This window comes from Eubalaena glacialis, chromosome 2, assembly GCF_028564815.1.
Source record: "Eubalaena glacialis isolate mEubGla1 chromosome 2, mEubGla1.1.hap2.+ XY, whole genome shotgun sequence".
Classification (NCBI taxonomy): Eukaryota; Metazoa; Chordata; class Mammalia; order Artiodactyla; family Balaenidae; genus Eubalaena; species Eubalaena glacialis.
The window spans coordinates 8,166,221-8,238,309 of NC_083717.1; positions in this window are offsets into that span (position 1 = coordinate 8,166,221).

Genomic DNA, 72,089 nt, shown 5'->3' on the forward strand with positions numbered 1-72,089 from the left:
ACAGTTAGTCTTCAGTTCTAGGGTCATTTTTTTCGCGTTTCCTTGAGGCCAGCTCTCGGAATTGTGGCAGCTTATGTCGTTGCTACAGTCTGGTCATCATGTAGTTAACTTCTTCCACCTGGTGAGGGTTTCAGTATCTATAAGACAGCTCACAGGATATGGCTCAGAATATTATCTGTAGCCCTTGAGGAGGAACTAAAGGTCCTTGACTTTGCTTACTGACTAAACTATTATTATTTTGCCCTGTTTGACTGCTTTTCTTTGCTTCTGCATTTTCTCACTTCTCTGATTAAACTTATTCTTTGGCTAAAGTTTTTCTACAGACGAAAGGCAGGCAGAGGACATGGCAGGGAAGGACCATAGGGTCCTGTTCTGTTTCATTACCGTTTAATCAATAAAGAAAAACGAGGCAGCAGAACTTGGGTAAAGAGCAGCTGAGGCAGAGGAATGTAATGGAGCTTGGAGAGGATGGTAATGAATTTTTTGAGATGCAACCAAGTTGGGTTTGCTTGCTGGGGTGTGCTTTGCTGGGGGCATTTATTCCTTTTCTTTCCTTCCTGGTTGCAGAGTTATTTTCGTGGTGCGGTGTTTCGTGTTCAATAGGCTTGGTTTTTCACACAGCTGGGAGATCTCAGCGTGAAAGCTCTCTGCCTAATCTTCCCGATTTCTCCCTGCTCAGTCCTGCTGCACAGATGTGAGTGTGATGCTTTCATATTTCTCCAAAGGCACTGATCAAGTGTGACAGTTTCTATGATGTGCCCACTTAGAAAAATAAACAAAAGGCAACTTTATTCCATAAAGTATAAACTTTATGGAATAAAGAGGTCTTGGTGAAAGGAATGTCATAGACCCAAGTGTTGCCATATCTTTTTTATTCCTTGGTGGAGTGGGTCCTAGTTGACTCATTTTACAGTTGTGAGAAAAAGAATTGATGTTGACTCTGGCAATCCACCTCGACTTGAGATAACTCAGTCTGTTGTGAGTTTCCACTCTCACATAAAGCCTCATTATACTAATCAATAATTATTTATGGATGGATATAGTGATATCTTTCAGTAAGTTTCCCTTTCTTCTTTTCAGCCATTTTTCAATGCCAAAGGCACCTGCTGAAATAAGAAAGTTGATTAGCCAAAGAAAAAACTAACTTTCCCATCGCTTACAAAAGGCCTCATCTCTCCACTTTTTTTTAATGGTAATTTATGTTTTTTGAGGTATAATTGACAAAAACCTTATATGAGTTTCAGGTGTACAACATAATAATTTGATACTTGTATCTATTCTGAATGATCACCATAATAAGTCTAGGTAACATCCATCCATCGTTGTTACAAAAATTTTTTTTCTTGTGATGAGGACTTTTAAGATCTACGTTCTTAGCAACTTTCAAATATATAATACAGTCTTATTAACTGTAGTCACCGTGCTGCACATTACATCCCATGACATTTATTTTATAACTGAGTTTCCACCTTTTGACCCCCTTCACCCATTTCATCCACCCCCCCACCCCTGACCCCAGCAGCCACCAATGTGTTCTCTGTATCTGTGAGCTCCTTTGTTTGTTTGTTAGTTTTTTGAGATCATATAGTATCCGTCTGACTTATTCACTTAGCATAATGCCCTCAAGGCCCATCCATGTTGTCTGATTTCCTTCCTTTTTCATGTCTGAGTAATATTCCATTGTATGTATAGACCACATCTTCTTTATCCATTCACCCATTGATGGACACTTAAGTTGCTCTCATATTTTTCCCATTTCCTACAAAAGAATTTGTCAATCTATGTCTACTCTCAATACATGCAGAAATGGAAAAAAAGGGGAAATTGCAAAGATTTCTAATGATGATGGCACAGAGCCAAATGACAAGATGCAAACAAGGCAGGTGACGCCCATGTGTCCATGGAAAGTACTTACTGATCCAGAAACCAAATGATCAGGACTGTAGGGGAATAAGAGTAAATGTAGTTGAGTTACTATCTGTTCTATATGTTTGATATTTTCTAGAATATAGTATTAGGTCAGCTATTTATTGGATTCCCCCTCTCATGAGTGTGACGTTGCAAAAACATTTTCTGTTAACTATAGGAAGATGACCTGTGTAATAATTAGGCTCAGTTTCAGACAGCCCATCTCTACCCAATTTTGAGATGGAAAATGAGAAAATAGTATCAGTTGTCAACTTCTTCTACATGATATCAAATATTCAAGTAATCGAGTATTTAATTTATTTTAAAAATGTATAGTTGCTGCAGTAAATATTTAAATTAAAGAATTGAAGAAAATGAAGCAAAAGGAAAATAAGAAAGACAGCCAGTAAATGCTGAGTGTGCCACCACATTTCTGTGTTCTGTGGAGCGTGGGCACCAATCTGATTCTAAATAACCTAGCAGCCCCTGCTTCCACTTGTGTCACCATCTCAACTCTTATGTTTGGGAACATACTTTGAAAACCTAGCAATTCCAGGAGACTGTTCAGGTACATTTCCTAATAGGATGCACTTTGCTGGATGAAAGTAAGGGTTGAGAAGCCACCAAAATTGGCCTGGTCTGTCCTATAGACTCCTGCCTCCCCACAGAGCCCAATATCAGAAATAGCGGGATACAGGTCGAGCTGGCATGACACGCGGTGGGGAATGAAGAAGTAGGACTTTTCTGTCTCTTTGGAATGGTTTGGGGATATTTGTTTCTCAAGCTTGCGTATGCAATGTTCTCATTTTCTAGGGTTAATAAGCTGTAGACACTTAGGCATTAGCATGAAGTTGGCATTTTAGCATGAAGTTTACATGTATGTTTGTGTGTATCACAAATAACTTCAAAGCTATATTATGGTATAAAACAGTTGTAGTAGTAGTAGTAATAATAAAGTGTAAACCTTGCCATAACTAGGGTGACTTATATATCCTATTTGACCTGATTAGTTTCGGTTTATGTCTTTTGCTCCAACATTATTATAGAGTCTCCTTCACTCTTAAAAGTTATCATAACACAATAGCCATAATACCATAAATGGGGCCCCAATATGTTGGTTCTATCAAATATGAAGTTCCTTAATGGTGAGGTTAATGAATTAAACAGTTGAGCTTCTGGGTTGGACTTTTGGTCACAGCCCTGTGTGGCGCCACCTGGTGGCAGCTCTCTGAGCTAACTTAAATATCCATAGGGACAATTCTGGGTATTGTTGACTGGGTGAGACTTGGAGGACAGTAGTAGCAATTCTAGGATTCTCCCAATTAGTTGGTTTCCAGTTCATGGCGACTGGGCTGGCAAACTGCTGGGAACTCAATCATTCATCCTAGACAGGGTTGCCTGCCTTCTCCTGCCTGGCCTAGGCTTCCCTTTGACAGCATCCTTCCCCATGACAAAAGCTTTGCCCACCCCATTTAGAGAACTAGGGCTGGACACAGAGGTGGGGGGCAAATCACTTTATATACAAATCACTTTATATTTGATTCCAAGTTATCACAGTTAGCTTTGGTAATCACAATAATAGTTAACATTTATTGAGAGATTGTTGTGGGCCATCAGTTAACATTGAGAAAGGCATTTCTAATCAGACACCAGATAAAACATAAGCCTAAGTACCCTGTAGACTCTGCTGTGATGCACACCCTCCAGCCAACCCCACTGAAGTCAGTGTCTCTCCATATCTGTGACGTATGTAGGAAATATTATTTTACTTTGTGCTTGATTGTTTGTTCTTGTATAAAAGTAGAGCCTTCTGATTTTAAATTGAATTTTAGCCTTTGATTTGAATCTTTCATGTTCTTCATGTGCCCCAAAGCCATTTGATAATAGGGATATTTTAATGTTTTACAACGTCTCTGAACTCTTGCAGGTTGAGCTAGTGTGTCTCTGGCTGAAGGTGGGCCTAGTTAAAGACTCTGGGATTCATCCTTGTAGGTAGGGTAGGTCAACTCTGAGTAGCTCGCGGTTGAATTGATCTTAATTTCTGATCCCACTCAGCCCCAGACACTCCTGGTTTCTAGTAATGAGATTCCTGCCATGGTCCCCTGTGACCACACATGTGCAGGGGTGTGTGTGTGTCTGTGTTGGTGTGCATGTGCATGTGTGCGTTTGCAGTTATACTGGAAAGATTTTTTTTTTTGAATTTTTGAATTGTATTTTATTTATTTTCTATACAGCACGTTCTAATTAGTTATCTATTTATACATATTAGTGTATACATGTCAATCCCAATCTCCCAATTCATTCCCCCCGCCACTTTCCCCCCTTGGTGTCCGTACGTTTGTTCTCTACATCTGTGTCTTTATTTCTGCCTTGCAAACTGGTTCATCTGCACTATTTTTCTAGATTCCACATATATGCGTTAATATACGATATTTGTTCTTCTCTTTCTGACTTACCTCACGCTGTATGACAGTCTCTAGGTTCATCCACGTCTCTACAAATGACCCAATTTCGTTCCTTTTTATGGCTGAGTAATATTCCATTGTATCTACGTACCACATCTTCTTTATCCATTTGTCTGTCGATGGGCATTTAGGTTGCTTCCATGACCTGGCTATTGTAAATAGTGCTGCAATGAACATTGGGGTGCATGTGTCTTTTTGAATTATGGTTTTCTCTGGGTATATGCCCAGTAGTGCGATTGCTGGGTCATATGGTCATTCTATTTTTAGTTTTTTAAGGAACCTCCATACTGTTCTCCATAGTGGCTGTATCAATTTACATTCCCACCAACAGTGCAAGAGGGTTCCCTTTTCTCCACATCCTCTCCAGCATTTGTTGTTTGTAGATTTTCTGATGATGCCCATACTAACCGGTGTGAGGTGATACCTCATTGTAGTTTTGACTTGCATTTCTCTAATAATTAATGATGTTGAGCAGCTTTTCATATGCCTCTTGGCCATCTGTATGTATTCTTGGAGAGATGTCCATTTAGGTCATCTGCCCATTTTTGGATTGGGTTGTTTGTTTTTTTTTGATATTGAGCTGCATGAGCTGCTTGTCAATTTTGGAGATTAATCCTTTGTCAGTTGCTTCATTTGCAAATATTTTCTCCCATTCTGAGGGTTGTCTTTTGGTCTTGTTTATGGTTTCCTTTGCTGTGCAAAAGCTTTTAAGTTTCATTAGGTCCCATTGGTTTATTTTTGTTTTTATTTCCATTTCTCTAGGAGGTGGGTCAAAAAGGATCTTCCTGTGATTTATGTCATAGAGTGTTCTGCCTATGTTTTCCTCTAAGAGTTTTATAGTGTCTGGCCTTACATTTAGGTCTTTAATCCATTTTGAGTTTATTTTTGTGTATGGTGTTAGGGAGTGTTCTAATTTCATTCTTTTACGTGTAGCTGTCCAGTTTTCCCAGCACCACTTATTGAAGAGACTGTCTTTTCTCCATTGTATATCCTTGCCTCCTTTGTCATAGATTAGTTGACCATAGGTGTGTGGGTTTATCTCTGGACTTTCTATCCTATACCACTAATCTATATTTCTGTTTTTGTGCCAGTACCATATTGTCTTGATTACTGTAGCTTTGCAGCATAGTCTCACGTCAGGAAATCTGATTCCTCCAGCTCTGTGTTGTTCCCTCAAGACTGCTTTGGCTATTCGGGGTCTTTTGTGTCTCCATACAAATTTTAAGATTTTTTGTACAAGTTCTGTAAAAAATGCCACTGGTAATTTGATAGGGATTGCATTGAATCTGTAGATTGCTTTGGGTAGTATAGTCATCTTCACAATATTGATTCTTCCAATCCAGGAACATGGTATATCTCTCCATCTGTTTGTGTGATCTTTGATTTCTTTCAACAGTGTCTTACAGTTTTCTGAGTACAGGTTTTTACCTCCTTAGGGAGGTTTATTCCTAGGTATTTTATTCTTTTTCTTGCAGTGATGAATGGGATTAATTTCTCTTTCTGATCTTTCATTGTTAGTGTATAGGAATGCAAGAGATTTCTGTGCATTAATTTTGTATCCTGCAACTTTACCAAATTCATTGATTAGCTCTAGTAGTTTTCTGGTGGCATCTTTAGGATTATCTATGTATAGTATCATGTCACCTGCAAACAGTGACAGTTTTACTTCTTCTTTTCTGATTTGGATTCCTTTTATTTCTTTTTCTTCTCTGATCGCCATGGCTAGGACTTCCAAAACTATGTTGAATAATAGTGGTGAGAGTGGACATTCTTGTCTTGTTCCTGATCTTAGAGGAAGTGCTTTCAGTTTTTCACCATTGAGAATGATGTTTGCTGTGGGTTTGTCATATATAGCCTTTATTATGTTGAGGTAGGTTCCCTCTATGCCCACTTTCTGGAGAGTTTTTGTCATAAATGGGTGTTGAATTTTGCAAAAGCTTTTTCTGCATCTATTGAGATGATCATATGGTTTTTATTCTTCAATTTGTTAATATGGTGTATCACATAGATTGATTTGCATATATTGAAGAATCCTTGCATCCCTGGGATAAATCCCATTTGATCATGGTGTATGATCCTTTTAATGTGTTGTTGGATTCTGTGTGCTAGTATTTTGTTGAGGATTTTTGCATCTGTATTCATCAGTGGTATTGGTCTGTAATTTTCTTTTTTTGTAGTATCTCTGTCTGGTTTTGGTATCAGGGTGATGGTGGTCTCATAGAATGAGTTTGGGAGTGTTCCTTCCTCTGCAATTTTTTGGAAGAGTTTGAGAAGGATGGGTGTTATCTCTTCTCTAAATGTTTGATAGAATTCACCTGTGAAGCCATCTGGTCCTGGACTTTTGTTTGTTGGAAGATTTTTAATCACAGTTTCAATTTCATTACTTGTGATTGGTCTGTTCATATTTTCTATTTCTTCCTAGTTTAGTCTTAGAAGGTTATACCTTTCTAAGAATTTTTCCATTTCTTCTAGGTTGTCCATTTTATTGGCATACAGTTGCTTGTAGTAGTCTCTTAGGATGCTTTGTATTTCTGTGGTGTCCATTGTAACCTCTTTTTCATTTCTAATTTTATTGATTTGAGTCCTCTCCCTCTTTTTCTTGATGAGTCTGGCTAAAGGTTTAACTTTTTTTTTTTATCTTCTCAAAGAACCAGCTTTTAGGTTTATTGGTTTTTTTTCCTATTGTTTTCTTTGTTTCTATTTCATTTGTTTCTGCTCTGATCTTTATGATTTCTTTCCTTCTGCTAACTTTGGGTTTTGTTTGTTCTTCTTTCTCTACTTCCTTTAGGTTTAAGGTTAGATTGTTTATTTGATTTTTCTTGTTTCTTGAGGTAGGATTGTATTGCTATAAACTTCCCTCTTAGAATTAGGTTTTGGATCGTCGTGTTTTCATTGTCATTTTTCTCTAGATATATTTTGATTTCCTCTTTGATTTCTTCAGTGATCTCTTGGTTATTTAGTAATGTATTGTTTAGCCTCCAGTGTGTTTGTGCTTTTTTACATTTTTTCCCTGTAATTGATTTCTAATCTCATAGCATTGTGGTTGGAAAAGATGCTTGATCTGATTTGAGTTTTCTTAAATTTACCGAGGCTTGATTTGTGAACCAAGATGTGTTCTATCTTGGAAACTATTCCATGTGCACTTGAGAAGAAAGTGTAATCTGCTGTTTTTGGATGGAATGTCCTATAAATATCAATTAAATCTATCTGGTCTGTTGTGTCATTTAAAGCTTGTGTTTCCTTGTTAATTTTCTGTCTGGATGATCTGTCCGTTCGTGTAAGTGAGTTGTTATAAAGTCCCCCACTATTATTGTGTTACTGTCAATTTCCTCTTTTATAGCTGTTAGCGGTTGCCTTATGTATTGAGGTGCTCCTATGTTGGGTGCATATATATTTATAATTGTTATATCTTCTTCTTGGATTGATCCCTTGATCATTATGTAGTGTCCTTTCTTGTCTCTTGTAACATTCTTTATTTTAAAGTCTATTTTATCTGATATGAGTATGGCTACTCCAGCTTTCTTTTGATTTCCATTTGCATGGAGTATCTTTTTCCATCCCTCACTTTCAGTCTGAATGTGTCCCTAGGTTTGAAGTGGGTCTCTTGTAGATAGCATACATATGGGTCTTGTTTTTGTATCCATTCAGCGAGCCTGTGCCTTTTGGTTGGAGCATTTAATCCATTCACGTTTAAGGTAATTATCGATATGTATGTTCCTATTACCATTTTCTTAATTGTTACGGGTTTGTTTTTGTAGGTCCTTTTCTTCTCTTGTTTCCCACTTAGAGAAGTTTCTTTAGCATTTGTTGTAGAGCTGGTTTGGTGGTGCTGAATTCTCTTAGCTTTTGCTTGTCTGTAAAGCTTTTGATTTCTCCATCGAATCTGAATGAGATCCTTGCCGGGTAGAGTAATCTTGGTTGTAGGTTCTTCCGTTTCATCACTTTACATATATCGTACCACTCCCTTCTGGCTTATAGAGTTTCTGCTGAGAAATCAGCTGTTAACCTTATGGGAGTTCCCTTGAATGTTATTTGTCGTTCTCCCCTTGTTGCTTTCAATAATTTTTCTTTGTCTTTAATTTTTGTCAGTTTGATTATTGTGTGTCTCGGCGTGTTTCTCCTTGGGTTTATCCTGCCTGGGATTCTCTGTGCTTCCTGGACTTGGGTAGCTCTTTCCTTTCCCACATTAGGGAAGTTTTTGACTATAATCTCTTCAAATATTTTCTCTGGTCCTTTCTCTCTCTCTTCTCCTTCTGGGACCCCTATAATGCGAATGTTGTTGCATTTAATATTGTCCCAGAGATCTCTTAGGCTGTCTTCATTTCTGTTCATTCTTTTTTTCTTTATTCTGTTCCGTGGCAGTGAATTCCACCGTTGTGTCTTCCAGGTCACTTATCTGTTCTTCTGCCTCAGTTATTCTGCTATTGATTCCTTCTAGCGTATTTTTCATTTCAGTTATTGTATTGTTCATCTCTGTTTGTTCTTTAATTCTTCTAGGTGTTTGTTCTTTAATTCTTCTAGGTCTTTGTTAAACATTTCTTGCATCTTCTCGATCTTTGCCTCCATTCTTTTTGCAAGGTCCTGGATCATCTTCACTATCATCATTCTGAATTCTTTTCCTGGAAGGTTGCCTATCTCCACTTCATTTAGTTGTTTTTCTGGGGTTTTATCTTGTTCCTTCATCTGATACATAGCCCTCTGCCTTTTCATCTTGTCTATCTTTCTGTGAATGTGGTTTTTGTTCCACAGGCTGCAGAATTGTAGTTCTTCTTGCTTCTGCTGTCTGCCCTCTGGTAGTTGAGGCTATCTAAGAGGCTTGTGAAAGCTTCCTGATGCGAGGGACTGGTGGTGGGTAGAGCTGGGTGTTGCTCTGGGGGGCAGAGCTCAGTAAAACTTTAATATGCTTGTCTGTTGATGGGTGGGGCTGGATGGGGCTGGGTTCCCTCCCTGTTGGTTGTTTGGCCTGAGGCGACCCAGCACTGGAGCCTACCTTGCTCTTTGGTGGGGCAAATGGTGGACTCTGGGGTGGCTCACGCCAAGGAGTACTTCCCAGAACTTCTGCTGCCAGTGTCCTTGTCCTCACAGTGAGCCACAGCCACCCCCAGCCTCTGCAGGAGACCCTCCAACACTAGCAGGTAGGTCTGGTTCAGTCTGCTAGTGGGGTCACTAGCTCCTTGGGGTCACTGCTCCTTCCCCTGGGTCCTGATGCACTACTTTGTGTGTGCCCTCCAAGAGTGGAGTCTCTGTTTCCCCCAGTCCTGTCGAAGTCCTGCAAGCATGTCCTGCTAGCCTTCAAAGTCTGATTCTCTTGAATTCCTCCTCCCACTTTCGGACCCCCAGGTTGGGAAGCCTGATGTGGGGCTCAGAACCTTCAGTGCAGTGGGTGGACTTCTGTGGTATAAGTGTTCTCCAGTTTGTGAGTCACCCACCCAGCAGTTATGGGATTTGTTTTTATTGTGCTTGCGCCCCTCCTGCCATCTCATTGTGGCTTCTCCTTTGTCTTTGGATGTGGGGTATCTTTTTTGGTGAGTTCCAGTGTCTTCCTGTCGATGATTGTTCAGCAGTTAGTTGTATACTGGAAAGGTTTTAAGATGGGAGGCAGAATATGTTTTTGGAATTCCTGGCCATTGTAACTGATTTGCCTTCCCTGAGAAAAGTCTTTGTTGAATCTCTATCTCTGTTGATCTTTCACAACAAGCTAATAAAGAGACATGATCACTGGTTTCTGAATATATTGCATGAAATATTTCAGTGTTGTGAAGTGGTAAAGAACAACTTGACTCAGATTCTTAGTTCGTGTATGGTCACTGTGGGCACAGGAAAGTATGGCGGTGTGTACAATAGCCTTCTTCCTCTGTGAACCGCTCCTGGGCTGTATGTATGCTGAAGATTTTGATGGACCTAATCCAACTTGCAACAATTAATTTCCTAATGGGTTATACCCTCAGAAAAGGAGCTGGTTTCACTCTGCTCTTTTCTAAGTGTTACCACCTCCTTGCCTGGCAATCATGTAAGGAGTTGAATGGACCCAGCTTGACTCTTCCTATAGCAGGGACACCTGGAGATCTCTCATCCAGAAAAGTCAGAGTTGATGCTCAAAACTGAGCAAGTTTATTTATTATCTGAGGTGAAAATGGAATAAATGGGGAACCTTAGGGAAATGACTTTTACAGGTAGTTTTCAGCCTATAACTGCAGCCCTGTGTGTCTCTGCTATTTCCTGATGGCAACTGATTTTTAATGCAAAGAAACATAGGGGAGACATTTTACTTTTGTGAGAAAGATTTACTCTCTCACACAGGTATGCTTCTCTCCCAGGTATGTTTTCTTTTAAAATTTTGCTGAAATCCTGAGCCAGATTTTAGAGATTCGGTTTCTAGTTCTTGTTCCGTTTCTAATTTACTGGATTATGATAGGCAATATCCTGAATGCCTCTGGGCATTTCCACTCAAGCAAAAATAAAAATTAGGACATCTAGACTCCATAAAAAGGATTGTCAGGGGAATACGGTAAATTATTTTTGACACTATAGAAGAAAGAAATAACATATACTACTACTAAAAATTCTTATTGTTCTATTTAAACCTGCCCTGAGAATAAGAATTCCTATTTAATTTTTAAGGAAGGAAGGGAAAATAGCAGAGAGACAATTACTTAATGCTTTGACCAGCCTGAAGTGGAAAAGGGGACATTCCTCTCCAAAACCAGGATGCGGTTCATAATTTTCATCTAATGGTCTCTGCGAAATCAGATGAGACATTTTTTTAAAGGACATTTGAAATATAAATATGAATAATATTTTTTAAGAGCAAAAGGAAGCTTTTAAATTTTATTTAAGTAGATAAGAAAGAGGGGGATCATGAAATGTGAGATTTCATAAATTTCATCGTCTTAGCATTTCAGAAATTAAAAGTTCTCAAAGGTAAGAATGCTCCTTGTTTTTTTAAACCACGAACCTCCTCAACGCCTAGCCCAGTGGTGTGAAAAAAAGGCCTCGGTGTGTGGTTGATGAGTGAATATAGGAATGTATATGTGGATGAATTAATGAAGAAACAGGTGAATATTCTGGCATCTCCTCCGTGGTTTGTTTCTGCCTGTTTTAGTTATAGAAGTTCATTGTAGGAAACTTGGAAAATGGAGATAAATACAAAAATGAAAATAATAATCACAGGGGTCCCATTATAAAGATTTTGGCATATTTCCTTCTGTTTTTCATGCATGCAGACTACACACACATACACACATTGATGGGTTTATGTATAATTATATATTCATTTTTATAACTCGACATCATAATATATAGTTGTGATTAACTATTTCTCCAATTAATATTCTATTGTGAATATTTTCACAAATAAAATGTGGTTAAAAATATGATTGGATGTACCTTGAGAGAATTAAATTGTCTTGCAGATTGGACATATAAGTTTTACTACGAAATAACTCCGTAATGAGTTCCGTATGTATAAATAGTTATGCCATCTTAAGACGACTTCCTTAGGATAATTTCTAGATATAGAGGGAAGGTCATTCTTCAAGCTCTTGATTTGCTTTGCCGTGTGTTTATTAACATTTTCTATTTCTCCTTTTGCCTAGTCATGCCCTCTGCCTACAGGTGCCTGTTTTATTGGGGAAGGTGAAGCTTGTCTCTCCCGTAAGGAAGTGCACACACCCAGTCACCTGCTGGGGAATAGGAGAGGGCAGAGAGCAGCTTTAGACATCTAAATCCAATCTTGTGGGGCTCTCAGTATTTTCCAGCTTAAATCCAGATATTGGTGCAGCTGCTGTGGAAAACAATTTGATGTTTCCTTAAATAGTTAAATACAGAATTATCATATGACCCAGCAATTCTACTCCCAGGTACAGACCCCAAAGAATTGAAAGCGGGGACTCAAACAAATACATGCACACCCACATTCAGAACAGCATTATTCCCAGTAGCCAGAAGGTGGAAACAACTCAAATACCCATCAACTGCTGATTGCATAAACAAATCACCTGATGGATATTATTCAGTCATAAAAAGGAATAAGGTACTGACACAGGCTACAACACAGATGAACCTCAGAAACATTACTCTGAGTGAAAGAAGCCGGACACAGAAGGCCACATACTATATGATTCCATTTTATGAAAAGCCAGAATAGGTGAATCTATAGAGACAGATCACAGTTCGGTTGTTGCCAGGGGCTGGGGAGAGGGAGGAATAGGGAGCAACCGCTTAATGGGTACACCTTTCCTTTTGGGGTGATGAAGATATTCACCATATTTTTGAGGTTATAAAAATATTCCCCTTTTCCTTCTGGGGTGATAAAAACATTCACCTGTTCCTTTTGGGGTGATGAAAATATTTCGGAACTAAGTAATGGTAGTGGTTGTACAACATTGTGAACGTACTAAATGCCACTGAATTGTTCACTTTTAAAGGGTTAATTTTATGTTGTGTGAATTTCACCTCAATTAAAAAAAAAAAGAAAATCCTTATATTCATGTGAAACTTAAGCTCTATCATAGGTCTAATGTGCAGCCTACAGCATATAGCACATACCTAGGTGAACGTGAGTCAGTCTATCAGCAGACTGTGAGGTTTGGGGATGTGGCAGGGATGGAGGTGGTGTAAGGATGGCTGAGTGAGAGGATGGGTGAATGAAATGGGAGTGATGGTTCCTCTGTGGATAATGGGAGAGGGTCATCTCATATAAGTATCTATACATGCATATGTAATTTTTAGTTTATTGCTAATGTGCTATGCTTACGATAACTGATTAACAAGGTCTCTTGTTTATTCCATGGTATTTGGTTTTTTCCTATGAATCTTTTTGGCCTTTGTAAAGACTCACGTTTAAAGAACCACTTTAATTGTTGCTAAAGAGGCAAACTAGAAGCATAGAGATCTAAGTGGCAATTTCCGACAAGCAGTACCCCCGTGTAATAGTGTCTCAGCAAAGACCATTCGGTTCTGGCTTCGTCTTCTGTTATTCTTGCCCTGCGTAGAGCTGCCCTTTGAGGTTATCCGCTCTTGCCTTTCCCTATACTGTCTCTGCCCCGTGTCTCCAGATTCTGCCTGTTTTGAAGAATCCAAACCACGTCTCCCAAGTGCGGTGACTTCTTTCCCTGCCCCCCACCCTAATTCTCCTCTTTAACTGCCTCTCTACTCTCTACATTCTTACAGGACTCTGGTCTCTACTGTATCATCTTGCTGGCTTCATAGACCATCTTTTATTAATTATGAATGATTTCTGGTCTCTTCTCTACCCCCCAAATTTGTAAATTCCTTGAAGATTCATCTGGATCTGGTTCTGTATTCATTCCTATGGTTTTTCATTCACTGGGCAGCTTTTTTTTATTACACACTTGGTGTGTGATAAGACACTGTAAGGAATAGAAAGCAAGGCAGTATGACGTTTCCATCTTACGGATGTTTCATTTCTCATTGATGAGACAAGGTCTTCAGACCTGAAACAGTTAAGTACAAGTGTCACCAAAGGCTCTCCCATTGCCTCCACAGCACAATTCTCAATGCAAGGCACATCCCTGGGTGCAGTATTCCTGGTGGATTGATTGATTCATTAAGAGGCAACCTAACAGGAAAAAAGCAAGGTAGAGTAAAGGTACAGTTCATTGGTGTACAGACAATCAAAATGTGTTTAAAAGTCATCTGAAGTAAGAGAGTGTTCTTCACCAGATCATGATTGCCAGAAATCTCATTCAAACGTAAAACAGAATTAACCATGGTTGGCCCAGAGTGGAATTTCTGAACAGGGTATTTAACTTGACCTAGATATTGACAAGGATAACAGTGCCGTCCTTGATGTTGAAGTCAGCAAACACAGGCTGTTATTCTTTATTTTTTTTGTGGCATGACTCTCCGTGCAAATATATTTGGTGCACATTGCTGTGTACACAGCCCTGACACTGCAGCCCACTGGGGGTGATTAGAGATGTAATAGAAAATAAATACATCATCCTCTAGTAGATTCTGGTGACCTCTGGAAGAAAACGTTGACTCAAGAGTGCTTTAAAAACTTCTTCAAGGAATTCATTATTTTTTAAATTCAGTTATGTAGAGGCAGAGGTGTCAGTTCCTGGAAATTCACAGACTAAAAGTCACACATTGGTAGTGCCTTACCCACCAGTGTGCTTGAGTTTACTGTCTGACACTGTGGAGAGAGCAAGAAGGCACTTCTCTGGAGAGGTTTAGAGAGGGGAAGAAAATAAATAAGCCCGAGAGATCCTGAAACTCTCTTAAGGAAAGAGGTTCAAAGGAGAAGGCTTTTACATAAACCAGAAGGTTTGAAGAGGCTGATCTGGATGAAGAAGAATGTGGAGGAGACCTTGTCACACAACCGTGTCCTCAACACTTTTCTTTGAACAGCATTTGTGTTTCCTGACTCTGTATTCAAATTTTCCCATTTTTTTCTTTTTACACCAACTAAGTTATTAGAGTTGTTATTTTTAACAGCTGATCAGTCTCTTTCAACATCTTTCAAATAAGGTAAACAACGTCTGTGTGTGTGTGTGTGTGTGTGTGTGTGTTTATTTGCAGAACGGTGGTTCGTAGTGTTAAACGAAATCCTTTTAGCAATTCTCATGGAGAAAAAAGTGGAAATGACATACCTATTATTCCAGATCCCAAAGAGAGATTTTCATACAAAGCCTGGAAATGTAAGTTGGGATCACCTTGGATGATAAGGTGATGGTAACTTCAGAGATAAAGAATCACCAGGGAGGCAGTTATGCACCTTTGACCAGGACTCAGAACTGTTGATTATTAGCAACTAAGACTTAAAGTATGATCAGTTAAGACCAGTGGGGATTGAGGCCTGGATGATGTTTCAACTAGAGATATGAAACATATAACTAAGGATATCCTGGTGAAAGAGGAGATCCACAGCCAGTGAGAAAATAATTTTAATTATAGAATAAAGAGAAAATAGGAAGCAGGAATGAAGCGACATCTAGGAAATACGTATATAAAGAGCTGCAATCGTGCATGAGGAGATAAAGCGTTTACCAGGAGGAAAAAAAAAAAACAAACCCAGCCAGTTGAATTGAAAAATCCCATCTAAATATGAAAGCAGGGAATATATTCTGAAGCTGGAAATATTCATCAGTGTGTTAAATGTCACACATTCTAAAAATATGAGATAGATTTCAACAGCCCTATAGTTAAAGACTGATGATTGGAATTTTGCTTTTATGATGCCACAGCAATTCAGATGGTTCTTAGGTCTCCATAGCAACAGCCTGATGCTACTTTTTGTTCTTCTGAGTAGTCACATGATGCCTGATGCGCTGCATGGGAAACAGAAAAGCAGTTGATTGTATTTCCTAATTAGTGACACGGAGACCAGAACCATCATGAAGAACCTTTATTAGGTTTGGGTCCAGGCCTTGTAAACTAGAGCCATCCCATGACAATCTTTCTTCTGAGAGCTGGTACTTAAACTGGGTGTCAACCTTTGCTTTGATGAACCACAGCTCTATATCAACAACATTGTCGTTTTATGAATCGTGTGTCCATCTAGATAAAATTCCCTTAAGCAGATGACCCCTTCCACTTGTGATGCCCAATTTTCTTAGGAGTTGCCACCGATATATGAGATATATGAGTGGTGGTCATTAGCCATGAAAAGTCTCCCATTTTCACTCTAGGATGAGCAACAGAGTAGCCTACTAGGACAGGGGCATACTGGTGTGTCATGAAACAATGGAGAAGTCACTGTAATGGTCTGTACCTCAGTTTTCCCATCTGTGAAAGGGGGGTGATGAGCAAAGCCTTTTTCTTACAGGGCAATGTCTGCAAAACATTTAGACAAGTTTTGTCAAACGTTGTTTCAGAAAGTGATGTACTTGTCAAGAGAACCCCAACTGCCCAAGGTTTCAACTGCTTGAGAGGTGTCAAGGTGCTCCTTGGCTTAACCAAGAGTCAGAACACCATGAAGCTTGCAAGCATAAGGAAGACAGATAGAAATCTCTCCCGAGCTCTCCTTAAATTTATAAGGGATTTCTTACTGAGGCCGACTTACATTCCCAACACTTTCACCATCATTCTCATTAATGAGTATCTGGCTGAGTTAAGATCCATCTAAACTCACCTTGACATTGGCTGTTTTTCAGTGGGAGTCGGAAGTTTATGGACTCCAGTCCTAAGCAGTGACACCAACATTTGTTATCCTGCCTAAATCAATTCACTCCTTTATGTTATTCTTCCTTTGTATGAGAAGACATTTATGCAAGAACAAAGACTGTTACCTTGTGTGCAGGAGGTAACCAATAAATACTTGTCCTCCTTCCTCTTCTTATTCCTCTCTCCATCTAAAATTCTTACATTTCTGGAATTTTGCTATGGGGGGGGGGAAGAGGTGAGCCAGTGATGTAAGTGTGTCTGGAGCTAAGGATAACTTCTAGTGATGCTACAGCAGCAGCATCAGTGCAAGGTGTTAAGGTCTTATTCTCTATAGGACACTATACGTCGTGATAGAAATACAAAGAGCTATGAGAGGGTTAAAATGCAGTTGAAGGTTAAAAGATAGCAACAACAAAGGTAGCCTAAGCTAAATGTCAAGTAGGCAATAGAGCTAAGGGGTGAGCTGGTTTGCTGAGGGAAAGCTCCCTGAAGGAAGAGGAGTGGCTGTGGACTTTGAAGAGAGCTAATATTTATTGAGTGCTGATTAAGGGCACTGGGCCCTTTGCCTGCTTTATCTCATTGATTAAGGGGGAGATTCTTGATAAGGGGATAGAAGTGGGAAAGTGGGAATGATTGAATAATGCATTTCGCAGGAGGGGAGGTAAGCAGGAAAGAGGGTGGTAGGTGACCCTAAAAGCCAAATTAAGGAGTCTGAACTACATTTTCATGTAATGGGGAGCTATCATACATTTTTTAGTGGAGAATGCTGTGTACCCAATTGTACGATTTAAGAAACAAACACTGGTGAAGTCAACCAGGAGACCACTGAAACAGCCTAGGCATTAGGTCTTGGGACCTGGGCATAGGAGGAGAGGTAGAAAGCAAGGAGGAGTATAAGGTTGACTGGAAGAATTATTACCATCAGTGACAGCATTTGGAGGTCTGGGGAGGGAGCTTATTTGGGAGAAAGAAGTTTAGAGTTGAGTTTTGGATGTATTAAATTTGGGGGGACTCCACATAGGTGGAGATATCTTTCCTGTAGGATATTAGAGATGGGGAATTTGCACTGTGGGGTCTGCTGGGATACACCCCCTCACCTTCCTCATGGGGAACTGGGAAGGCCACAGCCTTCTGTCCCCAAGAATACCCTACAACTGTTGAAGTTAAGTCACAGATATCTCTCCTGGGGATGTTTTGGACTAAATGAAAAAAATGAAAAGAATCCATCTCTAAATCCTTCTCCTAAGGTCTCCCAGGAAGCCAAGAGCCTTATGCAAATGGTGTCTCTGGGCTTCTTGAAACAGACATGCAGATTAGACCCCACAGTGGCTTCGGGCTATGCCATATTAGATACATGATAGGAAAAGTGGGGTGGAAGGTTATTTCTGAGCTATACATCTGGGAAAAACTTGTCTAGACACAGACTCTGGCAAAGGATGATCAAGATGTGCAATGGCCTTGGGTTGGTTTAACAGAGAAAAGGTAAGCGAAATCAAGGCCCAGCGACCCAGATTCAAAGCATTCCTTTCTCCTGGGCATTGTTTTCTTTTATTCCAAGCTCTCTGGTTGTGTAACTGTCTAAACATATTCAGACATGAAAGGGAGACACCCTAAACTACTTTAGTGATCATGTTTGTTTATGCACCATTGTGCCTGCAGAGTTGCATCTTGGCGATCCCTGCCTGAGGATACAGTAAGGAAATCCAGCGTTTCCTTAAAAAAAAAAAAAAAAGAAAAAAGAAATACCACTTTATTCCCCAAACTTCTCTCTTTTCATTTCTGACACATAGCCCATGTGCCATACATCTGGGCTCCTTTGAAACAAAGCTTCAGGAGATTTATTTCATAGAGAGGTGAAAAAGGAGTTATGTCTTGCCCAGCCTGGGCATGTGCGTCTGCAAACAGTCAGGATGCCCCTCGGGAGATGGGCATGATGCCTTGCATAGGGAACTTTAATCTTTGCTGAGCAAATAAATTCACGTAAATTGGAAAGAAAATACCATTTATTTAGGAAGGTTTGGGAACATTTGAGAACTAGTAATTTTCCCGTTTAATAGAATAGAAAGTTGGTTAAGAGAAGCAAGGTAAATAACCAAGATTATTCAACAAGTTAGATATAGAAAATGAGTTCAGGTATAAGAACTTTGATGATCTGGTTTTAAAAGGTCCAATCCCTTTCCCCAGACCATGACCAGGGGGTCATTCCGTGATCATAGCAAAGTTTTAAAGCAATACCTATTTTTCTATAGCTGTGTTCCATATCATAACTTCTCTTGATGCTTATGATTAATTACCATTATGTTTAAAGGCAGTACTCTTCACATTCAGAGTTTGGTTTCTCGGGGTCAGGCTGAGATTCTGAATCAGAAAAATCATGTTTTATTAGAATTGAGGTAGAAATACTCCTCTTGTCTGATTAAAATGCCAATGACTTTGTGACCTCAGGCATGCCTCTTTTTCTGTTTATGAGAGAAAGTCACTAGTTTTGCTTTTAAAGCACATACTTCGATCTCAAGGTTCAGATACAGCTTGTGAACCAGAGTGTGTTTCCAGGTTTTGGGATAAAAGATGCCCATCAATATCTATCATTAATTCCATGAGTTTGGCACAGTAAGAAATTGAATTAAGCAATTATTTTCCTTTGTGCCTCAGGTCAAAACTGGCCAACAAAATTTAAGTTGCAGGATTGATTTGAAAAACTCCTCAGAGCTATGAAAATAATGCACATTGAGGCACATTCGGTGTTTGAAAGGTCACGTTCTCAGCATAATTCCATTATTAGGTAATCTCACTGCTGGTAATTAAAGAGACCATCAAGTACTGTGCAGGTATGCACACTTCAACTTGTCGTGTTAAATAACTTAAAAGAATCAGCACTCATGAAATAAAAGAATTTCCTGCAGAATGTGAAGTAAATTAATATGCAAATTTTCAAGAAAACACTGACAGTATAAAGTGAATTATACCTATTATTTCATTTGTGCGTGGTGTCTAGATTTTTTCAAACACTTGAGGTGTAAATTAAGTTTTAAATTAGGGAAAAGCATATAACCTGGAGATCACTTGTCAGCACTCTGCACACCTTGGTGTTCTTACCTTTGTCCTCAAGCATCATGTTATTTTCTGCCTCTGTATTTCATTTTCATGTGTTACTCTTTCTGCCCGAAATCCTCTCTTCAGTCTGACCCTTCTCTGTGCCCATCCCGCCATCTTGACAACTGTAAGCCCCGCATAGTGGCCTTGAAGCCACGAAAATAGCCCCCTCTGTGAAGCCTCCATCCACAGTGCCATGTGAATCAGTACTTCTCCTACCTTTGGTTCCACTTTAATTGTCCAACCCCCCTCTACTAGTTCTTCCTCAGTGTAATCATCTCCAATCCTTGGAATTCTTCAAGAGCCATGACCGGTCTTCATTACTTTGGTAACCTCAGAGCAGAGCCTCTGGCTGGGCTTAGCATACAGTAGGTTCTTCCTATCGACAGAATGTTTGTGTCCCCCAAAATTCATATGTTGAAACCTAATCTCCAACATGATGGTATTAGGAGGTGGGACCTCTGGGAGGTGATTAGGTCATGAGGGTGGAGCCCCCATGAATGGTGTTAGTGCCCTTAGAAAAGGGACCCCACAGAGCTGCCTTGTACCTTCCTCCACGTGAGGACACAGCGAAAAGACAACAGTCTATGAACTATGAAGTGGGCTCTCACCAGACAGTGAATCTGATGGCACTTTGATCTTGGCCTCCTCAGCTTCCAGAACTGTAAGAAGTAAATTTCTGTTGTTTATATGCCACCCTGTCTATGGTATTTCTATTGTAGCAGCCTGAATGGACTAAGACATTTCTTAACACATACACGTGGCTTGAAAGAACCATGCAGCATCTCGGTGCCCAGCTTAGATGAGCTCAGTCATTAATGAGGTGCTTTTAGGATGAAGATGGGGGCTCTCTTTCATATCCCCAGAGTGTGTGGTGGGCACATTAGAGAAAAAAGTTCTTGTTCTGTTTACACAGCTCGAGGGTTCAAAAGTCTTCAAAGCAGAAACTGCTAGGATTCCCGTCTCTGCACATCACTGTCATTTTTGTCCCATCCATGTCCAGGTTTTGATTTTTTTTTTTCATTTGATTGTTTGTTTTTTTTTTAATTATTATTTATTTTATTATTTTTTGGCTGTGTTGGGTCTTCGTTTCTGTGTGAGGGCTTCCTCTAGTTGCGGCAAGTGGGGGCCACTCTTCATGGCGGTGCGCGGGCCTCTCACTATCGCGGCCTCTCTTGTTGCGGAGCACAGGCTTCTGACGCGCAGGCTCAGTAGTTGTGGCTCACGGGCCTAGTTGCTCCGCGGCCTGTGGGATCTTCCCAGACCAGGGCTCGAACCCGTGTCCCCTGCATTAGCAGGCAGATTCTCAACCACTGCGCCACCAGGGAAGCTCCAGGTTTTGATTTTTGAAAGTGATTTGTCTAAGGCCTGACCTTCCTGAACATTTTGAGAGAAAGATCAAGAAAAAGTGTTTCCCCTACATAATATCCTTCAGCACAATGACTTATTTGCAGCATTGAAATAAGGACCCCAACAGAAACAGGAGGCCTTAAAAATGCTAACAGATGCCTTCTTTGCAGGGAGGAGAGTGGAGAGGGGTAAAGGAACATCCAACCGCTTCCCGCTCCTTGGGGATCAGAAGGAAAGCAAGTGCCAGCAGCTTTCTCGGTGCCTTGCGCCCGGTACCCTCCTTCAGCTTTCTCCTTATCTGTGCTCCCAGAGGTCTTCTAAGCAAACACAGGAGTAATGGTGTGAGGCCACAGCAGCTGTTGGTTTCCTCCCTCTTGACAAAAGCACTTAAACCAAAAACCTTAAAGAAAAGAAAGAAAGAGAAATGTAAATACCTCTTTTCAAACATCTTGCAAAGTAATGTCATTCTGTTCTTTTTCCTTTTGTAAAACAGACGAGGTAGGTAGAGACCCATTTCCAGTTAAAGTTTGCATGAGGATGAACAAAAGCAGTTTTCTTTTTCCCACCATGTGACACTTTTTCAGAAAGACAAGAACTGCTGAAGAAAGATGTCTCCCAGGGCTAGATTCCAATTAACTGCTGTACTGATTGCTGATAACTTTTGGCAATTGCTGTTCTTTAGAAAGTGGGACAGAGCATCTGAAAGATCATAAAGATGAGATGACTGATCAACCAAGACTTAGAACCTAACACCCACGTTCCCACAGGCTTCTGCAATTTTAGAATGAAAATAGTGGAGGAAAAAAAGCACTGAGAATGAAATGTTGTCAGTCTTGTGCTTGATATTCAGTAACATAAAAGTGCTAGTGTGTGTGTCTTGAAGCTCAGATACTGATCCAGAGGTCTGGATAATACTTGAATGATCATCATGTCCATCGCTCTACATGACTTGTTTTCGGAACTGTGTAGAGTAGGAAAACTTGAAATTTGGAGTTGGAAATCCTGTGTCTAGCTCTGGTTCTACTGTTTAGAAACTGTGATCTTGGATAAGTTATTGTCTCCGTTAGCTGCCTAACAAACACACTGCCTGGGATCCGCAGACTAGACGGGGTGTGCCCTTCCCATGGACATTGTCAACCTTCTATTTGTACCGCATTTGTTAGCATCCCACTGGCCCAAAGCAATCACATAGCCACACCCAGAGGAAGTGAGAGAGCATGGCAAAATCTGAGTGGCAGACGGCATGGATGACAAAATGCATGAATAATTAAGGCTAAATGATGCAATCTACCACGATACTTAATTCTCTCCTTATCCATTCTCTCATCTGCTAAATGGGGATAATAATGTACCATTGAAGACAAAATGAGATGGCACTTAAAAGTACTCAGCTCAAAGCCAGAACAAAACTGATAGTCCGTAAATGTTACTTTCTTCCTATTAGCCTCTCCAACTTTTCTAAATGGAAATTAATACCTGCCACACCACGCAGGATTATCATGAGGTTCTAAAAAGGTGATGCGTGTGAAAGCACTTGGGAAGAACGTCAATCAGTATATAATTTTTGTATTGCGATAACTTACAGAATGTTTCTCCTTACCGGATACAAACATAAATTCAAGCATTTGGATGTTAATTCACAATTTTCATTGAGCCGTTTGGTTCAGCATGTAGCAAGTGGAACTCTTCTCTGTGATATGTTTTGATATTTACATTATAAAGCAAAGTAAATACGTGTGGCCCAAGATCAATGGCAGAGGCAGCGGAAAGTAGATATGGGAGGGAAATTTATGGCATGAGTTAAAGTAAGTCCCAGAGTGTTGCCCAGGAGATCTGGAACCCATCCGAGAATAAGGTCTTTTCTATGCTTTATCACCTGAAAGTCTAAGTCTTAATGAGGAGGTTTCCCAATAAGAAGTAAGGAGTGATGGGTCACAGAGGGAAAACCCTAATGTTGTCAGGTCAGAGTCCTCTTATCTTAATAAATCGAAACTGTTTATGAAGCTGGGCAATACCATCCTCGGATAATGAGCCTTAAATGTGCAACTGGCTGTGGTCCCCAGAGACTGCAAGGGGCCTAAAGAAATTAACCTTGAAAATGGAGAAATGTGGGGAAGAAAGGGTCAGCATCTTAATGCAAGAGAGATGGGAAATCTGAGCCTTTGACCGAGACCTGTCTAATGGCCTTTGTGACATTTCCAAGTGCTCCTGGCCTAGAGAGGTTTATTATGAAGTTCTTTCTTCTTTTTTTTTAATGTCAAAATGGGGAAGAAGGATGGCCAAAAGGAGAAAGGTATTTGCTAAGAGAGGTTCCTTGGTGCAGGGATGTTCCCTGCAAGGTCAGAAGCCCCTACCACGCAGTGGAAATTCCTTGAGGCAGACTTGAGCCAAGACTCCCTTTCCCTATGATGCAAACTTAATTGATATTTTAATGGTTTCTGTATATTTGATATCCATTGACTTTTTCTTCCAAGGCTGCGTTAATCCCCGATGGTAACTCCTGCCCTTTTTGAAGCGGAAGGATCTCTTTCAGACCATGAAATTGTAAGCGGAGAGTGCCTTGACCTAAGGAAATCTAGGGGGAGAATGTGAATGATTGTTCCCATTTTTGCATATTTTGGCCACACTGATCATCCTTAAGAGCATCAGGAGAACCAATGAGCTGGTCGTTATTGTCAACAGACATGGCACATCTGTTGCCCAGGTTAGAATATTTCCTAAAAGCTCCCCCACCACTACCTGCCCCTTCCCATCCCCCAAATAAATCTAACAAATTTAGATATAAGGGATGGATTGGTCAGTCTTTAAAGGACTTGGAAATGACAGGCAGTAAATTGGCTGGTATGGTCCATCTCACAAATAGCTCGCTTTCTTTAATAAACACCAGACTTGTGCTTGATGAGTATCTTACATGGTAACTGGCTTGAGGTGGTTGGCCAATGAATATTGTTTTCATGAACAAATAAGTGAATGAGGTACTAAAGTTTACACAGTAGCCTAAAATCATACAGTTTCAAATGCCTAATTTGCAGTCAGTAGCTAATAAAGAATGGACCATGAACTCTTTATATGTCTTATGTTGGTGGAGGAGATGGGAAGGAAACAGTGTTCCTACTGATGGTGGCCTCATTGAGCTAAATGGAGATCCATTGTGTGGGCAAATTACTTAACCAAAGCGTCCGCAAAATAGCAATAAGCGGGGCTTCCCTGGTGGCGCAGTGGTTGAGAGTCTGCCTGCCAATGCAGGGGACACGGGTTCGAGCCCTGGTCTGGGAAGATCCCACATGCCGCGGAGCAACTGGGCCCGTGAGCCACAATTACTGAGCCTGCGCGTCTGGAGCCTGTGCTCCGCAACAAGAGAGGCCGCGATAGTGAGAGGCCCACGCACCGCCATGAAGAGTGGCCCCCGCTTGCCGCAACTAGAGAAAGCCCTAGCACAGAAACGAAGACCCAACATAGCAATCAATCAATCAATCAATCAATCAATCAATAAATCTTTAAAAAAAATAGCAATAAGCATAGTGCCTCCCTCATAGGGTAGCTGAGTGGGTAGTATGAGCTAATTCATGAAAATCGCTTAGTCCAGAACCTAGTACAAGATAAGTGGTTGAGAGCCATCATCATTTCCATCTTTACCATCACCATCAGCATCATCTCAAGATCCTAATTTGGTCCAGGTCCTATCAATGTTCAAAGGTTTAGGTTAGTCAGGGACCTCTCAGCCTGATCTCGGGTGGCCTCGGCCTGCAGCGGTGGCTTGAAGCAGGTTTTGGTTCCCTGCCAGAGATTGAGGTCAGGTCGTGGTGGTGACAGCACCAAATCCTAGCCACTAGACCAGTGGTCAGTGACAAGGCCCTGGCCCTACAGCTTTGCAGAAAAAGAATTCCCACAAAGACGGAAAGTAGTGAAACAAGTGAAGTATTCATTAGGAGAAAAAAAGAGTACAGTGTGTGTGGATAGGCACATGGCCAGGCTCAGAGAGAGAGTCGCGCCCTCGTGGTAGTTTGAATCACTTAATATGGGGCATTTCTTCCGGGTTTCCTTTGGCCAATCATTTTGATTTGCCTGGTTCAAAGTTTGTATTTGGTATATCTCAGGATCTTCCCATGAGTGCACATGCACCTCTTAGCCAAGGTGGATTCTACCTAAGAGGCCTATGGGTAGACTTAGCCACTTAGCATCACTCCCCTTTTGACCTCCAAGGAGCCTTTCTGTACGTATGTAGTCGGGGAGGTCTCCTGATTTTGAGAATGAGGAATATGTGGTCTCTTACCTTCTATCTGGGCAGGGCCCGGCCTCCTCTCTCAATTGTCCTGTTATTCTCGTCTCGGAGTATCGGTCCACAGGACACACGCTCCAGCCGTTTGCCCCGGGGGTCCATCTGTATCCTGCCTCAAGACTGCTGTGAACATGGTGAGCAGCCCCAGCCTCCAGGAGCTGGAGGACTGGAGTGTGAAAGCCCAGAAGAGTTACACTCTCCTGCTTTGGTGTGATGATACAGGAGGTTCCACATTCCCTCCTCAAGCTTCTTCCTCTGGCTCAGGAAGGCTGTTTGGGTTCCAAAAACTATGCTTGGAGTTGGGCAGAAACCAACTAGCCTCAAACATATAATCAGTCTAATTTTTTTTCTAACCTGACACAGTCCTGCTCTGTTCTACCACTTTAACCCTTTGGGAGATTTAAGGTCAAAGAGAGTAACAAGAAGCAGGAGGTTATCAGTTGTGCCAAAGACAAAAAAAAGGTCAAGGAGAAAGCTCGAGAAAAGTGATTCAAATAGGTCATCTTGGTGAGAGGGGCTCCACGACTAGGAAGGGACAAAGACCAGAACAGAATCCTTCAGAAAAGAGTTGTGGGAAGTAAAAGGTACGCGATGGATGTCCCTTGTCCAGGTGATTGAGGAATCAAGCAGGATGAACACTAAATGGAATGAGTGACGTGTCAAAAATGAGTGGAAGAGCAAACCTGTTTTAATGTCCAGGGCTGGGAAGTGGGGCAGATGAGCATTGCTATCTTGAAAAAACAAGAGTGATTTTCTCCCTCACTCCCCTGCAAAAAAATAAAGCCCTTGATGGGATAAAGGAAGGATTTTGGGAAGAGGGAATATAATTAAAGATGGAGGTGGAGGAATGGCATTCTTGTGGAACAAATTAGTTTTTAGTTGCCTCAGAAAGTGAATAATGGGTATCCTGCTAGCAGGAGGGTCTCAAAGAGAGTGGAGTCATAGTGGAAGGGGAATCTCATGGTAGGGTTTACAATCTTACAGAGAAACACAAGAACATGGGTAGAGGTTGATATAAAAACTGAGGTGACAAGGACTTTCTCTACCCTATTCTCCACTGTATCACCTGAAACTAGAACAGGTCCCAGCCCGTAGTAGGTGCATTACAACTCTTTGTTGAATAACTGAATAAATAAAAGATTAAGAGACTCCCAAATACCGGTATACTGAATACGAAAAAGTCATGGTTAAGCTAATAACTAGAGAAACAAGGTCCAGAGTCCCCCAGAAATGGCAGAGATCAAAGCAGAGTGTTGCACTCAATATGCTGGGGTTATTGAAGTTTTGTCAGGATGCTAAGACTCCGGCCAAAGGATGGAAGCACCTGGTTGAATGAGAATGAGGTTGCAGTTGTGCACCTGAGATGTAGTAGGGAAAGGTGAAGAGGAGAAGACTGGGGATCAGCCAGGGAGAGGAATCAGGGGGTGATAGAGTTGGCGTAGACCCTGGGGTTCTTTAGAATGCAGGTGTATGAACTGGAGGAGAAAACACGGGTTCATCAAGGATGAAGAACACAAATGAAGGAAGAGGCTGGGTAAGAGGACCAACCTCTGACACCATCTGGAGGTCAGCATGCGGCTTGCCCCATCTTGGAGATGTATCAAGAGTCAGGCATAAAAGCAGCAGATAGAGAGGCAAGTTCCATCCAAGGGACAGGGGGCATCAGCCTTAAATATCATTGCTGAGGTCACATACGGTATGCGTGTGTCACATGTATATATGATGTAGAGATTTCGAATTATTTCCACACAGAGAATTTCTCAAGCATGAAAACGTTCCAGAAACCCTCATCTTTTTCAATTTCATTGTGCCCTGACCCAGGTCTTGGCAATACTTTTTCACTGTCTACTTTTTACAAGGGACCAACAAGGCTGAATGAAACACTCAGTCCTGGTTTATGTGGAGTCCTGGACAACACACACACACACACACACACACACACACTTAATATTTCATGCTCAGCTGTTCAGGAACCGAGTCCATAAATCTGCTTCTGAAACTTTTCCTAAGAAGAGGCTTTGCCTATATGCTTGTGCACATCTGGTCAAACAGCGAGAAAACCCAGTTAACTATCCAGATGTTATGTCAACACTGGGCTGAAAAACGGGAACCTAGAAATATCCAAGTGGTGAGATTTCTTTTTCGGCTTTCTGCGCACCAGCCAGAACACCAGCTGGGTAATGGTGGCAACCTTTACATGAGCCTTGCCACCATGGATGCAAGGCTGTCAGGGTCCGTTCCTTAAAAGAGGAATGAATGAATGAACAGCTCCAGCAGTGCCTTAGGCTGTCAGCTCTAGAGAGAGCGACCGTGGAGCCAAACCTGGGGAGCCGGGGGCTGCCCGGGCACAGCTCAGCCCCCCTCGCCTCCTGTCCTGGGTGAGATGCCCCTGTGCTTTGGTGCAGATCACTTTTCTTGGCTCAAATGCAGTACCTAAGACAGGAATCATTTGTCAAGTGAGGCTGGGACACAGAGAGCTGTAGGCAGATTATGGAAAGAGAGAGGGAGGAGAGAGAGGGAGGGGAGAGAGAGCGCGGGAGAGAGAGAAAGAGGGAGGGAAGAGGGTGAGGAAAGGAGCAGGCTTCTCCAGGAACAGGGCTTTTCCCCAGGCACTGGGGATTCAAGTTAGACGGGGTGGCAGTTCCCTGCCACCACCGGGGAGAGGGGAGTGACCAGCAACTCCTGGCATGGCTCTTTTCATGTGGGATGCTTAAGGGCTGCGGGCAGAGAGAATAACTTGGAGGCGAGGGAAGCTGGCATGAGGATTCCGCCAAAATGGAAGGGCTCCTGTCTCCGATGAGGACGAAGGTAAGGAGACTGGATCTCAATTCCTTTTGATTGCGCTTGGAGGTACAGAAAAGGCCGCTGAGGTGCCCGAAGCCTCGGTGAATGGGAGGCTCGCAGAGCTTTTGTCTTGTTTCAGAACTAGGCTGGCGAATGCAACTGGATCTCTCAAAGAATAGGCTCGCCTCAAAGGCAGCTTGATCAGGAGGAAGGGGAAAGCAGGGGGGAGAAAACCATCTGTCAGCGTGGACAATGGGAATCTTAGTAAATGAGTTCTCCTCTCGGTGATTAGACAGCCATATTTTAGCAGGATTTTCAGTCACTCTTCCTTGGAGGCTGTGCAGCCCTCAGAGCTGTTCATTGCAGGAAGTACCGATTTCTCTATTGCTGTTTAGCAGAAGGAGTAACACGTTTTAAAGGAGAGCATGCCCAGCTCGCACTCGAAATATCCTCTTTCCTCCTCCTCTTCTCTAGAGCAAGAGGGCAAGGGAATTCTCAGTGGAAAGTAGGTTAATGCATTCTGGAAGCCAGCGCGTTCTCAGAGAACTACCAGACCCGCGGAAAAGAGTCCAGTGCACTGGACTAGCCTGCCGCCTAGAACTCGGTCCTGCAACATTTAGAGACGCTCGTGGGAAACAGCTCTCCCGTCTCCCGGAGGGTCTGGGAACTTGTTCTCCCGGCTGGAGTTTGTTTTTTTCACTTGAAAGAGGGAATGCCGTGAAGATGGGGCATTAAAAGCTCAGATGATGAGGAGTCGATTTGATATCTAGTGTATCCACATATAACTCTAAATGGGTGTGCCAAAAGTTCTAAATCGTGCTAGAAATACTACCTTTCCAAAAAATCAGAGGGAAATTGGCTCCAAAACCACACAGCAGAGTTGAAGCCAAAAGATTAAGGCTTTGATTTACCTCATCTCTTTGATGCTCCATTTAGTGATTCCAACACAAATAGACGCTTTTGTCATTGAACATTTTTTTTTCCCCTGCTAGTTAATGAGCATGACCACAATGTTTTAAGGGGATGTTAGAACTAGAATCTTAAGCATGAAAGCCTCCCATCCTTCGGGAGAATTCCCCATTTCCCCGTCGTGTTCCCCAGTCATTTGACAGTCATTCATTAGAAGGATCGCCCCAAGTGAGTTGGTTACCAAAGTTTCTAATCACAGCCTCAGCTGATCTCCTGCAAGATCCCCTCTGTGACCCGTTTGCTCTCTTGGAGCACATAGCTGACATTATTCTGGTTGCAGGCAGCGTACCTCAATCCAAGGTGCTGTGGAAACAGCAGGTATCGTTTCCCATGTTGTCCAGCACTGCAAAGAGAATGGCAAATGGCATTGGATTCCTGTGTCTCTTTACTGACAGGGTGGGGTGTGACTACTTTAGAGGATGGCATGAAAATCTGTTCGTTTGGCCAGCTTTTGAAATTGCTGCCACTGACCCTCTACCGTGGTCTTGTGCACGGTCAGGCTCCCGTCAGAGCTATGAATCTGCACTCATAACCTTAATGCAAGTACAAGTCTCATAGACTTGGAGGCGAGTTCCCAATGCAAATGAGTCAGAACCTAAACACTGCGTCAGTCACACTGGAGGCTGATGAAAATGGGAGAAATGGATGTCAGTGGGTCAGACTACTCGTATATTATGTTTATCAGTTTAATTCACATCATGGCTTGTTCCTTAACCATTATATCACACAATGAATATTGAAACTGCCGGGGCCGGGGGGAAGGCTCCCGCTAGAGTTCAAACATAGAATCTCTACATAGCAAACCGACTGTTACTCCAACCCACTAATTTTTAGGTTTCATGAGATTTGTGTGTGTGGATTAAATTGCTCCTGTGAATTCTTTTTAAGTCTCTTTCCTTCTGACTCTGGAAATCGATAGGTCCATATTGAAGATTCAAATTGCATTTGAATTTGGTAACTTCCAATATCATCATGACTTAGGGAACAAGACTTCACTGTGTAGAAGTCAAAAGGATATCCCTTTGGTGGGTCTCAGCTTTGGTTCCTTAATTGCCCTGTCCTGTGTTGTTGAAATTACCCAGTGATTTTTAAAAGTGTATCCAAAGATTTAGATCAGCGGCAGTGGGTTGACGTTCTTACACTTTGATCCACGTTGTGTCTCATTAAGTCTATTCTGGGATATTTTCCCCCTTTCATAAGGATTTAGCTGGAAGTTTCTGATTTCAGAGTATCCCGATGGGTTGGACAGAGAAAGCCTCCTAGCGCTAAATTTTGATGTGTTATGGTTACTTAATAACTTACTGACAGTTTAAAGCAAGTGTTGAAGTAAATTGGACATCAGGCACTAATTTCATTATGCCGTGTAATAGACTTAACCAGTCTAAATCATGGGTGCTTAATGCATTTTTATCTTGGGATTTGCATAATTGGCACATAAATATGCATGAGATTAACTGGAAGTGGCAAAAGGAGGTGGGCAAAATGTTCACGAGTGTTCAAATTAAGGCATTTGCAAAGAGGGCACCTGAGCACGAGGGTCTCCTGGGTGGTGGCCACACTTGACATACCTGGAAACAGACAGGGTGGCAGCTGGCCTCCCCACGTCACAGTCAGTGTGTTGTCAGTGATGCGGGGACTTACAGCAGCTTTTGGCTTGTGGCTGGATTCACTTGAGTACACTACTTATTCTTCCTTTTATATATAATGCAGTCTCAGAGCGTCTCCAGGCTGATGGATATACTTGTGACTGGCCTCCTGGCAGGCCACGACGCAGGTCTCAGAATTCTAACCATGACAAATGATGTTTGCAGAGGCTGGGGGAAGGAAAAGAAAGAGGGGCACCGATTGAGTCATTTCTCCTAGGAGGGGTCAAGGAAAGAATTTTATAATTAATCTTCTTTGTGCACTTTTTAAAAGTGTCCTTTTTTAATTTGATTTTTAATCTCCCAACTTTCATAATTCTCGTTAATACTCTGTGCACTGCCTCCAGTGAATGAAGCTGGCAAAAAAATTCCTCTCATTTTCAGCTTCTGGTGATTCCTGCTTGCCAGTGCCTGCTACAAAATTCGCAAGAGGAGAGGAGAGAGGAGGAGAAGAAAGGGGAGGGAAGGGGAGAGGAAGGAGGGAAAGGAAGATGGCTTGGTTAAAGGTCTGTCTTCTGGTTTTTCCTTTCCTTTTTACTGAAATGTAATTGACATACCATGACGCTGTATACGTTTAAGGCGTGGAGCATAATGGCATATGTATGCATTTCAAAATGATCATCACAATAAGTTTATTTAACATCCAGCCCCTAATATAGTTACCAAAAAATGTTTTTCTTTGTGATGAAAACTTTTAAGATTTACACTCTTAGCAACTTTCAAATATAACATCCAGCAATGTTCACTGTTTTCACCATGCTGTACGTTACACCCCTAGTACTTAGTGATCTTATGACCAGAAGTTTGTCCCTTTTGACCGCCTTCCTCCAATCCCCCCTCCCCCGTTCCCTGCCTCTGGTGACCACAAATATGATCTCTTTTTCTGTGAGTTTTTTTTTTTTTAATTCCACTTATGAGAGAGATCATACAACATTCATCTTTCTCTGTCCGACTTATCACACTTAGCGTAATGCCCTCAGGTTCCATCCGTGTTGTCACAAATGGCAGGATTTCCTTCGTTTTTATGACTGATTAGTATTTCATTTTATATGCATATATATATAAAAAAATTTCTTTTATTTATTTATTTGTTTATTTATTTATTTATGGCTGTGTTGGGTCTTCGTTTCTGTGCGAGAGCTTTCTCTAGTTGCGGCAAGTGGGGGCCACTCTTCATCGCGGTGCGTGGGCCTCTCACTATCGCGGCCTCTCTTGTTGCGAAGCACAGGCTCCAGACGCGCAGGCTCAGCAATTGTGGCTCACGGGCCTAATCGCTCCGCGGCATGTGGGATCTTCCCACACCAGGGCTCGAACCCGTGTCCCCTGCATTGGCAGGCGGATTCTCAACCACTGCGCCCCCAGGGAAGCCCTAAAACAATTCCTTCATCCATTTATCCACTGATAGACAGTTTGGTTGCTTCCATGTCTTGGCTCTTGTAAATAAGGCTGCAATGAACAAGGGGTGCAGATATCTTTTTGAGTTAGTGATTTCATTTCCTTTGGATAAATATCCAGAAGTGGAATTTCTGGATTATATGGTAGTTCTATTTTTCATTTTTTGAGAAATGGGAGGTCCATCTTTTATATCCAACATTACAGATATGTTTTATCAAGCACTTGCACTGTAAATAGATTGAAATTAACTTCTCTACAAAGGATGGAGTATTAACTTTTAAAAAGTTTAGTTTGACAGCTTAGTAACTCCTGTGTGCTAACTCAGGTTTTTAGAATACCGTGATACTCTTGCCTTTATTATCTGCTCTCCATTTATAATTAGCTAACTCCCCAGAGAAGGTGCTATTTATGTCTGATTCCCTAATTTCTGCCTCAAAGATATTGTGTCATTTACTGCACTTCAGTTACTTTTTTTGAAGGAATGACTTCTGATCTGTGGCATAAGGTAGATATCTAAGGGAAGTCATTCTGAAAGGATCAGGCCATTTATGAAAGGGATACTGAGGAGAAAGGTAAGCTGAGCTGATAAAGTGTAAGCAATTGAAATTAACACAAGAATTGTGTCTGGCTCTTGTGCACCCAGGGTAAGTACCCCACGCAGCAGCTGCTGTTAGTTCAAGGACGATCCTTCTCCACCACACTGCACTTTTGGAAGCACATTAGAAACACATGTAAGATGTGAACATCCTAAAATTACAGGCAATACAGAGAGCAAAAGAAAGAATCAAACGAGTACAAAGGCTCTCTGGCTCTTTAGATCAATTATCATACAGTATAGGAAATCCTTCAAGTCACTTAGAATTGTGCTAAGGCTGCTTGAGACTTTGCCAGGACTCCATGGAGGAGAGTGTCTGAAGTGACTCATTGTGTTCTACCTGCTTGATGCAGAGATTCTGATAAAATATTGGAATCTCCCATTTAAAGAACTCTCTGAACTGGAAGTCAGTACAGACTAAAGAATGGTGTAGTCTGAGTTGGGAAGACTAAGGGGGGACTTGATGATTACTTTCAAACACATTAAATATACACAAGATTATTCACCAGCTAATGACAGGCTATACTTTATCTTAATGGAGACTTGAAGAAGAGGAAAACTGCTGGAGCTGAAACATGGCAGCTGTAGATTAAATTCAAGGCAATGTTTCTTGACATCAAAATGTTTTCCTGAGAAAGGTTTATACAGTTTCTAATCTAGAAGCTTCTAAGACAGGTAAGGATGATCCTACCTGTGAAGCCAGGAGGAGACTTTGAGACATGCCCTGTTTTTATGATGCTGTGAATATTCACCATAAAGCCAATAAGACCAGAAATAGGTTTGTTTATGAGGCATGCATCAGATTCCTTTACAAAGAGCTACTGTAGTGCATTTATTGAATCCCTCAACTCAGTTGGGTAAGAACAAGAAACAACTTTATTCTTTTTTCAAACAACCTCTTTTGAGGAATCTGTGAATTGTGGAGAGGAAGTTGGGGACCATAGGACAATTTACCTGGTTAATGAGAGGAGATGCACGAGTCACCATAGCCTCTCCTGGTCAGACTGCAGACTACTTTAGCTCCTGTAGAACTTGTGGTTCAAACTCTAGCTCTGCCACTGACTAGCGTGTAATTTCCTGAGCCTAGTTTTCTCATGCATAAAATGCATACAGTGAGGGGACCAATACCGTAGGTTATTGTGAGAAGTATATAAGATAATTGCTATAGGGTCTTGGCACGCCATAATAAATGTTAGCTATTACTAGTATCAGTGTGTGAACAAATATATAAATGAATATATACAGAAATGCAAGTCATGTGACAAGTGTTTGGAATGAATGGTCATAGTCATGAGTACAAGTAGGAAAGGCAGACCATCAATCTTCGAGCTGAAACACAGAAGGAAAGCCCCTCCCACCTGCAAGATCCCTGTGAAGTCAGGGCCTTGCCTGTCAAGGTGCAGCTCCAAGAGCTCAGAATAAAACAGATGCCTTTGGAGCGTAAATCAGCTCTCATTACTGTCAGGCCTTTCACAAAAAATAATTATGATAGGGAGATTGTTTAGAGGAAAAGACTGTAGATTCAGCTTAAGCTGAAATGTTTCCTCTCCAGGACCTCGAGAAAATCACTTTTCTGCCCCAGGTTTTGGTTTTGTCATCTCTTCACTGACACCTTCATGAAAGCACAGTCTTTCTTTTGTGCTTTAGATCTTGTAAAGTTGAACGTGCATTATCTTATGTGATCTTTACTGCAGTGGTTACAAGCCCCCTGGGAGGAGAGAGCTGGGAACAGGCAGAGGGGTGCATCTGCTGGGTCTCCCCAGACGGAACAGCCCTCCTGTTTCCCAACAGTGAGGGCTTGGTGCTTGGAGACCAGACATGGGCAAATGCAGGACCCAAGGCTTGTTCCACCTTCCATGCCCCAGAAGGCAGGTGAAAGAGCCAGGAACAGACCGCGAAACAGCCTGGCAACTGTTGGGCTTTCAAAACCATAGTTGGTCCTTTTTCATCGTGTACCAACAAAATTCCTGTTGGCCCAGGAGATTTTATGAAGTCACAGAGGAGGCCGCCTGGATGGCCCTGTGGAATGAGAAAAGGCATGGACCACTGGCTTCATCAGATGAGATAACAGGGCCCCAGGTGGCCACTCGCAGGGGCTGGTAAGCCAAGCTCCACTTGTATTGAATACTTGGGAAAAAGAAGACAGATGAGGGCCCTCAAGCCCCTGACCTCATGCCGTATAATTAAACTGGAATATGAGTGTGGCAGGTAAATGTTAACATGATTGAGGGAGGGGAGGGTGTAAGATGAGGATTTTTGAGCATTTCTGATACCAAAAAAAATAGGGAGTTGATTTATTTGTGGTAATTCTGTTAATTTTCTGGTCAGATCTGTTTGGTGCATTCCCAGCAGGAGAAGGGTTCTCTTAACAGCGAAGCTGCCGAGCAGGAGAAAGTAACCCGGCAGTTCTTCTGTCTCATTTACCTGTCCGCCCTACAAGGATGGAATAAGCGCTCGGATCAAGTGTCAGGGAATAAACTCATTTCCTTCTGTCAAGGTTGTACAGACAAAAGGGGACGGGTTAAAGGGCCACAAACCAGACAAAGCAACCCAATCCCTTTCCTTGAAAACAATCTGAGCACACACTCTAGAAGCTGGAAGCAGGGGCAAATGCTGTTTCCAAAGGGCACATTCCTTTTCACTAAGTGCGATGCTTTTTAATACAAGTGGATGATAGCAATTGGATAAATTAACTCCACGTTGGTATTCAAAGGGAATTATGTTAATGGTGATAACTGAGTGTCTTCAAAGGGATAAAGATGCCTCAGGGAGGATCCTACTGAGTCCTGGAAGGTTGCCTTTGTCTTACGTGAAGAGCGTGAACTCCAACGTGTTTTCTAAATGAGGAAGCTGAAATGTAGTCATTTCCCCTAAGATTTCCAAGTCAGACACTGTATTTAGCGCTGGGGAAAGCAGTTTAGAAAACACAACGTAGGATACTATGAAATTTGATAAAGACCAAAGTCCTTACTTAAACAATTTGTTTTGAGAACTAGAATAGCCCCAAGTACATACATGGACTTTCTATTATTCTTCTGTCTCTACAGATTTTTGGTGGGAGATTCATATTATGTGTGTGTGTGTGTGTGTGTGTGTGTGTAGTTGTCATTCACTTTCAAAATTGATGCTTCTGAAAATGATTCCAATGCCAGTGTAAGAAATGGAGTAGGATTTAGATATCTTCCTAAAGGCTATAAAACAACTTTTAATTTATTTTACAGGTTAAGTAAATCATGGCTAGCTCTTGGGTAGGGCTCTTGGGCATGTCTATTACGGATAGATTGGAAGGATATTAACATTTACTCTAAGTTACTTTGTTTTCAATGTTAGGGATAAAAGCATAGTATGTGCCGAGGATATGCTGTAGTATATGACAAGGAGTGAAGAGTATGCAAGTTCTCTAACTTGGTGCTGGCCAATAGAAATATAATTTGAGCTACAGGTGTAATTTTAAAGTTTCTAGTAGACACATTAAAAAAAAACACACACACAGCTATGAGTAATTTTAATGATATCTTTTATTTAGCAAAATATAGCTAATATATTATCCTCTCCCCATGTAATCAATATCAACATTATGAATGAGATATTTTACATTCTTTTTTTGTACTGTCTTCAAAATCTGGTGTGCATTTAATGCTTACAGCACGTCTTGACCCAGACTGGCCACATTTCAAAGGCTCAATAGACACACGTGGTTGGTGGCCACAGTGCTAGATTCTAGGGCATCTCTAACTGATTTATTGGTACAGCCTACAGCTGGGATTGGTCTATACTGGTAAATTGCAATTGCTATTCTAACAGGTTATTTTGACAATGTCGGCTCTCCCCAGTGCTGCTTTGTCACTGGGATTTTGACACAGCCCGGGAGCTCCGGTACAAACATATTTGGTGGGATGAATGCCCAGAGTGCTTTGACCTCTACAGTGAAGGCTAATGGCCACACACAAAGAATGAATGAGCTCAATGCCCTCATTGTGCAAGAGGGACGGGGGTCAGGTCAGAGGGGACATGTGGACACCAGGGAACAGAACAGTTCTAAGTGGTTCACAGGGTTGTTTTCCACACTTTCCTCCCAGTCAATTTAACATTAATCTTGAGTTTCTCTCTTTTTTTTTTTTTTGCCATTCCAAGTGTTGTTTCAGGTCTTTGCCTTTGGTTTAATCGCATTCCTGTAAGGATTTTCTGTAGCTGGTTGCTGCAGACACCAGGGCAGTCTATGTAGAGGTATCGTCAGCCGGGGGAACAGTTTCCTCCACCATCCCCAAACAACGGAATCCAAGTTCTTGGCCCTGCTGACCCTGATTGTGAGGCCTCCAGGATCCCTACCCCCAGCCCCCAACTCCCTCTCAAGTTTCATGGCTACACATCCAAGTAGTTGTTTGTTTCTGTTGTTGTTGTTTTCTTCACCCCCTGGATATTCTGGAGACATTTTTAACTTAATATAAGCATAAACTCATCGTTACCCGCTCAAGCTCCTCCTCCTTCTGTGTCCCCATCTCACTAAGTGGAAGCCCCCTCCATCCAGGCTCAAGCCAAAGACCTGGTCTTTACACCCTCTCCTTCCCCACTGACTCTTCACATCCCATCAGTTTCCACGTCTTGGTGTCTCATCTCTGCGCTGTATCTTGTGTCTTTTCCTTCCTCTTTATCCACGTGGTCACAGTTGTAGTGCGAGTGGCCATCTTTTGACTGAATTCTTGCTGGAGTCTCCTCGCTGGGCTTCTGGTCTCCAAGACTCCCTCCTTCTAGTGCATCAATTTATTCCTGGTAGAGCCACTGTTCTTAAACACAAACCCAATGATGTCATTTTTCTTCTCAAAATTCTTCTCTAGCTGCTCCCATCGCCTACAAAGAAAATTATCCCCCCTACTGTGACATTCAGATAGTTGTTACCGACCAAGGTCCTTGGCCTCCTTAATCAGTAGTAATTGATAAGAGGCCAGACAAGAAATTCAGGCAAGGCTTTATTGGGCCTCTGCTGCAGCAGAGGGGAGCGAGAACCAGTAACAGGTTCCCTTGCTCGCTCCCTGAGGGGGGGATGAGCTTGTTCCTTACATGGGGTGAGGGTAGGGGCGGGTCCAGGGGTGTGGTCAGAGGGGTGGCTTAGGTGTTTTGCCCACACCTTTGGAGGTGTTGAGTGCAGGGGGCATGCGCAGTACCCTGCTTTTGCTCTTGGCTCTTCAGAAGTACCAGTTGGGTTTTTGGTCTTTTTGTATCTTGTTGTCCATAATTTGCCCCAACTGCGCATGCATGCAGTTATTTTTAGTCCCTTATAGTTTCTTTGTACTTTGTTGCTCAAGGAGACGTTTGTCCAGGTGCAAGCACTGCAGCAAAGCGTCCCAGGTCTCAGGTCTCAGCCTGTCTCCTAATCAGGCCCCTCCCTACCTGTTCAGTGCATACTGTTGCCGCTGCCCCCTGGGATGTTCTGCGTAGCATTACTGACGCTTCACCCAAATCCATGGCTTCCCTGTCCTCTGTGCCTTCGCACACGTTGAGTCTCGTGCCTAGATTCAGCTCTCCTCCTTGTCTGCCTAAAAATTCTGTAGGTCTCCCCCAGATAACTCAAGTGTCACTTCTTCCATGAATCCTTTCCTGAACTGAGGTCAGAGTTAGGTCTCCTTCTCCCACGTCTCCACTATTGCACCCATATACCACCCCACCCCTGCCCCGTACACGTCACACTAAGGTGTTCAACAGCTCACTGTGGAAAAAGGCAAGACCACCATCTAAGGGTTAAGCTCTCAGGCTTGTCCCACATGGATAGTAAGTTTGGCCAGATGCAGAATTATCATTTCATTCATTCAGTATCTGCCTCATGTCCTGTGCGTGCTGTCCCTTGGATCGCTAACATTCACCTACAGATGTTTGGGTGCCAGATGCAAAAAGCCTGGGTGTCTCCACCGCAGCTGGAATAACGGGGCTCAGCTGCAGCAGGAGCTATGTCAGTGCTGGTGTTGGCCAAACTCCAGTACGATGGCGCCAACGATGCCATCTGCTCAGTTCCACCCACTGTGATTAGCACATGATTAGGTGTTTTCATTCCTATTTTAAAGCTGAGGAAACCGAGGCTTGAGAAAGTCAAGTAACTTTCCCAAGACCCCACAACCATGATGGGGATAGAGCCAGGATCTGACCCCTTAGTTGGCCTCAGATCCCACATTCCTTCCACCATACCAAATGCCTCCCAAATCTGTGATATGGTTGGTGGTGTTATGAGTATGGTATACAGGTGATCTGGTTCCTCAGGAAGAAGAGTAAAGGACAAGCCAGATTACAGTGGGTCCTGGGCTCCACTTGGGCACAGAGACAGACCAGGAGCCATGGAGAAGACTTAAAGGCTCTCCATGTAAGGTCAGTTCCTACAGCGTCAGAGCAAACACTGTGGATGCTGTCTTATTAGGTCGATCTGATACATGGGACCTCCTTCAAGGAGAAGAGGGGGGTTGCTTTGCCACTTGGTTTTAGAGTCAGTTCACTGCAGCTTTCAGAGCTGAGCCCCAAGGCTCCCAAGGGGTGGTGAGTTTTGTCCGTGAAAATACACATGTTCCTTTGTTCTGCTCCCAGGAGCTTCACCTCTATTAAACAAATGAACCAACCACAGCAACGCAACCAGCTGCTTTGGCATGAGTGCATTTGCTCTAAGAAAACATGTATCCAGATTGCTGTAAACTACCTTTTGCCTTACAGACTAATGTTTTCATGGGGAGGGTCTTGATGGACTAATGAGACTCTTTGATGGACCCAGTGAGATCATCGGGCAAGGCTTGTGCTCAGGTTTACAAGCTGTGGTCCAGGAACATCTAGGAGTCTATGAAAGCTTCAAAGGTTTCCATTGAAGTATTTTCCAAGCAGAGTTGAGTTTTATGTAAGATGGCAGATTTGCTAAAATGCCTGATTTATCATGACTTATTTCAGGTATACAAAAACACATAAAGAGTATAGACCTATATAACTATACGTGTGTCACCCAGATTAAGAAATAAAACATTGCTAATAGGGCGTTATCCCTCTCCTTACCTTCCCAGACGTGACGTCCATTTTATAACTTTATTTATATTTTTACGACCAATGTTTATAATAAAAGGTCAGTGATATTATATGTGTATTTTAGTGCTTTCCAGAAATTGTGCCTAAGTATATGAACCTTCTGTGACTTGTTCTCTCCACTCAACAGTTTGTGTGTGCACGTCACCAACATGGATGTGTACAGCTGTAGGTCATTCATTTTCCCTCCTGAAGGAATTGCTAGAGAACAGCAGTGCATGAATCTACCACAAGTCCTATATCCATTCTCTTTCTTTTCTTAGTCATTGCAAACAATATTGCACTCTCCATCCTTATATACATCTCCTTGAACTCATAGGAGAAAGTTTCCCCAGTGTCTACACCGGGAGGGGAATTTCTGGGCTGGGAGGTGTGAACATCCTAACATTTACTAAATTGCTCTGAAAAGACAGTGACCATCAAAACACATTTTATTTCCCTGTATTACACCTTTCTCTTCACTGTGTTCTTTGTTAGGCATATCTGTGTACAATTAAGGATGATGCCAAGAACAGAAACAGCATAAATGTTTCTGTCTATATACACAACATTTATTATACTTGTTGCATTATGTCTTGAGGATGAAAGTAAGAGAGAGATTTGATTACTTCCCTCCAAAACCTCCATCGGCTGTCATTCTACTCTAACGTATACATTCTCTCCTTTTTTAAAAATTTTATTTATTTATTTTTTAAATTGAAGTACAGTTGATTTACAATATCATGTTTGTGTCAGCTGTACAGCACAGTGATTTGGTTATACATATATAAAAATATATTCTTTTCCCTTACAGGTTGTTACAAAATATTGTGTATAGTTCCCTATGCTATACAGTAGGTCCTTGTTGGTTATCTATTTTATGTATAGTAGTGTGTATATGTTAATCCCATCCTCCTAATTTATCCCTCCCCCTCCTCTTTTCCCTTTGGTAACTATAAGTTTTTTTTCTATGTCTGTGGGTCTATTTCTATTTTGTAAATAAGTTCATTTATATCTTTTTCTTTTTAGATTCCACATATAAGTGATATCATATGGTATTTGTCTTTCTCTGTCTGACTTACTTCACTTAGTATGATCATCTCTAGGTCCACCCGTGTTGCTGCAAATGACATTACCTCATTCTTTTTTATGGCTGAGTAATATTCCATTGTATATGTGTATCACATCTTCTTTGTCCATTCATCTGCTGATGGACATTTAAGTTGCTTCCAGCTCGCATGTACTTTCAATGTCATCATCCCAATATCCCAGTGCCCTCCCTACTGTGCATTGCATTATATATATGGCATTAATATATGTCACTAATGTATGTATATATGTATTTATGGCATTAATCAGTATGCCCTGATCTGGGGTGACTTGATTTTACTGGGGTTTTTTATATGTGCTCCTTTGCTCTGTCCTTTACATAAGAGAGCACATACAGAAAAAGAAATTTTCTTTGCATAAAATTCATAAAACTATAAGGAAACCTGCTAGACTGGTACTAAAGCCAAGCCCACCTCCTTTAAGGCTGTCCATGGAAGGAGAATCTCCACATGGAAAGAGATGGCAGCTAATCCTCCAAGCTTCTATTCCTTTTTCTGGAGGCCCAGCTTCCCAGAGGAATTGCTCAGTATTTATTGCCATCACTACTAGGCTGGCCTCAGAGACACTATTGCCAGTTCTGCTTCTGAGGGGGCCTCTGTGAGCATTGTTATTTTACATTTCAACCCAATAATCTTCAAAACACAAACAGTAGGAGAGGACTGTGCCTCATCTGATGACTGCCCCAAGCACAGGCCCACGATTGTACCAGCCACTGTATTTCTTTCAGGCTAATGAGGAAAGAGCAGAGATTTACTTAGTAACAGATGATGTGGTTCTGCCACATGCAGGGCCAAGGGCATCACCCTGTATCATTAGAGGTTTTGCAGAGGTTTGAGCAGGAAAAAAATGAGAAGAGAATTGACTTCTCAGACCACACGTGGTAATCTCGGCGTGCCACACTCGAAAGAACCCACCGTGTTTGGGTCAAACATATTCATGCTGAGAGCAGCAATTTCGTTTCAGCCAAAAAATATCATCAGTTTAAATCAACGATGTTAATTTGAATTTTATTGATTTTACACATATATGTGTGTATTTAATTTACAAATTTGACATTTTAGTTATATAAGAACTCTAAGCATAAAAAGATATCTTTTTTTAATGGTTGCAAACATTTAAGTAACTAAAATTATTATAAAAAGAAGTGAAGCCGGCCCCGGAAGTCTGGGAGTAGGTTGTCCTTGAAAGGGGTTCACACATTTCTCAAGAGAAATCAAATCTCTTGGTATAGCTGAGACCCAGATGGAACATTTCCCTGTGACTTTGTCATCTCTGTTGGGAGGAGTAAGTCACTCATCTTCAGTCCTTGTGGAGGCTCCTGTTTGTCCCCTTCTTTGGCAGAGGCCTTCCTTCTTCATTACCTGCAGTTCCTGCAAAGCTGCCGGAGGCTCTCAAAATCCATATCCTGGAGCTTGAGGTCAAGAGAGAGACAGAACCTCCGTGCCCAACCTCTCTGGGACCACTTCCTGTCTGTTACTTCCTGTTTCAGTTGGGTCCAGTCAAGTGTTTCAAACCCAGATCATTTAAGACAGGGAATTGCTTACCCAGGTGCTGGAAGAGGTGAGAAGCTGAGCAGGGGATGGTGAAGTGACAGCAGGAAGCCACCATCTCCCCCATAAGGCTGTAGGGACACAGGGAGGAAGTGAGGTTACCTGAGTGCACCAGCCTGAGCCAGCTGTCAGGAGTTAGGGTCCCAGTGGAGCCTGCCTGGGAGGAGCCAAGTTCATGGAGGGAGAGACAGCCAAGGAGAGGCAGCCCTACAAGTTCAGAGAGAAAGGCATCTCCCTCCAGTCTTCCCTCACCACTTCCCATTGGCAAAGCCAACAGCCAGTGAGCCTGGGAATGCACTTCCCTATGACCCAGAACAAGGGAAAAGAGGGAAACAGGCACATGAAGGCATGCCTATTGAGTTGTATTTTTTGTACGATGACCCTCTTCTTCTCTCAGATAACTGACACTGGGAATGACCCTTTATGAGTGACACCCCCTTTGACACATTGGTATGGCCTCACTCTATGTTGGGAACGGTAAATAGGATTCCTATTTTGTACCATTGTCATTGGTTGCTGTGGCTGCCTGGGTCCCCGTGTTGATGTTCCTGTGACTCTATCTGTGCATGTGCAGTTGGGAAAAGAGTGAGTGATTGATTAATCATGCCTGTCATGAGTGCAGAAGGCGAGTTTCAGCACTCATGTTTGGTATATACCATCTCTATCTTCTGGCTTTATCCAGAAAGTCATTCAGGAGACAACATATAAAAGTTAGCATCTATATGTAACAGATTTGAATCTTAGTCTGTCTACAAGGCGTAGGTGCACAAGAGTGTCCATTGCTTTATTTTCTCAAATTGAATTAATTTGAATCTGAGTTTTCACCCCTGTAGATGGGCAGGGATTACTCTCATCACTCTTTTTACGTGGTGCGTGGAAAATGGAAAAAGACCTCTTTCCTCCAGTTCATCACGGCCACCACTGACTGCTCAATGTCCTGCCTCCATGAGGCAAGTTGTGTAGCTCTCTGCTTCCCTGCCTTGTGTGGGGCCCAGGAGTCTTTGCCAAGGTCTGGAACCCTAGTGCCCAGGGTCCAGCATTCCCAGGAGCCCCTTGCTGCCATCTCCCCCTCGGATCTTGCCTTCTTCCTGGGGCTCCACCAGAGAGTGGGGTAAAGATCTCTACTCTCATGGAACATGGAACCACCTCACCTCTATCTGCATCGCAGGCTGGGGGAGTCTCTCTTCTCTACATTCTTAAGTCCAAGATGCTCAACAAAGGGCGTCCAGAAGGAAGACATTTGTCCCCAGGTATCCCCTTTGGTCAGTGCAACCAAGATGCCGACCAGATATTTTTATTTCCATTTCACTGGCTGAGTTACTCTCTTTAGACTTCTCTAATGGGAACACATGGATATATCTGGTTTGGCTACATATCTATTTATTTTTTGGCAAATTCTGGTGTATTAAGAGACGGCATGAATGCATTACATTGCCTTCTCTTTGTGTTGCCCAGAGTCCCATTCTCTCTCCCTTCTCCCCCTGGGAATCCTGGCAACATCTTTTCAACGAGCTGGGTTTTAGGAAACTAGAAACTGGGGTAGAACGTGTCCTGCAAGCAACTTCTTCCTTTGGGCTGGGGTGGAAACTTTCCTGAAGTGAGAGGCACAGGAGCCTGCTGCCTTTCTAAAACAAAGGAAAGAAAAATATAAGGAGAAAAGAAATTAATTAAACATCTCCAAAAGTAACCTACAGCATTTCTAAGAAGCATACCCTGGAGGTTGGAGGGAGGGAGGGAGAAAGGGTTACAGGGAGGATGGGCTGCTCTCCTTGTAGAAGGTTTTCTTCCTCTAATCAGACATTCATCCTCCTACAAAGGGCAGAAACCCTCCCAGGCACAGGGGGTGTGCCAGCAAATAAGCTACCAGAACTACCTCAAGGAGCTTCGAACTGGGAAGTCAAGGTATTTCAATAACCTTGGTCTTCGCCTCTGACCAGCATGTGAAATCCCTAGGCTATCACTAAGGTGTGATTCTAAACTGAGATTGCTTTAGAAAAACCCTGTAGTTGGCAATTACAGGGTCTTTCCGTGAATGAGTATGAAATCGGTGGAGTAATTTATAGAGTAATTTTTAAAAGTACTGATGTATTTACACCTTGTTTCATTAGCTAAAGCTTCCTGGGAGAGGAGCTGGGGAGGAAAATGGAAATGTGTAGTTTGGGGTTCCTGGCTGTGAGCGTGTCTCCTAGGAAACCACGTGTGATGGAGTGCGATAGGGTCTCCAAAACGGGAGAGGAGGAGTGAGAAATATGAAGGCGAATATGCACAGGGAAAGGAAAAAATAAATCATTGGCTGAGCCCCACAGTCTTTAATTCATAAAGGAAATACTCTATTTTTAGTGAATCTTTTGGAACTGCTGATAAGGTCGAGGTGGGTATAGGGTGGGAGAAGTCAAAATGGGTATATTGGTTGGACTGGAATACAATCTAATCTCAATATGCAAAAAATTAAGCAATGTGCAAGTGAAATAACAGCATCATCTCTACTTCGGCGTCCCAGCATAAATGAAAATAACAATCTAATTATCCTCTGAGAATGAAGCTGATACTACTTACTCCCTGTCAGCAAGTCATAGGCATTGGTTTCTTTTGACCAATGGAGGCCAGGTGTGAAATTTATGAAATGCCCATGCTCCTTCATCTCCTTCCTTTTATGACCAAAGCATCGACCTAGATCCTAAATGAAAGAGTGCTGGCTAGGATGGGGATGCCACTTGGGGACAAGAAGCCTATGAGTTAACCCCCTGTCCTCCAACCTCCCTGAGGATGGGAAGTGGAGCTGGCTACATGTTTAAGGTGATGGGGGAATATTTAAAAGGCATTTACATCAAACCCACTGGATATTTCTATGCCTCTAATATCGATATAATTAATACTGAAGTACAATATTAAGTACATTATGGCAGGAATCCAGTTGCACGATGAATGTTGTAATTTCTTTTTCTTCCCCCATGCTGTACATTACGTACCTAGGACTTATTTATTTTATAACTGGAGGTTTGTGCATTTGGACCCCCTTCACCCAATTTACCTGCTGCCCCATCGCCACCTCTGGCAACTACCAATCTGTTCTCTGTATCTCTGAGCTTAGTTTTTGTTTGTTTTTGTTTTTATTTTGTTTTGTTAGATTCCACATATAAGTGAGATATATGGTATTTGTCTTTCTCTATCTGACTTATTTCACTTAGCATAAATGCCCTCGAGGTCCATCCATGTTGTCACAAATGGCAAAATTTCATTCTTTTTTTATGGCTGAATCATATTCCATTGTATGTATGTATGTATACATACATACACACACACACACACATGCACGCACACACATTTTCTTTATCCATTCACCCACTGATGGACATTTAGGTTGTTTCCATATTTTAGCAATGTTTCCAAATCTTAAGGTGATGGGAATATTTAAAAGACATTTACATCAAATTCACTGGATACGTCTATGCCTCTAATACTATTAATATTGAAATATTAAGCATATTATGGAAAGCAGTTGCCTGATGAGTACTGTAATTTATTTTTCAATTGAAATTCTTCTATGACACGTGTTTTCTGCGAAAGCAATGGACCCTGAAAGAGTACAGTTTCACTGTAAACAGTACAGCTCAGTAAGTTTTAAGAACTTGGCATTGAGTTGATCACGATGTTTGTGGGTTCTTAGAATCACCCTTATCAATGTTTTGTCATTTCTGTGCTTTGGTGTGTGAATTAGGTTTATTTTCAGTGATGCGTATACACGTATTATACCTTGTTTATAATTACAAGTGTGTGGGCGTTTGCATATATCTGGGTCTGTATGTTGGATGTAAAATCTCAGTGTAAACCTTTAATCATCTAAGAAATACATTAACACTATGAGGTCTTGCCCCAGATTTTAACGTTAAACATTCCTGGTTCTACAACTCCTCAAAGAAACAGGGGGAAAGGTTTTTTTCATTGTTTCTTTTAAAAGAGGGAGGGGTTTCCTCTGGGTTTTAGAACACTTTGAGAACGTCTTCTTTGTTCATTCATTGTTTGCAAAGGAGAGTTCCTGGTTGAGGACGTGGTCAACTCATGGCCATGAGTTCTGGTCAAGTGTGTTGAAAAATGGAATGGTGATTTCTATAAAATGGATGAAAAGAATAAAACAGTCATGATATGTAAACTTCCTGGAGCTCATTAACCTGGAAATGGAAAAAGGGCAGTTAAAACACTTTATTTCCTTTCCATATCTGTCTACATCTCATGGACTCCAGAATGGTAAATAGGGCATGTTCACTCTTCAAGTGCATGGTGGGACTGAGTCTTCCCCAAGACCTTCTCGGTAACACTGTAGCACAGCACGGTACTTATTAGCAGAGGGTGTACCTCTTAAGGGAATGAGGACAGCCAACATTATTGAGAGTGTTCTTAAGAAATTAATGGAATTAAATGATCCTCAAACACCTTGAGATAGGAAGAATTTCAACCATTCACTCCTTTACAGATAAGGAAACTGAGGCACAGAAACATTAAGTAATTGTTCCAAGATCACATAGTAAGTGAAGGAGCCAGGATTTGAACCCAGGCAGTGTGGGTCCAGAGCCTACATCCTTAGCAAATCTCTATGGCACCTCTGGTCTGGAGTTGTGGCTTGGCCCCAGCATCTAGAGCCAATTGACTCCCATTAGGAACATAATGGACACCCATCAGGTCTGGCTCTGGACCTTCTCACGCCCACCTGTCCTTCAGACTCTCACCTGATTTGGCTCATAAGCTATTCATTAGCTGCAGGTTGGCATGAGGAAAGGAACATTTGTATCTTTTCCAAAAGCTACTGTGTCCTAGGGTTCCAAAATCTGTAAAATCCAGGCCATCTTTCAATGAGATGTCCTGTCTGGCATTTTGTTTATTTATTTATAATTTATACTTTTTGTCTAAAAAGGAGTTGAAGCAGCATAATAAACATGTAGACATGTGCTTATTAAATGAAAATAGAAAATTGCAAACCTAAAGAGGAAATGAAGCAAATAGATGATGATATTTACTATAATTAAGCATTGCTGTCATTTGCCCCTACTGATCACATATAAAACTGCACATTTATTTTCAACCCATCAATCAACTCATTTGTACTGGGAACCTGCCTCGTGCCCAGCAAGTGGGTGCTCTCAGTGAGACAAAGATGTTGAAGACATGGCTAGATACTGACATTGAACCTCAGGGAAAGTCTGGCACACGTGCACCAAGAGATGAGAACGAGATCACATCTCATGCTGTGCCATACTGTGTCAGAAATGGTGTCAGGAGGGGCTCTGAGAAGTGAAAAACCAGCCAGGTGTGGGAGAGTTCATCCCTAGATTTTCAGGATTCCAACAGGTATCAGTTACCTCATCATATACTGATAATGGCCATGATAAGAGCCAACAGCTGGAAGATGAGTAGGGAGCTGCTCAAAATGGTAAACACTGCTTTGCTATCTACTGCATTGTGTCCTGTTGTGTTGAATTGTATCACATTGTACTACTGTTGGACCCATAGATCTTCAGAGGAGATGCCTGGCCTGCTTACCTCCTACACTATGTAGGAATCATTTCCTTCCTGTATCATTTCTGTCACATGATCATCTAGCTGCCACATCCAACATAGTGGAGGAATGATGACAAAGAGAAACGCTAACGTTTATCGAGCACTTTCCATGAGCCAGCTTTTAAGCATTCCCCATGTAGAACTCACTGAATCCTTACACTAGCTTTATGAGGTAGGGCCTGTTACCAACCCCATTACAGAGATGAGGACATTGAGACGCAGATATGTTTAGTCATTTGCTTAAGGCCACAGGGCCGGCAGACAGCAGAGCTCTTAACCACTAAGCCTTCTGAGATGATGATTTCATTTCCAGATTGTATTGTTAGGAAAATGTTCTAAGGTTTATCTGAAATCTACCTTCACCTGCCGAGATCCAGTGATCCTATTTTATCCTATCAGTATAGAATAAGCTGGTTCCTCTTCCAAAGGAAAATGTTCCCAAACCTTTGTCAGGAAGCCTGCTCCTTACTTCTAAGGAAGGCAAACACACCTCCAGTTATTTTAGGATTTTTTTGTTTTTGTTTTTGTTTTTGTATTTTGGATCAGTTTCTGTCTCTCAGGCAACATAGTGAGAGATTGAGAGCCTGTCTTCTGGACCCAGGCAATGTAAGTTCAAGTCCCCGTTCTGCCAGCCATTAGCTTTGTGACCCTGGACATGATGTTTAACCTCTCAGTGACTCAATTTCCTCAGCTAGTAATAGTAAATATAATTTTTGAAGATATAATTACTAAACTAATAATAAAATCAGCAAAAACGCCTTGTCATAATGTTTAAATTGTTTGTATGTATAACACAGGGCCTAGCACAGGGCAGGTAGGTCTTATGATTGCTGGAACCCGCCTCCTGAACCTGGGGAACAACGTCTTAAGAGCAGCCCTCAGAACTGGACACAGATAGGATGAGACACTGAGCGTCTCAATGACCTGTGTGTAGAACTCATTTTTTAGATCGGTGAGCATTAGTTAATTGTATATATTATCTCGATATGGGGAAGAGTAGGAAGAGTGTGATCTGGGGGAGGTTTATTAAGTGACTCTTCCAAAGTCACTCAATAAATCAGTGGTAGAATTAAGATTACAATTCTAGTTTCCTGTGGCTTTCTTGCTTACTTAGCAGTTTTCCTCTGTGGTTGTCACCCACCTTATGTAGGCTATTTATGCTTCTTCCACTTGTTCTTGTATGTATGTGTTTGCTTTGTCTTTCTGTTTCAGTGTAAGCTTACTTCTGTTCACGGTAACACTATTCTCCAGGTCACCCCAGAAATGAACCTTGAAGTGACCTTGGATTCCTTTCTCTTCTTTGCCACCTACATCTCATCAACCACCAACAATTCCTGCGGGCCTCAGTAAAACGAAGGAGGAACATTAGATGGTTTCAAAACACCTTTCAGTTCTAAGAGTTTGTCTTGCTAAAGCTGGACAGTAGTTAAAGCAGTAAAAACAGATTTTAACCAGGAACTACTGCAATAGAGGAAAAGAGACCTAGGGGAAATGGAATAGGGCTACATTCTGAATACAGCATGGACAAGTGGGGATTTATAGCCAAGGAGCAGAGGGGGGATCCGTGGATAGAAAATTACTAAGAGGAGACTTCAGGGATAAGGGATGATTCTGGCTAAAACAACTTGATACGATTCTTGCTGAAGGAAGGCCGGGGTGATCAGACATCGCCTGAGGAATCTGATCGGATATTGACATGATCAGATGTCAAGGGTGCGTATTCTAAACCAACTTGACAGGATTCTTGCTACAGTTGGGTGATGCCGGCCCCACAAGGACACAAGGATGGACACTGAATGTCAAGGCCTGGAGGATTTAGAGGAGCCTGACTGGTGAAGGGGAGAGTCTGTCTCGGTTTCCATGGCTTTGTCTCAACCCCATGATTGTCATCTCCAGAATTTCTCTTAAACCCACATCCTTCTCTGCAGTGTCCCATTCATCAGGCTTCATCACCCAACCCCAGAACCAAGCAGGGTATGAAACAGTTTTGGGTTTTCTCATGCCAAAGCTACTCCCCGCTCGAACCAAGGCTTGAGAGATTGTCCCCTGTCTTTCAGGCTCAGAGATGGCCATTTCGTCTATCAGAATAAATTCCCATGTGGCACCCTGGCATGATAATACCCTTGTGAGTAATGCAAATTGTGCTGAGACAATTACCAAACATGATAAAGCCGCCGACAGCAGATAGAAAAATGCTGTAAAGACACATTTACTGCCAGTGGGATGGTTTAGAGCAGAAACCCATCAGAGTTTTGTGCTTTTCAATTTGGGCAATGTAAATTGTGTGTGGTGCCGATGAAAAATAATTATTTCTACTATTTGAAAGTTTCACCTAACACACCAGAGATTAAAAAGTAAAAAGGAGGGCTTCCCTGGTGGCGCAGTGGTTAAGAACCCGCCCACCAATGCAGGGGACACAGGTTCGAGCCCTGGTCCGGGAAAATCCCACATGCCGTGGAGCAACCAAGCCCGTGCGCCACAACTGCCGAGCCTGCGCTCTAGAGCCCACGTGCCACAACTACTGAAGCCCGTGCGCCTAGAGCCCACGCACCGCAACGAAGAGTAGCCCCTGCTCGCCGCAACTAGAGAAAGCCCGCGTGCAGCAACGAAGACCCAATGCAATCAAAAATAAAAAATAATAAATAAATAAATAATTTTTTTAAAAAAAGTAAAAAGGAGCAAGAGAAATAAGAAATAATTCTGTTGAGTTGTTAGACTCTTGTTTTCCCTCCTCCCCTCTCCCCAACCCTGAGAACCAGTTCCCAGGGGAGTTTCTATCCTTGTTCTCTGAAGGCACTAGTGACCGTGTGACCGAGTGCTGTCACTCCCAGGAGTAATGCTGATTTGCATTTACACAACCTAAAGTGAAATGAATGAACTTCCAAGGAAGAAATTTTGAATATCAGCCAGCAGGTGGGGAGGACTTGGGGACCCTCAAATCCTCCCCAGTAGCATATAGGCGTCCCCTCTTCCACTTCCATGTTACCCACACTTCCACATCTTTTCAGTGTTAACACGTTACTCCACCTCTTCCACACTCTCACCCTTCGTCCTCACTTAGTGAAAAGGGTACAGACACTCTACCTTGTGTTCCATTTTTATTACACTAACAGCATGTACTTTGGCAGCCAGAAATGGCAGGAAGATCCAAGCTCAGATGTCTAGGAGGCTCAGGCTTTAATTCTACCCGTTAAAATACTCTCTGGCTTTAAGCACTTTTCCGTACCCTGTTCTCATTTTCTCTCATCTGGAAAGGAGGGTGTTGGGTTATATTATCACTCAGAGACTCTTCCAGCTTGGAAAGCCCCGGACGCTAGTCATGATTACAAATGCTGGTTTTGGAGAGCTTATTGGATGCAGACTCTTCAGATCCATGTCCTAGAGCCAGATTTCCAGTTAAGGGTGCACATCTCAGTGTTCCTGCTTCTCTTAATTCTCTTTGGGTGTGGGATGGGTTTTTGACGGTATTTGTACTGGAAGAAGCAATCACCATGAGATTACAGCTTCTGAAGGGTCAGCATTTTACTAGGTCACATCTTCTGCTTAAATTGCTTGACAGTTACCCTTAATAGCAGAGAGTACCCTTTACTTAGAAAACCCACGCTCAACAATTTAGAGGAGGTCACCAGATCATGTGTATAAATGATGCAGTCATCCTGAATGACCATTATGGCATGACAGAGAGGAAGCATACTGAAGGGGTTAATGATGAGAAAGCTGGAACTTTCTGACAAAAACATCTTTGCTGTTAGTAGCACCTTTGTTTAAAAAACTACTTTTCCATTCCTTATAATGTCTATTATTGATCCTAATAAAAGCCAGTCACCCAAACTGTGTTTTTTTCACAAACCTTCCTTTGTGACAGCTGAGCCATCAGAGCAGATGTGCATTCTGTGTTGTTTAAAGGGAAATGAGATCTTTCAGTCAACCAGCCTTTGCTGAATATTCCATCACTGTGCCAGGCATCAGAGGATCCAAAGACACAAGAAGCTGGTAATGCTGGGGAATCACACACACACACACACACACACACACACACACACACTCAAACCCCAAACTCTAAACCAGAAAGACCGCATGGCGAGAAGCACTGGAGAGAAGAAAGTGGAAGCAACCGACCTCGATGTGAAAGTATCGAGGGAGGAAGCAGTTCATCTTGTCTGGGGGCGGGGAGTGGGGAGGGCTGGGGCGATCCTCAAGGGAGGTGTTAGGGGAATGGCAACCTCTGAGGTGAACTTTAAGGAGAAGCAGGATTTCAGTAGGTGGAGGGGATGGAGATGGAGCTGTGGAGGAAGGTGTATGGGCAAGAGGAACGGCTCCCGTATTAGTCAGCGTTCTCCAGGGAAATAAAACCAGTAGGATGTGTGTGTACGTGTGCACACACACACACACACACACACACACACTCTTTATATATACGTAAAGAGATGTGTTATGAGGAATTGGCTCGTGTGATTATGGAAAACAAGTCCCAGGATCTGTAGGGTGTGCAGCGAGCTCTAAGACCGGCAGGCGTGAGACTCAGGGAGAGCCGGTGTTTCAGTTCTAGTCTGAAGGCAGGAAAAAAGCTGGTGTCCCAGTTTGAAGACAGTCAACCAGGAAGACTTCCCTCTTACTCGGGGCAGGGTCAGCCCTTTGTTCTATCCGGGCCTTCAACTGATTGGACAAGGCCCAGCCACGTGGGGAGGGCAATCTGCTTTACTCGGTGTACCCATTTAAATGTTAATCTCATCCAGAAACACTCTCACAGTCACACCCAGAATAATGTTTGACCAAATATCTGGGTACCCCGTGGACCAGTCAAGCTGACCCTTAAAATTAACGATCACAACCTGGGCAAAGGCAGAGCAGAGGGTAGATGCTCTGTGTGTTTCAGGATGAGTCCCCGACATGAGAATGGGCAGGAGGTGATGAGCGATGAGGCTGAATAGGTTGTACAAGGTCCCGTGGTGAAGAGGCTTAGGTGCCCTGCTCTCTGGACCTCTTTTACTTACTTGTAAAATGTGATAAAAACGCTTCCCTCACAGTTGCTGTGAGATTTAAGTGCAATTCCTGCAGTGGCTTCTGCGGTGGCTGGCACGTTCTGGGAGCTCAAAAATGCTCATACCTTCCCTTGCATCTTCTGAGTGGGGACTTGTAAAGGCTCCTTGTATACCCATTCCTGGGTACAGGCTCCTGATAAAATATCAGATCATCACTGTCTCTTAAGCTCACAAAACGTGCCCAATCTTCATCTCCTCGAAATCTTCCCTCTCCCTGGAGTGTCTTCTTACCAGTGCCTGTCTCTGCCCCCCACGGCTAGCACCTTTGGACAGATGTCCCTTTGGGACAGACTGCCACAGCCTCCCTTTGTGGCTGAGTCTCTGCTGTCCTTGGGGGTGTGCTGGCCAGCCACTTGCCATTTTGTGTTTCAGTATTTTAACAAGTAGAGGTTGTATTAGCTGAATATCATGGATGCTAGTAGATAGGTTAAAATTACTAGGCCTCCAACTTTCTACTGGTGGTCCCTTGTCCCAGCAGCATTAGGAAGATAATAAAGCAGGTTGGATTTATTTATTTTGCTATCACTGTCATCAAACATTTACTGCATTTCCAGAACTAGATCATTATCTTAGGGAGAAAGATGAGCCACTTACAAGGCTGTAGAGAGTCTTTTCCACGAGACACCGTTGGATTCAGCTGCTTTGTTCTGCCCACCATATTGTGAAATCCTGGAGAACAAAGGAACATCTTAGGTACCTTGGTGTTGCCAACACTGAACACTGGGCTAGGCATGTAGAAAGTTTGTGAATGAATAAACAAGCTTATTCTTTTTCGGTTTTTTTTTTTTTTGGTTAACCATTTTATTTCACTAAGATGATAAACACAGGAAAAGATAATTTAGGAGAGAAGAAATGGATTCGTTTGGGGATGTGTTGAGATTGACATGTGTCTATGTGTAATCTTAACTGCTAATCTTGTCCAGACTATTATTCCTTACCCATAATCTAACTATACCTTCACCACATCAATTTCCTCCAAATCTTTTCTTCATACAGAAGTCAGCCTGATGTTTATAAAAGCAATTCCAAATATATTCCTCTGCTTGATACTTGATAGCTTTTTAACTGAAGTATAGTTGATTTACAGTGTTCTGTTAATTTTTGCTGTACAGCAAAGTGATTCAGTTATACATATATATACTTTCTTTTTTTAAAATATTCTTTTCCATTATGGTTTATCGTAGGGTACTGAGTATAGTTCCCTGTGCTATACAGGAGGACCTTGTTGTTTATCCATTCTATATATAATAGTTTGCATCTGTTCATCCCAAACTCCCAATCCATCCCTCCCCCAACCCTCTTCCCCTTGTCAGTCACCAGTCTGTTCTCTATGTCCATGAGTCTGTTTCTTAAACAAGCTTATTCTTGATTCCTTTAGCATCCAGAGCTAGTTGAAAACTCAATGACCCATTTTCCATTCCCATTCAGTAAATACGTTGGTCACATTTTGGTCTCTCGGCTTACCTGCCGGGATGCTGAAGTGCGCTTTCTACCTAACAGTAACTTCATATTGTGAAGAGCCTGCTTACACTTGCTAACTGGCTGGGTGAGTGCAGAACAACTCTGTTCAAAAATTTTGGTGTGCGCAGCCCCGAAATGCTCCCCAGGGCAAGAGGACTTGGGGCGTAAATAATCCCGTAAGAGAAGGAAAAGAGGCAGGAATGAAATAGGTTCAGGTAGGGTGAAAACAGAATTAGAGAACAGAGGAAGGAGGGCAGCAGAACACTCTTTCATATGCAGAGGTGGAGAAAATATATAAGCAGTCAGCAGCTAATGAGAAGAGAGATGATCAGGGGTAGGCGAGGAAGCTGGGGCAGGGGACGGGGAGAACGGGGGACCACATCTTGGAGGTGTTTCTATGCAGTGAGAGCAGGTTTTCCTGGGCTACGTGGCGTGAATTCTTATCACGCCTCCCTACTCATCTCCACTCAACTTCAATCACTTCACTCATATTAGGCAAACAACTTCTTAACGTCAAAATCAGTGTGTGCTGATGGCTCTGGAGGTGCAGGGGGAAATTCAAAGGGTGGGAGTTTCAGTGGGAGAGGAAGAAAGAGAGAAAGATGCCAAACCAACTCAAAGCTTCCGTTCAGTCAAACCCAACATCTTTTTGTCACTTGTCGTTGCTTCAAAACACACACGTTCCCAGGTAGAACTAAAAGCCCGGCTCAGATAGCCGGATGTGCTTGCAGATAGACTGCAAATCTGGTTTCAGAGTCACAATGCATCTTTCCATTGGTGATGGGGCATTATTCCTATAGAGGAAGATGGTTTTTAATGAATTCAGGGTCAAATTATACTCGTTCCATTCCAGTGGAAGAAAAACAAAGCAGATGTCGTGAGACCCTCCTTATAGGAGTCACCTAAAGAAAATTCCTCCGTGTGTGCTGGCTTTCAGGAGGTCAGAATAGCAAGACCCTTGGAGGCTTCACCTAATGAATAGCATGGCTCTCGTTGAGTTGGAATAATAGGCAAGTGCTGAATCAAGGTGGGAGTGACATCATGGGGATGTCACCTGTAGGGAGTGGATAAGATAGGTGCATGCACGGGAACGTCACTGCAATTTGGCATTGCTTCATGGCAGTGCTCTCACACGTCTGCAAAATGCATAAAACTAATTATGAACACTTCAAACCTATGGTTCCTAGAGATGAGTTAACAAGATGATGAGAAAACTTTGAGCAACCTGGCTAGAAAGGGCAGTGAAAGGACCAGGGCTGCCCTTGATGAAGATGGGAAGCCCATTTAGGGAGGACCCAGGGTATGTGGTCAATAGGTTGAGCGTTTAGAATTCATCTCTTGACCACGCACCTCTGAGCACTGGAAAAAGTGAATCAGAAAGCTGAATTCTCAGTTCAGTACTGCTCTTGTACTGAACACTTGCTTTCTTATTTAAAATTTTTGTCTATGGAAATAGAATGGCAGGTTACCTGAGCACCTTGTAGTCCTAAAACAAAATAGCGCCTCAAAAACTCTTTGATTTCCCGCCTGTGGAGTTGTCAAGGGCCTTGTATTCTGAGCCTTGACATGATAGGGCTTGTGACCGTGTGTTTCTAAACTTGGTCGAGTCCTCATCCTCAGTAATCCTTCTATCTTTTAAAATCTCCCTTGTCGACAGCCAGACAGGGATAGTGAGTATTTTTCCCCCATTGCCTTAGTCTCCATCACTCTCTCCACCTCATTTATCTTTCTATCTCTCTGATGGTCCTTCCATTCATCCACCCACCCACCCATCTATGTATGTTTTCCAAGGCTCATTGAAATCAAAAAAGAGTTCAAGACATCTTGCAAAAGACATGCTTTATAGCAGAAAAAGAACAAAGAGAGAAATACAAAGGAAAAATGGTCACAGGAAACCGAAGACTGTTAGTCTTCATTTACCGGAAGTCTTGTAGAAATTATCAAAAGGTAAATTACCGCTGTGGCTCTAAATTTGCTAGTAGTCACAGCAAATAGAAGAAATCAGCCTGTCCCAAGACTCACAGGTCATATCAGATGCTAAAGAGAAACAAGTCCTGCAAACCTCACCTCACCTTCCCCTCTCTCTGCCTATCACCACGTGCTCCTAACAAACTATTTTCCCATCTGAATTTACCTTGTGTGGGACTAACTTTTAATACTAGAGGTGGAGAAAGAGGGAGGCCCTTTGTCCGCTAAATGTTGGGCTTTTTTCAGAGAATACAAGATCACAAGATATGGGCAGTAAGTAAGCATGATTTAAAGCCGACTCCCATTCTCCAAGCAGGGAAGAAAGGTCCTAGCTGAGCAGGGGAGGGAAGGATTGTGCGCCCACCTCTCTGCATGGGATGCAGCACACAGGAGGGAGTGAATGTTTGGGAGTGGATCCCCAGAAGAGCTGTGTCCTTACTCCTCCAGCAGGAGAAGGACTAGGACATCTGCCAGCTGGGCCTCGGCAGCCGCTGGATGGGGTCCTGCTGGCTCAGGCTGTCCCCCAGCCATGGCTACCACACTCTCCCTACATGGTCCAAGGTCCTGTTGCCTGTTGAGATGGCCAAGCGTCTAGAGACCGTGCTGCCCGGGCAGGAGGGACCCACAAATGCTTTGAAAATATATGGCCAAACGCCCGCCTCACTTTTACATTCTCCAACATTACTTTAGCACTAAAATCAAACTCAATTATTCACTCAATTTTCACATGCCATCTTTATAGTTAAAGCCTAGAGGCTTTTACAAAGTGCTCTTTGCTTGTCCCCAAATAGCCATGTCCCAAAGACCCGTTAGCAAGGTATGATCCTTTCCTGCTAATTCGACATCTATCAATTCTATCATAGGCTGGATTGGAATCACTTGTTCCTTCCACAGCCAAACTTTTGAACCAAATCTTTGAAAGTTTGGTCAGAATTCACTTACTCAGATTTCGCTGAGATTTTCCCTCCTTCTTATTCTCCTTGCTGATGAGGGCACAGCAAGATAAAATAGGACTGGCTGTTCGTAAATTAAATAATCGGGACGGCTGCCCTGTCTTTAGAATTCTAATGGTACAAGGAAATACAGTTGCTGTCAAGGACCTACTGTAGAGCATAGGGAACTATATTCAATATCTTGTTATAACCTATAATGGATAAGAATCTGAAAAAGAATATTATATATATATATAACTGAATCACTTTGCTGTACACCTAAAACACAGTAAATCAACTATACTTCAATTTAAAGAAAGAGGAAAAAGAAAATACAGTTGTTGAATCTATTGAAAACCATGATAGGGGCTCAACCCCTGTTCAGCAGGTCACAGTGAGGCCAGACCACACCTATGTCAGAATAAGACTCGTTTCCCTTCACCCATGATGTGACTCACAGAGGCAGGACTGGGCTGGTGACATGTCTCTCTGGTGGTTTCCCATGATGGCCGTGGTGTGTCCTGGTCCTGCAGTGTGCAAAGAAAACTCCAACATCAAATGGAGGGTTTTAAAAGAGAGGAAGGGGGGATGGTGGAAAATACTCAAGACCCAGCTGTCCTACTCAACTCGGGCTGTTATAACACATTATCATAGACCCAGTGGCTTCTACAACAAACATTTATTTCTCACAGTTCTGGAGGCTGGGAGGTCCAAGATCGAGGTGCGGGCAGGTTCAGTCCCCTTCCTGGGTTGCACATGGTTGCTTTCTTACTATGTCCCCACGTGGCCTTTCCTTGGTGTGTGTATGCAGGGAAAAAGAGAGAGACAGAGAGAGACAGAGATATTTTGTGTCTCCTCCTCTTTTTATAAGGATGTTATTCCCATCATGGGGACCCCTCATGACCTCATCTAACCCTAACCATTTCCCAGAGGCCCTATCTCCAAATCCCATCACATTGGGGATGAGGGCTTCAACACAGGAATTTGAGGAGGACGCAGACATTCCGTCCATAGCACCAGCTGTCCCTGTCTTCATCCTCCTCCCTCGTTCCGTGACAAGAGCCTCACAAACTCCCAGGTGCCTGTGGGGTAGCTCGTAGGAAACAGGGTTCAGTGTGGCTGGCGACAGTCAAAGACATTAGGAGGTGAAAGCTTCCTGCCGTCTGCTCCTGCGAACCCTTGACAGCCTCCCCATCCTCAGCACACATGCTCTCCTCTCCTTTTCCTTCAATGTTTCTCCGTCTGGTTGGTTGGCAACTTAGAAAGGCAAGCGGGACTCTCTGGGAACTCCCACCTGCCTATGTATGTGTGCGTATTCTGCCCCGTCGGTCAGGGATAAGACATTGGAGATTGCCTCTATGACTGCAGGTCAGAGGGTGACTGCCAGCAGAGCAGGGGGCTTGGGATGGGAGTACAGAGGTGGGGTGTTTTGATCAAGAGTGAAGAGGTCATTGTAGTGGTCACAGCAACAGGACAGAGGTCCATGATTTCAACAGCCCAGCTCCCAGCCCTGACAGCGTGGTGCAGCCCTTGCAGGAAAGGAAGAACGGGGCTTCCTGGGTCGGCAACGTGCAGAAAATGATCCCATCCATCTAGGGGCTGTGTCTTGTGTGTGTGTCTCTCCTGAGCCAAGATCTTAAAATGTATTTTCGTCTATGCCCAAATTTCTTGTAATGGCCTGGCAAATGGGTCAGAAGCTTCAGATGAAAGCCTCAGACATTTGATACAGGAGCCGGAGAGCCACACAGCTGAGCCACAGACACTTAACTAAGTCACTCTGTCTGTTTTGTTCGTGGGTTGGATCTTTGTCTTTTCCAACAGTCTCCAGGATGGTCACACTTAACTGGATTTCACCATCAAGGCTGAGTATTGAAGCAGGGTGTCCCAGGACAGACACCAGATAGAAGAGACAGCAGGGTGGCGGGAGAGCAGTAACTCGGACGAGCTAACTAAGCGTCCAGAAGCTTCCCTTTCCTTCTCCCGCCTCCCACCTCCCGCCTCCCGCCTCCCGTCCACTGTGCGGTTCCACATCACCTTAGCCTCCCCTCTCTCTGGTGGTTTTGCTAGTCCTGGTGTTTCGTGTGTGGCGTAATTAGAGGAGAGATCTGTGAACTCTGCAATTCATTGTTTTCTTTGTTCTAGCAAAAGTATAATTCGGGGATTTGTGTGGTTCAACTCCATACTATAAACGCTGCAGTTCGGTGCTCGTGGTGTAACAGGCCAGTTATAGGGGAGCTGCGGAGAAGGTACGCGAGAATTTAACACTGTCTGGTGCAGCTAACCTTTTCCGAAAGAACAACAGACCTGTACCTCTCCAGGTGACAGATGTACAAACCAAAGATGCTGGGTTCCACCTGGGCACATTAACCTCAGACCGAAGCTTGAGCTCCAATCTGGGATCTAGCTGGGATGTCCCGCTGGACAATTTAGGAGATGCGGAGGCTTAATCTCAGGCTAAATAGATTTCGAAGCCTCCTGGGAGCCTGGTGTTAGGAGTTTTGAGATAAGTATATAAAGCTTTATTTCCTATGTCGAGTAAATGTACACATCTACAGATGGACGTGTGCAGGTATGTTGCAATGCTAATGCCTAAGTTGTGTAGCTTATATACAAATGTTTAGGTGTGTGATCATCACATTGTTTTTCAAACATGAATAAGAAACTACAGTATGAGTCCTGTGCTAGGTGTCACTTAACAATGTTATCAAACATTTGCAATAAACCCTAAGGAGAAAACGTAGGAACATTGACAGTGGCGAGTGAAACAGACAAAGGTTTCCAGTTTGGTGGAGGACAAAGGTCTCTGAATATAGTAAAGACAAGAATGGGAGACATGTGGGCGTGTGGGGGAGAGAAAGAAATGTCGTGACAGCAAAGGGAGGCGTGCTCCCTCCATCTGTGACTGTCGCCTGGGGCTCAGGGGAAAGGAAATCTTGGGTGGGGAGGAAGCATGGTGGGTCCACCAGGCAAGGAAACAGCCTGAATCCAGCGGTAGGACCACAGCCCATGGAGGCTGGCAAGGAGGACAACCCCGGGGAACCAGGAGAACAGAGAGGGCATGCTGCAACATGGAAGGAGCTGGAAGGATCATCTATCCAAAGCTTCAGCTAGGTGCCCGCAAGATGGAAAATCTGGCAGCGTGTGGGCAAAGAGGATTGACAACTTCAAAGGTCAACCACTGACTTCTTGTTGCTTCATGTTAATTAAAACTGTTAATATCACCCACCAGTAAGACTTCCTGTCTTGTATGTCAGATATTTCCCAGCAACCCTGAAAGATGAGGGAGAAGGAACAGGTCAGCTCAGCAGTAGTACACAGGACGAATTACCTAGGGCAATGCGTGCATGGCCCCACTGGCAGATGGCTTAGAAGGGACCCTTCCTCCCAGGTTGGTGGTCTGCGGGTGGATGCCTCTGTTTCCAGGGGCTAGCCTCCTGCCCAGCAGATGGGCTGCCTGGGAACTCTCTTTCCTAGCAGGGAGCTACCTAAAGTCAGTGCTAATTCCACTGTGGTATTGACCCTCTCTGCAGCCTCGAGCTGGTTTTTAAATTGCTGATTCCAAATTGCTTCTACCATTCACGTATATCTAGGAGTAGTAATGGTATTGTTATAAATTATGGGTGATTTTTAATCAGTAAGCAGCCCTGAGACTCTTAGAGGAACTATTTTTGTTTGGTCTTTTCCTGATTTAAATCAAATGATCAAAGGGAAAAATGTCTCTGTGATTTGGTCCCTTGAATTATTAACTAGATAGACTGTAATAAGATGCTTCACTCCCATTCACAGTGGTGGAAAAGAGAGAAAGGTTAAAGGCTATTGGGGTGAGGCTGCTATCAGTGGAAAGGTCCATGCATATGAGGAAAAGCATGGGTTTGAAGAGGAGGTAGGGGCAGGAAACATGTTATTTGGGTGATAACGCCTGTACTGTTGATATACAAACTTGCAAAGGAAGCTTATTTTCTCAGCTAGAAAACAAGCAGCGTACCTTCCATTCACGTACCCGGCACTTTTGGTAATGATGATGACATCGATGGTGATGGTGATGACGGTGATAATGATGGTGATGATAATGGTGATGGTGATGATGGTAGCAATTGATATGCATATACAGGCAGACCTCCTTTTATTGTGCTTCGCTTTAGTGCATTTTTTTTTTTTTTTTTACAAATCAAAGGTTTGAGGCAACCCTGCATAGAGCAAGTCTATCGGCGCCATTTTTCTAAGAGCATTTGCACTTTGTGTCTCTGTGTTACATCTTGGTAATTCTCGCAATATTTCAGACTTTTTCATTATTATTATATCTGTTGATCTGTGATCTTTGATGTCACTACTACAACTCACTGAAGGCTCAGATGATGGTTAACATTTTTTAGCAAAGGGTTTTTTAACTAAGGTACATACATTGTTTCTTTAGACATGATGCTGTTGCACAGTAGAGTGTAGACATAACTTTTATATGCACTGGGAAGCCAAAAAGTTGTGTGACTCACTTTATTCCACTATTCATTTTATTGCAGTGATCTGGAACCAAACCCGCAATATCTGAGTCGGCATGCCTGTAGTGCTTTACAATCTACAAAGTTATCACAGGCTTTTTCTCATCACACAACTAGGACACCCATCTGCATAATGTGTGGGACACTGAGTCAGGAGGCAGAAAACCTTAGACCCTAGATTTGCTCAGCTACCATATTCAAAGCCAGGTACCAACAAGCACATTTATTTTATTTTTACAGGGAAAACATACCAAAATTTGCATGAGATTTGAGTGCCAAGGATTCTTGGAATATAATGATTGTGCAAATGGTGTTTGCCCTCAATAATGTCACAGTCGAGTAGAGGGAAGAATCACATGTGCCTATCACTCTTGAAGAAGCAAAAGATAAGAAGTGATAGGAAAAGTGGTCCAGCATTTAAAAGTGAGCTCAGAGGAAGTGAGATGGCTGGGGGTCATTGAAGAAGGCTTTCTGGAGATGGAATTTGAATTGGTGTTTGGAGGATGGGTTGGATTTCAATAGGAGGTGGGCCAGAGTTATTTTGGGGAGAGAAAATGTCTTGAGCAATGACATAGAAGAGATAAATGTGAACACGTCGAGGGAGTAATGAGTGATCCACTTGGGATACAGCAGAGGACACAGGAAAGAGGGTTCTGAGTTAAAAGACTGAAAAGGTAGGTAACTGGTCCAATTGTGAAGGGTCTTAGAGGCAGAGATGGATACTGTCATCATCTCATTACACAGGTGAGAAAATTGTGGCACAGAGAGGACACGGTCAGAGAGCCAGGGCCTGGATCTTGGTGGTCTCGCTCCAGAAGCCATCCTCTTAGATAGTACATGACAGGGCTTCTAGTCTGGATGCTCTAAAACCCTCTACGTCTTCAGCTTCCCCGGAGTGTGGTGAGGAATCAGCGTCACTTAGTTTGCTTTGGGTTGCAAGCAACAGACCCCAACTCAAACCAATCAAAGGGAAATGGATGACCTCACAGAACACCAGTCCCGAGGTCAGGCAAGAGCCATCGCTGGTCAATGCAGCAGCTGAACAGGGACATCCAGAACATGCTGGTCCCCGCCCCTCCGGCTCCAGCCTCTGGGTCTGCTTCCACCGATGGCTGAGCTCTCTCCACCCCCTGCCTACTTACCTCCCGAGTGTCAGCTCAAGTGCCGCCTCTCCAGGGCAGGCTTTCTGACTCCCTCGCGCCGTCCCTTCACTTCCAGGGCTCCTGCAGTGCACGTGGGTCTCCTCCTCGGAGCAGGGCTGCACTTTCTCTCATTATGTGACCCTGTCATTAGTGTCAGCCCTTCCTGTTAGACTCCAAGCTCAGTGAGGGAAGGAACTCTGTGCATTTTTTGTTCACTCTTGGGTTCCTAGTGCCTGACACTCAAATACTTGTCAAGTGAATAAATGATAGCTCTGCCTGGTACCTGGGAACCCAAGACTACAATAAATATGTAATATGGCAAATTACTAATTTTGATTTATTCTTCCATATTGCCTTTTCCCTGAGGCAAATTACTATTGCTTTCTTCCCCAAGAAGCACTTTCCTCTTTCTCCTTCCTATGAAACCCACTTTTATTTAGATAGCCACACAATGCTCTATTCCAGGAGGAGATTCTGATTATTCTGCCACCCTGGGGTATTTCTCTGGCAACTGCTATTGGCCCAGGAGTGACCCATGTCCTAAGCTTCCCAGACTGAAGGAAAGGACATATTTTTGGAGGTAAACGAGGCTGCCTGTTGGCTCAGCTGATGCTGGTGGTCATTTTGTGGCCAAGGTAGTGCTAGTGGAGTTGGAAAAAAATGGAGAGAAATTTAGTAGGTAAAAGTGAACAGGACTTGGTGATATTTGGGGACATAAGGAGTGAGGGAGAAGGTGGTCTTAAAGACCCCTCATTTTCTGGCTTGGACCACTGGGTGATAGAAAAGGGTTCCAATCACTGGCTTGGACCACTGGGTGGATGAATGGAGATTCCAGTCACTGGGATAGAAAATACTGGATAAAAAAAGACTCATCCAGGCCAGATTTTCGTGCACTGCTCCGTAATCGGTTCCATAAATTAAAGTAAGTCCTAATTCATCTCCTCCTCTTGTTTGCTTCCGTTGTACCGTGTTCGGCCCCCTGTTCTATTTATTACAGTTCTCCTTGTATCAGACTTATTTACTAATGTTTGCATTTCTTCCTTGGACCAGCCTGAGAGCTTCGAGATAACAGGAGACGTGCATTCCCTCGTGTGTGTGTGTGTGTGTGTGTGTGTGTGTGTGTGTGTGTGTGTGTATGTGAGACTGCATTCCCCACAGCAGATGATTGCTTCGTCCGCAGTCAGTGGTAGATAAATATTTGCTTGATTTAGCTGGGCTGTAGCTTTGTGAGGGTCAGACAGTCACGCTTTGGTGGAAGAGCTGCGTTCTAACCTTGGAGCCGACAAAACGCCCACCTCATCATCTCCCCTCCCTCCTGACTGTGCCTTTAGTTGTTGCGTGTTTGAAGAGTTCATCCTGCAAGCTTCTCCGAAGTGCACATGGACCTTTGCCAGCGTCGGGCTGTTGGCAGGGTGGCCATGTTTTTGAATGTCCTGGAAGGAAGCTCGCCGCCCTTTTGTCTTTGGACGGTAGAGGTACTGGCTCCCCCCTGTTCTTATGAATAAGTTTGCAATTATTTTGGCAGATCTAAAATAATATTTCAAAGGCGGTGGAGAAGCATCTGGGGGACATTACTTATAATTGCTTAATATTATTATCACATTTGCTTACAAGAAAAGAGAGGCAACCTGCCATCAATCAAGGGAGGGCATATTCATAGGCGCGGATCACGGTGCTTGCTTTGGAATGTCATGGCAACCGTCCCACAGTCCGGACTTGATGACTTCCTGCTGCATTCTCGGTCGTAGCTGAGTTGCTTCATTAACTTTACTTTCTTTAACCTCATTTGTAAAAGGAAGCTGGAAAACGACCCTACACAGGGCTTCATGCTCCTCTGCTCTGAAAAACTAATGTTACAAAACAAAGTAGAATCTCTCCTTTCTATCCTTCTCCAAATACAGTCTATAATTGTACTCAGAGGCTCATGGGTCCTACTGTAGCCACCAAGGAAGGACTCACCCAGAGGTGAAAGGAAATTACACACTATCCAAACCTGTCTTTTTACAGGTGAGAAAAATGGAATCAGGAAAGGTGCACGCCCAGCAGTGGATAGAGTCCTGTTTGGTGATCAGGCACCCTTGGGTTCAAATCCCGGCTCCATCACTTACTACCTAGTTAGTTACTTACCTCTGCCAGAGCCTCATTTTTCTCCTCTGTGAAATGGGGGATCATAACACCTGCCTGGGAGCACCTATTGTGAGAATCCCAGATCAAGCAACCATCATGATACCTGGCACAGAGCAAGGGTTTGGTACCTGGGTACTGAAATTATTCTGTCTATAGTCACAAAAGGAGGTGGCGGGAAAGCTGGAACTCAGATTCTCATGTCTCCTGAGTCTGGCCTGATTCGACTACACCACTCTGCTTGAGTCAGGAGGCCTTGGAGTCGGGGCGCTGACAGTATCTGCTCCATAAAAGGTTTCCCTTATTTCGAACCCAGAGACTAGTGCTGTCCAGTTGCAGGGGATCCCGGTGTGGGTGGGTAAGCTTTTGGTCGAATGTTTGCCCTAAGCCCCACTCTCTAGAGCGTTTTACAGAACCCTCTGCATTCTCCTAGGGGACGTGGGGAGAATACATGGCTGTACAGGGAGTTGCCAATAACATGGCCAGTCCCAGTCTGAAAGACTCGGGGGCTGCCTACACGAAGAAGACGACCACTCCACTCAGATCCAAGCAAACCCAAGTGACCACTGGGCACAGAACTGATGACAAGCTATTCACAGGAGTCACAACGATGGTGGATGTTTAAACTTCAACATCAACTCCAAGACAGCACAGTGGCCTCTCTCCTAGGACTGGGGCCAAGCACATCAGAGGTCTTGAAGGTTCTGAGAGGTAAACGGCATTTCTAGGAGACAGAAGGCTTTTCCGTTGAAGAAAGGCTGTATGTGGAGTGTGATTAAGAAAACAGGCCCAGGGTCCCTTCACAGCCAGAAGGAAAGATGGGGGAGCCCGGTGGGGTGGCCCTAGACCTGGAGAGGAGCCTGACCCTTCCGGTTTTCTTATGCAGGGAGAGGACAGGGGGCCCTCCAGTCCTGTGTGTTTTGCCTTTGTTTTCACAAAGTTATCCTTCCAGTTGGTAAGAGAAATGGAACTGGAGACAGTTGCTGGAAGGTTAGGCCGGAAACCCAAAGATGCTGGCAAGAAGGAAAACTTCCGGAGCAGAGGTAGAATGGGGGGGCACGTGTGTGCTCACAGGGGCACCCCGGTAACACGCGGGTGTGAAGCTGCCGGCTCTCAGCTTATGGGGAACGTGACCGCAGAGAAGATGCAGCTGATTGCCCGCCTCGGCATGGCGGGGCCAATGAGGGCTTTAATCTGCCTGAAGTCAGGTTTGTGGTTAATGTCAGCAGCAGCTACCTTTTGGGTCATGCAATGCTTTATGTTCGCTTTCTCATTTAATCCTCACAACATCCTTATGCAGCACGTACTTTGATTCCCCTTTAACAAATGGAGACAACGAGGCTTAGAGAGGTTAAGTAATTTGCCTGGGGACAGAGCTGGTAGGTAGATGAGCGAGATTAGAACCCAGCTTTCTCGCCCTCTGATGCACACACTCGCGCCCTCTAATCGTGTAGCAGTAGAGCCATTCTGTGCCAGGCACACACTTTCCCTATGTTAACGTAATGCTGACCTCCGCCTTGTAAGGTCAGTACTACGGCTAACGTCGTCTCCATTTAACTGATGGGGAAACTGAGGCACCAGGAGGCTAAGTGATTAGCTCCAGGTTGCACAGCTAGGGGGTGGCAGGGCCGGGGGAAGAGCCAGCTGGAATGGGTCCCACATGCTCGCCGTTAGCTGTGAAGCTAGTGGCTCTCGATGTCTGGTCCCCGGAACCGCAGCACAGACATCACTCAGAACTTGTTAGAAATGCAGATTCTCAGGCCTTGAATACCCAGAACAAGGCCCCCAGCGATCTGGCCCTGCCCACTCACACCTGCAGCTGGTTTCTCTCCAGTTCACAGGTGATGGTAGCCTAAATTCTTGCTCCTCGAAGCGTGGTCTGTGGACAAGCCGTGTCCACGTCAGCTGTGGGGGGGCTGGTTAGCACTGCAGGGCTCCACCCATTCTACGGAATCAGAAGCTGCGTTTTAACAAGATCCCCAGGTGATTTATACGCAAGGTAAAGGTTGAGAGGCACTGACTTGTAACAGATGAGGTCACGCCCGCAAGACCACCCTCTGATCTTGCTGCTTTGGAGACAAAGAAGAGAGGCGAGCTGGAGGGACAGCAGTCAGGAGACGCGGTCCTTGCCTAGGATACTTGTGTGCTGGTTAATGTAGCAGTAGCTGCTGTAGCAGGTAAACGAAGTCTCCATGAATTTACAATAAGTATTTCTCACTTGTGTAGAATCTAATCAGAGGGGAGGGCTCTGCTCCCAGTAAACTGGAAGTGAAGCCCATTACTTGCGCTAGAACTCCGTGGCTACCTCTAAGCGTAAGGGAAGGTGGAAAACGTGGTCAGGCTGGGTGCTCAGGAAGAAGCTTTAGTGAATAGCCAGCAGTCCCCACCCCAGTTCAAAGGGAACTTTTAGCTCTCAACTGTTCATTTATTCATTCAGTGAATGCATAAATGCATGAATGGTACTGAATAATGAATACGATTCATGTATGCACCCGTTCACTCATTTATTCATTCAACAAACATGTGTTAATGTCTGGTATATGGAGGGACCTAGAATAACAGGGGAATGGAACCGTTCCTCCTTGCCGAGAACTCAGCATCCAGAGGGGAAGATGAGCAGCCCAGTGACTGGAGACCATGGACATGCAGAAGCAGGAGTGCTCTGGGAACCCAGAGACTATGGGCACAGGCAGGGATATCAGGGAAGGCTTCCTGGTGGAAGTGACACTGAACTGAGTTTAGACATATGGAAAGATAAACAAGGCAAAGAGTGAAGTCTGAAGACTCAAGACTGCAGTGCAAGCAGCCTGTGCAGAGTCGTGGAGGAGCTCAAGTTTGGGAAACTGAGACATTGGTCGGCTGGATGATGGTTTCGGGGAAGGATGAGGGGTGTAGGGGAAGACAATTCAGAAGGGCTGAGTGGCCTGTCTCCTGGAAGGTGGGAAAAGGTGTACCTGCGGTCTGGCCCAGGCTGGCAGGAAAAGATGCCAAAGGTTCTGACCACACACTTGCATGTCACTCTCATGCCTAGTCACCTGGAAAACAGACACACACACACACACACGAATGAGCTTCCTCCCTAAAATGCCCCTTTATAACTCTGCAAGAATGGAGGTGCAAGCTGCTTTAAATTACCCCATATTTTATAGTCCTGGCACAGCTGTCACCTGTCTCACCCTGGGGAACTCATTACTGAAGGAGGGACATGCAGATTTCACCTGTTCCCTTGGTCTTGGGTGGCCCTGGGTTTTCAGAACAGCCAGAAACCATATCTCCACCAAACTGTCAGCCCCAAGTATGTCCTTCAGCAGGTCTGTGGGACCGGATACAAAATTAGGGAATGATTAATAACTTAATCAGAACAAAGAGTAGCCCACAGGATGTTACCCCCTCTCATGTGTTGGGCTCTGGACCCCCATTAATCACGGGACGTGCCCAATGCAGAAGAGACAGGTTGATTTGAAGCTTAGCGTTGGGGTAACCTCACCATTGCTCCCTGATCTTCTTGAAAAACGCTGCCAGTATATCACAGCGAACATCACCGTCATTCTCTCTCCCTCGATTCCCAGCCTCTATTCCTGATGAGCTTCTTGGGCAGGGAAGTGTCATTTCTGCACATCGAGGATGCTTGCTCCATCCCACCTCCTCCCAGCGGGGGTCCTCAGAGCTGCTCCACAGCAAATGCACAGGCGAGGAAGTTCCCTGAGGTTCAGTTCCACCCCAGCGACCCCGAGCTCTGCTGTCGCCGTCATGCTGTCTCCCACAGAAGGCAGGTTCCTCCTCCCTGACCTTCTCTTCCTCTCCTAAGGATGCTCCTGAGAGATTCTTCTCTTGCAGCTCTTGGTTCACAGGAGCCTGTAGCCCCGGTGTCTGCAGGGGTGAGAATGAGGCATCCTCCATGCCTGTCACCGCTCTGAACTTGGGCACTCGCTGGTTTGCCCTGGCTGCCGGCAGGCGACAACCCCTGCATCCCTCAGCACTGCTCCTGGCCACCTTCCTGGGCTGCACACTCAGTTGGAAACCAATTCCTTCTCCAACAAAAGACTGCTGGGTCAACTGGGAATCTTTGTCCCTCACTGTAGAAACACATCTGGCTGATTATGAAGGAAGGAAATTGGTTAAAAGGGAGACCACTCAGGAGGTTACAGAATTTCCACGAGAGCCAGAGAATTGCTGGGATTCAGGGTTAGATGGCTGGGAGAGATGCCGCAAATCCCACCACCCAGTGGCTCACCTGAGGACACCATCACCTCCACACCATGCCCAGATGCTGCAGCTCGCACCCCTGGACACCAGACACCCTCACTAGGGTGGCTGTCGCCACTGCTGGCCTGAGGCCACACACTCTCCCACGGCTGCTGCCATTGGAGATGCCTCTTGGTGCCCAGGACTCCTTGGCACCAGCCTCTGACTCCAGGTATAAGGCCAATGCATACGCCCAGGTCCTGTGCCCACACCCTACCTCCAGGGAGGCTGGGAGAACGAGTAAGCGCCAAACGTTTTCAGCTTCCTTGGCAGGAAATTGTCTCCAGGCCACCAGGTCTCATCCGGTGGGCATGCCCCAAACAGGAAGGAGGTTCATCGTTGGCTGCTTCTGTGTCATGCCTCTGTGGGATGAAGTGAGGGTTAAATACATCAACGCTGGGTGGCTCGTAATATTATTTGTAGCAGGTGGTTAACACTTTCAGACACTGATTTGTGGGTTCACTCTCCATCCTTCCTGCCATTTCCCCAAAGTCTTTGCTTGTAAACATCTGCTGTCTGTCTCCCCACCTAATAAGGGCTGGTCACCTCTGACATGCTGAGTCTTCAGGGGAAGAAGGCCATGGGAGTTTTTTTTTTTTAATTTTTAAAAAATTTGTTTATTTATTTTATTTATGGCTGTGTTGGGTCTTCGTTTCTGTGCGAGGGCTTTCTCTAGTTGTGGCAAGCGGGGGCCACTCCTCATCGCGGTGTGTGGGCCTCTCACTATCGCGGCCTCTCTTGTTGCGGAGCACAGGCTCCAGACGCGCAGGCTCAGTAATTGTGGCTCACGGGCCCAGTTGCTCCGTGGCACGCGGGATCCTCCCAGACCAGGGCTCGAACCCGTGTCCCCTGCATTGGCAGGCAGATTCTCAACCACTGCGCCACCAGGGAAGCCCCCGGCCATGGGAGTTTTGCTTCTGTTTGGCTAGTGATGGAGGCCGTTTCAATTACATTTCTATCTGTCATGTCCCTACCTTTTCAGTTTGATGCCAAAAATGGATTCTGTCGCTCTCAAGATCTCCAATTGCTGTGTCTTTAACATTGGCCACGTAGACTACACTTAGGGCCAAGAATTTCAGGGATGCTTGTGAAAATTCAGATTCCAAGGCCCTGGCTCCAGAGATTATGGGGTCTTGGGTGTTGGATAAAACTGGCCCAGAGGTTTGAAGTTTACGTTCTTCGGCAATTTCACAGTGTCTCTGGGCATCACCATTTCCCAGGTGCTGTACTCACTGCTTGAATATTTAGGGCATCCAACCTCACCCCAGGCTCTAAACAGGCTCACACATCTGTAGCCAAGGAAATACATCGCAGCTGTCCTAGGCTTCCAGGTTATGCTGCATGTGCTTCCGTGAGTCACCGGGATGCTCTGTGGGAGTGAGTCAAGGTCTCCGCTCCATCAGTAGATGCCCAGGCAATGCTATTCACATTGAGATGGGAGCCAGCTCCCTCCACCCTCCCTTTCCCAGGGACCCGGCCTATCTTGCTTGGAGTTAACTTCAGCAGACCATGTTGGCCTCGTGATGGAGCCTCCTTTCTTAGCCCCACTGGGTGAAAAAAAGAGTGTTCATTGCCTGATGCCTTAGGGACACAGAGATCAGTGAAGTAGGCTGCTGAATTCTCAGAGTCTCAGAGACCCAAAGTCACTGTGACCCCCTTGGCAATACAATAATTCCCCATCAGCTTCTAGAAAATAGGACTCCTGCTTCCTTAGAACTAGAGGGCAGTGGCTCCGATGATAAGGAGGCCAGCCGACTGTCACTTTCACAATGAATGAAGGTTCATCTTTATAGTTAGGGCTACCTCCTTAGCTTAGTAAGGGACTCTCATTCATTCATTCATTCATTCATTTACTCATTCAGCAAATATGACTTGAGTGACTGCTGCATGCGAGGCCCTGTTCAGGCCCTGCCTTGTGATGAACTCAGGCCTTCTCCTGGGTCAGTGGAAAGGAGCTGGTGTGAATCTGGGCCTTGCAAGAAGCAGACACCAGGTCAAGGTTACACATGCAAAGATTTTATTAGGGGAAAGGCAATGGGGAAGAGCTGGGAAAAGCTGGGTGAGCCCTAAGAAGGCAATGCAAGTCTGACCTGGAGTGAAGGGGAGAGGGAGTGCTATGATCTGAAGGTTTGTGTCCCCTCCAAATTCATAGGTTGAAATCCTTACCCCCAAAGACGATGGTACTAGGAGGTGGGGCCTTTGGAGGTGCTTAAGTCATGAGGGTGAGGCCCTCCTGAATGGGGTTAGTGCCCTTGTAAGAAAGGCTCCAGGGAGATCCCTCACTACCTTCTGCCATGTGAAGACATAGCAAAATATCTGTGACCCAGAAAAGGGCCCTCAACCAACCATGCCAGAACCTGGTCTTGGACTTTCAGCCTCCAAAACTATGAGACATAAATTTCTGTTGTTTATAAGCCACCCAGTCTGCGGTGTTTCTTATAGCAGCCCAAACAGACTAAGACAGGTGGAGCAGTTTGGGTGAAAGCATCCCAAACCACTGTGCTTGTGCCACTGGGGAGTACTTGAGCCTAAACTGGCCGACAAATGAGTCCAGTGTCTCCCAGGAATGGGCCGCCTTAGCGTCTCTGCTGCACTTGGTCATAGGTGGGGAGCAGCCCTTGGGTGGCGATGCCTCAGGGCCAACACAGAGATGGATTTCAATGCACAGCAGAGGGCTCTGGATCAGTTACGCTCTCTGCTCTAGGAGGTCTGCCAGGCGCATTCCCCTGGTGGCCACAGAGCCATGCTTTTCACCAAAACCAGAAAGGAAGCATGAGTGAATTTTGGCATGAAGTCAGAGCTAGGGTAAGAGGAAGTTACATCCATCTTC